Genomic DNA, 72,089 nt, shown 5'->3' on the forward strand with positions numbered 1-72,089 from the left:
AGCTTTTAGAACCTTGAATCTGACATTACTTTTGGCTGGAGAGATGACTTACCAGTGTTTCCATCTAGTAGGAAGTTGGAAAGAGAAACTCAACTGATATATATCATATGTCACATATATATAGTAGGCTTGTAAAACTAGTGAGATGCGGCTGTGGACGTTCATTTTCTCTCCATATTTCTCGGAGCTCACCTATCTGTGGTAATGAGGAAAATCTTGAACTGTGTTTAGGTAGAAGGATTCAGCCCGGAATTCTCCCACCAAGTATTTCTCCCCAAGTATTAGAGCAAAAGATCCCTACATTGGGAAGACACATTAATCTGCAGTTGTCATTCCTATCGTCCAGATGTCAGTAGAAACATAGAGACAGAAACCTGGGCTTTAATTGTGCCAACAACATTGCCAATGCAAGGACCTACTAAATATTCAGTACACTTTTTCAGGTTTTTCAGAAGGTTTTCATACACACGGGACGTAGACATCGACTTTCACTTTGTTGTTTTGACTCCGTAGGATCGAGAGAGATGATGCCTGAGTGCACAAGCCTTCAGTTTGTCAGCCCTTGTGCTTTTGAAGCCATGCAGAAGGTGGACGTCGTTCGCCTGGCATCTTTAAGTGATCCAGAACTAAGACTTCTCTTGCCCTGCTTGGTGAGGATGGCTCTTTGTGCTCCTGCCGACCAGAGCCAAAGCTGGGCTCAGGATAAAAAACTTATACTTCGCCTTCTGTCTGGAGTGGAAGCTGTCAACTCCATTGTTGCACTGCTGTCCGTGGACTTCCACGCCCTGGAACAGGATGCCAGCAAAGAGCAACAGCTCAGGTAAAGTCCACTTCTGCGTGACTTGGGACTTAGTTGATATTCCAAAGGAGGAGATAGGATGTTGTTCAGAGCTGTCAGAGCTCCTCCAGAAAAGAGAGTGACATTTTCAGTTCTGAAAAACATTTGACAGAGGTCTTGTCTGTTTATAGTTAAATTCCTGAGAGCTGCTTTCTGTGTCATAAGATGTTGCTTAGAGAAGATTAGCTACAGTTTAGGTCAGTTCTTCTTGGTGGGGACTGAGTAGGAGAAGGTCTTCTAGGGTGGAATGCTTTATGGGAATCACTGAGCTTTAAAGATCACGCTGATTCCCCGAGACTCCAGGCTGATTTTGTATCTTTTCCTGCCACTTGTGTATCTGTAAGAAAGCCATTGTTGTGGCAGTGGCAATCACTAATTTACAGTTTGCAAACTCTTGGAATACATGGACACAGTGCTTCAGAGGAAATGGAAAGCAGTTACCGAGAGTGCATGATGTCAGGCTGGCCTTGCCAGTGTCTTAACGTGTTTCCCATGTTTGGACTTCATTAGGCATAAACTTGGAGGAGGCAGTGGAGAGAGCATCCTGGTGTCACAGCTTCAGCATGGACTGACTCTGGAATTTGAACACAGTGATTCCCCTCGTCGATTGCGGCTTGTGTTGAGTGAATTGTTGGCAATTATGAACAAGGTGCTTTGTAAAGAAAAAAACAAAAAACAAAACAACCTTTTCTTTTTGGCCCAAAGTATTCATGACTTGATATCTGCATCTAGAAAATGTCAGCAAGGCAGGTTATGTGTTCTGCTGGTATTTCTGTTGTGTTTTATGTTCTTCTTTCAAAAACTGAAGTGACTTTTTTTTTTTTTTTTTTTTTTTTTTTTGGAAGACAGGGTTTCTCTGTGTAGTCCTGACTTTCCTATAGACCAGGTTGGCCTACAACTCCAAGAGATCCACCTGCCTCTGCTGTCTCATACTGGAATTAAAGGCATGTGCCACCACACCCAACTATTCTGTATTTATCATCAGGATTTTTTTGTGTGTATGTATGGAATTGATATAATTGTTTTTAATATCTTCAAGATAATTTTTTAAAAACATTTATTTATTTATTATATATAAGTACACTGTCGCTGTCTTCAGGCACACCAGAAGAGGGCATCGGATCCCATTACAGATGGTTGTGAGCCACCATGTGGTTGCTGGGATTTGAACTCAGGACCTCTGGAAGAGCAGGCGGTGCTCTTAACCACTGAGTCATCTCTCCAGGCCCTTCAAAATAATTTTTAAATTTTTGTTTATTTTACGTGTATGAGTGTTTTGCTTATATTTCTATGTCTGTGTACTTATGAGTGCAGAGCTCAGACGAGAACATAGGATTCCTTGGAACTGGAGTTCTTGATTATGTGGGTGCTGGGACCCACACCTAGATTCTCCTCAAGAGAGGAGTACTTTTAACCACCGAGCCATTTTGTCTCTCCAACCCCCCTAACATTTGTCAAAAAGAAACTTAACTTGTAGAAATTACCAAGTTTGGTAGCACTTTTTTGTTTGTCTTGACTTTGAATCTCTAGAACCCTTTTACCACATGTGTGGTGGTGCACATCTGTAATCTAGTGGGTCTTGGTGAGATGGGAGACAGGAGAATATCTGGAAGCTCAGGGGCCAGGCAGCCTGGCGTATACACCCAGGTACAGAAAGAGGGACCCTTTGGGTTGGAGAGATGGCTTATCAGTTAACAATACTAATTGTCCTACCGAGGACCCAGGTCCAGTTCTCGGCCCCCACATGGCAGCTTACAGTTATCTGTAACTCACACGTAGATAGGCAAGACACCAATGTGAGTGTAGGAGAACGGGGATGGGGGGGTAGGAGAGTCAGGGGGAGGGAGGGTGGGGGGATGGAGGAGAGGGACTGACTGTCTCAAGCAAGGTGAAAGTTGAGAACCAATACTGAATATTGCCCCATAATCTCCACTTATATGAATACATATATATATATATATATATATATACATATATATATATACACACACACACACACATACATACACACACACACACACAAAGGTTACTTTAAGTCATGAACCTTTGGCTAATGGTTAATTGAAACTTTCCCATACTGTAATTTTCTTGCATCTCTCGTAAATACATCCTGGGTGTGATGAGAGCCATTTTCTTCTGTGGTGATGTTAATGTCTAACATGGCCTTGTTCTCATGCAGGAAATGGGGTGACATACTACCATAGGAAATTTAAGGAACATAGAGGTTATTTTCTTGATTTTTTTTTTTTTTTTTTTTTGTCTTCTGCCCCAAGTTTCTTTCCCCTCCTCCTTTGAGACAAATCTCCCTATTTGCTTAGGATGACTTCAGACTTCTGATCTTTTCTTGTCTCAGTTTTCTGTGTGCTAAGATTGCTGGGATGTACCACTGTTCCAGGCTCAAAGCTGTCATTTCTTGTGGGCTTTGTTGTTGTTGTTGTTGTTGTTTTACTTTGTCTCTATTGGTCATTATAATTAAATGAATTTGTTTTTGTTATACTGCTTCAACAGTTAAAAGTAATTTAAATTTAAATTTAAAGTAATTGTATGTTTGTTACTGTGAATGTGTTGACACATATGTAGAGGTCAAGGTTACCTTTGAGGAGTCCCTCTGTGCTTCCTTCCACTGTGGGTCCTGGGAGTTACAGTTTATCAGGCTTGTGTGGCAAAGTGCTTTTACCATCTTGTAGCCCAATATTGAGTTTTTAGCCAACAATTTATACATACAGCATCCTCTACTGTTTCTTGGCTTGCCTTGTCCTTTAGCTTTAAGTACCTCTGAAAATGTGGATTGGATTCCACACACTCTGTCTCGGGCCCTCTCTTCTGTCTTCAGAGGGGGGTGTGCACAGTCCCACCCGGTGCCAGGGTGGCCTTGTAACTGGAGACTTTTCTACCTCAGCCTCTCATAGGCTGGGATTATAAACAGTAGCCATTCTGTGGTTCTGAGACTACTGCTACCATGTCTTGGTAATAATCGTGGTTGAACTGTTAAAACCAATAGGATCCCACAGACCTTGTCTCAGTGTAGTAGCCATATTGTAAGTGGTGACTTGAGCTGGTGTGGAAGAGCACACCTTCAGTCCCCGCAGGAGACAAGCAAGGACCTTAGGTCAGTAGATTAAAGGCCAGCCTGGTCTGTGTACTAAGTGTATGCCATTCTAGGTCAATAGATTAAAGGCTAGCCTGGTCTACGTACTGAGTTCAGATTAGCCACAGATACATAGTGAGACCTTATTTCAACTGCCACACAAACTCATGATGTGTGAGCTCAAAAACAGAACAATTACAGTTTCCTTAAACTCAGTCGTTCTTCCTGCTTCCCTCTTCTCACTAAGGTGTCGGAGTGCAGTGGGGAGTTTTTCTTCAAGTCTTCCGAGCTCTTTGAGAGCGCCGTGTACTTGGAGGAGGCTGCGGACGTCCTTTGTATCTTACAAGCAGGTACTTCACTCACTGACAGCCGAGTGCATCGCAGACACGCAGAGAGTCTGGGCCGCCCCTGTGACTCCTGCGCCCGCAGAGCTGTGTGTGTCTGTGTGTGTCTGTGTGTGTCTGTGTGTGTCTGTGCCCGGATGTCCTCAGGCTGGAGGTACAGGCAGTCGTAAGCTGCCCGATAGGATGAGGGGCCCAGGTCCTTTGCAAGAGCAGTGTTCTCTCCCCAGTCTCAAATTTGGTATTTTGTATCTTACAAAGATTATCAAAAGGGGATGTGGTCCAGCATTTGACAGGAGTATTGTGTCAAAATCCAGACCGTCTTTGTCTACGAAGTGAGATGATGTCTCAGATAACACCGCTTCCCCCGAAAAAACCTTACAAATCTAAAAGTTACTTAGTAAAAATATGTCTTAAAATTTTAAAGGGTTGGAAAGACGGTTCAGCAGCTGAGTGCTTGCTGCTCGGCCAGAGGACCTGCATGTGGTTCAGGCGGCTCCCAGGCTGTAACTCTGCTCCTTGGGATCTAACAGCTTCACATAGACACCTCACGCACATCGTGTCTTTTAAAAAAGTTTAAATTAAGAATGACTAGCATTAGGACAAAGACTCAGTGACTTCTACTATTTGTATAGGATGCCATGTTATATACACGTTAACAGTGTACATTTGATTTACTGATTTATGACTTTAGTGAGTTCATATATATTTATAATACATTGATCAAGCAGTAAAGTGCAGAGGGGATAAATAAAATCTCTGTTTCAGTTAATATTAAAACTATTAATGAGTGGATTAAAATTAGATATTAAATATACTTATTATTACAAATATATTAAATACACATATATATTATTAGAGCTAATGTACATTTTGCTTTTTCAGATTCTTTTTAATGCACACATATATATATAAATACATACATACATATATATATATATATGGTACAATAAAAACAAGAAAATATAGAAATGAAAAGATTTTTATTAAAATAACTTTTTAGACCAGCGCTGTTCGGGGAACCTTCTGCTGCATTCTGGGTTGTGCTGTCCAGTTAGTGACCCCTCCCCTTGCCTCATGTGGCTGTGGGTAACTGAAGCGTAGCTGTTGTGACTGAGGAGCTAGTGCCTAAGTGACTTGCATTTTGGCGACATCTTTGAAATGTCTGGCTATTGAACATATGACGCTGTAGGGGTCACATCTCAGTAGTGACGGAGCTGGTTTTTCTTCCAGAGCTCCCTTCCTTGCTTCCTATAGTGGATGTGGCTGAAGCCTTGCTACATGTAAGAAACGGTGCCTGGTTCTTGTGTCTCTTGGTAGCCAACGTTCCTGATAGTTTTAATGAAGGTAAGTACAATTTAAGAATTAAATATTGGAAAACTTTGATTTGGCATATTTTGGGCCTTTTTTTTTTTTTTTTTTGATAGTCTTGACCGTTAGCCCAGCTGTCCTTGAACCTGCCTTTGCCTTCTGAGTGGGGCTGCTGTTACAGGTGCATGGCACCATACTCAGTGCTATGTCTTCCCTCCCTTTTGTGCCAGGGTGGGACCCAGTGCCTAAGCTACACCCTAGACCAGTCCGTCTTTTTTTTATTTTTCTTTTTTTCTTTTTTTCGGAGCTGGGGACCGACCCCAGGGCCTTGTGCTTGCTAGGCAAGCGCTCTACCACTGAGCTAAATCCCCAACCCCTCACCAGTCCGTCTTTTAATTGAAGTGTGTAGATAATTAGTCATTTAGTGCAATTGTGGTGGTGGTTAGGTATGCCATGCTATTTTTATCTTTTCTTTCCTTTGTATCATTTGTTACCATATATTTAATTTATGTGTATTATAAGGCTTGAATAACATCCTTACTGCTTGTATTTTAGCTAGTTAATTCTTTTTCTTATTATTTATTTCCTTGTTTAGTTTGTGTGGGTTTGCATATGGGTGTGCATGTGGAGATCAGAGGACAATGTCCATGAGTAGCCGACCCTCCTCTGCCGTGTGTGTCCTGTGGTAGGGCTTGGTGCTAACCATTTGGATTTGCAGAGCTACTTCACCAGCACCCACCCTTTCCTGATTTTTTTTTTTTTTTTTTGGCAGGGTCTTGTGTAGCCTGAGTGACCTTGAACTTTAAGTTAATCTCCTTCCTGGTCATTCCCAGTGGTGGTGGTGCACTTGTGTGCGGCCATGCCCAGCTGATTTTAAATCCTTTTTAAAATGTGGGGAAAAGCTTTATCTGTGTACTTAGTATTTTTGGTGTTCTTCATTCAATTGCCTTCGTTCCTTGTAGTGTAGATTATTTATATTTATTTTTTATTTCATTTTATTATGTGTGTTTGGGATTGAACCCAGAGCTACTTGCTCTGCCAATGAGTTATCCTTTGAGCTTAGAAGGGTAGATTTCTTGGCAACAGTTTTCCCCAGGATTTTGTCAGGAAAAATATTTTGCTAAAATTTATTTTACAAGTAAACAACCTTTTATTTTCAGTACTGGGGATTGAGCGCAGTGTCTGGCAAGCCCTCCGCCACTGTTCATCTGTCTCTTAACTTTCTTATTCTGAGATAGAGGCTCAGTAAGATGTCCAGGCTAGACTTGAACTCACTTCGCTGCTCAAGCAGGCTTTGGACTTGTGATCTTTAGACTCGTAAGCTTCAGACTCTGGAGTAGGTCAGATCACAGCCTTGTTACTAGGCTGCACTGATTGTTTTGTTTCCTCAGAATTGATTGCAGAACCTCATCAGGTGCTCTTCCGCCTGGTTCAGCCCTGGTTTTGTTGTTTTCCTTGTGACACTGAATCCCTATTTAGCTCCAGTTTGCCTGGATTTTGCTATGTTGTCCAGGCTGGCCTCCAATTAGAGATTCTCCCCCAGCTCCCTAATGCTGTGAGTAGAGTTGTGCCTCATGGCCAGCTTGAGTATATTTAGTTGTTCACTACCTTTGTCCTTGTGGGTTTATAGTAGCAGGTATGACTAGGCCTTGTCCCCAGGTTGTCATTCCCTAAGGACTATTTCAGTCCTTTGCTCCTTTTGACTTGGTTTCTGTTGAAATACTATCAGGTTCTCAGGGTCTTCCTTCTACATTGTTTACGCTGCATAAATGGTCGATTTTCAAAAATAAAAAAATGGTTTATAACATCTTACTTTAAAAAGCTTGACAAAGCTTAAACTAATAGAGGCTCTTAAATAATAGTTTGTAGGGGCCTGATCAAAAATGGAGAACGGCAGGATGAAGAAAGCCTTGGAGGGAGGCGCAGGACAGACGCCTTACGCTTCTTATGCAGAATGAATCCTTCTCAGGCCCTGAAGGTCCGGGGCATGGTGGTAAGGATCCTCTTGTCTCTTTGTGACAGCACATTTTACAGTAGGATTTCTCTGAGAACCCTGTAGAAATTGGGAATTGTATTCATATGCTGGCCGAGGGAGCTGCCTTCCCTCTTGGTCTTATGTTTGTTGAGCTCTCTTCCTCTGTACTCGAGGTGCATTAAATGAAATGTCCTGGCTCTTTCCCATATCGTATTGTGTTTGATTTACTCTTCTCTGCTGCGTTAGGTGGAAGAATGTCACTTGCCAGGCCTTGGGGTAGCTTTGACATTGGATCATACCAAAACTGAAGCTTGTGAAGATGGAGTGAGTGACTTGGTTTGCTTTGTCAGTGGCTTGCTTCTTGGAACAAATGCAAAAGTCAGGACTTGGTTTGGAACCTTCATTCGAAATGGACAACAGGTGAGAGTCACGTATGCACGTAGGGAAGATTTACTCCCCAGGGCAGTTATTAAGAGTGGAGAAACTGCTTAGCAGGGTCTTGTTAGCTAGGCCTGGTACCGCATACCATAATCCCTATACTTGGAAAGCTGAGGCAGGAGGATTGCTATTATTTCAAGACTAAAAGCCATGGGAGTCAGGCATAGTAGCATACACCTTTAACTCAGGACCTAACAGTAGTAGATAACTGGACCTCTATGAAGTTGAGTCCAGCCTGGTCTACATACCAGCTTTCAGGCCAGCCAAGGCTATATAGAGAGACTGTGTCTAAAAAACAAAACAAAACAAAACAAAACAAAACAAAACAAAACAAAACAAAAGTCAGGGTGAGAAGGGGAAAACAAAGGAAAGAAAAGCTATCTTTAGACCAGTTAGGAACCTCCTTACATTTAAAAAAAAGAAAAAGGATATGAAAGCTGTATGTTCATATGTTTTGATATTTCCCAATTAGAAGTTACAAATTTTGAAAAATTGAGTTTATTAAAAAGCATGATTAAATATAAACATGAAGTGTGTGTTGGGGGGGGATGTGTGTTTTGAGCTCAGTCTTGGTTTTTAGTCAAGGCTGGCCCTCAGTTCTTCCTTAGACTTGTCCCTAAGCCTCCTGATTACAAAAAGCACAGGACTGTCCCCCGTGCTTAGTAAACGTCACATTTTTAAAACATACAAGTGTTTTTTAAAAACTAGTGAAGTAGTAGTAGTACTGTTTTACAGTTTTTTAAATCTCTTCAAAGTCTAGTTTAGCAGAGGTCTTTGGAGAATGTACTGTACCCTACTAAGAATGGGAGGGACAAGATACCATCTCAACATTGCGAATAGGTATTGTACTTTCTGGACCCCTGAAAGAATTTGGGGTTGCTCTAGGTTCCTATGTTAGGTTTTTGAGAACTATTACAGTAGACCATCAAAGTAAGTTATATTCTGTAATTTAGTGTGTGTGTGTGTGTGTGTGTGTGTGTGTGTGTGTGTGTGTTAAAATATATATTGAAGTTTGCATTCATTTTTTAGATACACTTCAGAACTTTTACAGTATAAGGCTGGAGACTCAGTGGGTAAATGCTTTTATACAAACATAAGGACTTGACTTTAGAACCCTAGCAACCATGTAAAAACAGAGTGTGGTAGCAGTTGTCCTGAATTCTATGTTGGGGGAGCTGATATGTAAGAGTCCTGGAGGCTTCCTGGTCAGCTGGTGTAGCTGGAATGTCGTGTTCGGTTCAGTCTAAAAACGTAAGGTGGGGCAGCTGCAAGGGTGGCCCAGCGGTTGGGAGCACTCCTGCTTTTCTGGAGGACACAAGTTCTATTCTTAGTACTCACAGTGGGCAGCTCACAGCCATCTGTCACTCTACATCCAGAGGATCTGATGCCCTCTGTGCAGCCTCCCTTTCCTGTGTACATACGTACACAGAGTCAGATAAATAAAAAATAAATACATCTTTAAAAATAAAGGAAGTGGGGAGTTGGAAGACACCCAGCATTTGTCTCTGAGCTGTACATTTATACAGCTTGTGTGTATGCGTGTACACACACACACACACACACACACACACACACACACAAGTGTGCAAAGATAAGGAACCCTGGCAGTGTTATGCATAGATAACCATTATCTATTTTGAGGATTTTGTTTTCTTCTTTTGTTGTCTCGGCTTTACACTTGTTGGGTGAGCACGCTATATGAGTTCTATCCTGTGCTCTAGAGACTCTGAACCCATTCACTTGCCCGCTCCTCCTTTTTCCTGTAACTGGTGATTGTTGCTCTGTGTTGATCTGTGTGAATTCTGGGTGTCTTTGTAGGTACCTCATATGAATCACATTATAGGATACTTGCCATTTTGTGTATGTTATCTTCTTAACATAATGGTTTCCAGGTTCATTCTTGAAGCATGTGTCAGAATTTCCTTAACCAAGCATTGTTACATATACTTTTAATACTAACACTCAGTAGCTAGAAGCAGGATTATGGGATAGATACATATCACATTCTCTGCCAGCTGGGCTACATCATGAGACCCTTCCATCATGTAGAAAACACTCCAACAAAGGAATTTCCTTCTTTTTTAAGGTTGAATAATACGCCATTGTGTGTATATATTAATTTTGTTTTTCTATTTACCTTTTGATATAAATTATATATTTTATGGTACATAATAAATAATTTAATAAACAGTGTGGTGCATTATGTTTTGTGGTCCTGAGATTGAATTCAGAGCCTCTCGTATACCAGGTAAGTACTCTCCCACCGAGCTGCTAAGTCTCACTAAGTTGCCAAGATTGCCCTTGAGTGGCTTCTTCTTCTAACCTGAGCAGTTAAGGTTGCAGGTGTGCTAGCATGCCTGGCTTGTGAGTTGTGTCTTGCAGCAGGTTTGTTTGTTCTGTGTGTGTGTGTGTGTGTGTATGTGTGTGTGTGTTTGATAGATATAGTAGGCTGTTGTGGAATGTGGTAGCCTAGGCTGACCCAGTCTGAGTCTGAGGGAATCCTCATAAGTGTTGGTATCGACTACAGGCATGGCCTCCATTGCCAACATTCTTTCCCACTCAACATTTTTGTCTTGTCTTGCCTTGTCATGTCTTGTCTTGCTTTTCCTTCCTTCCTTTCTCCATCCATCCATCCATCCATCCATCCATCCATCCATCCATCCATCCATCCATCCATCCATCCATTTATTTATTTATTTGGAGACACAATTTCTCTGTGGTTCCGGCTATCCTGGAACTCACTCTGTAGACCAGGCTGGCCTGGAACTCATAGATCTGACTGCCTCTGTCTCCCAAGCGCTGGGATTAAAGTTGTACAACACCATCCCCTAGCTCCACCATTTTTTATCTTTGCAGAATACCTCAGTTTTTGCAAAACAATTTTTTTGTGCTTCTGAGTAGAATTTGCTGGTGCAGAGTGAAACACAAGTTGAAACAGTAGCCTGTGTATGGGTTAAAAACTAGTTTTGTCCAAAGGTATCACATCATTCTACATTCAAGACTTGCTTTCTTTACAGTTGATGGCTTTGCTTTTTAAAAGGGAATGCACATGTATTGTGTGACTGGTGTGTGGCTGTGTGCTGAGTACTCAGGATGTTCCTCTGTTCCTCTAAGTCCTGTGTGCACCACATGTTTCTTCTTGGAATTTTAACACTGCTGTTTCAGTCAGGCTTATTACACTTTCCCTGATAGCAGTCGTCAGAATAAGCACTGATTAAAGTTATCTGCCACCATACTTGCCTAAGGAAATGCCACTCCCTTTGTAGTTTAGCATTCCTTTCTTGAGTGTGATCCTTCTTTGTTGGTTTCTTAGTAAGCATTGAGTGCTTGCCTCTTGTCAAGTACAGTGTTAGACTTGAAGAGTGAATGACGACTACAATATCCCTGCCTGGAGAGCGGGGCTGGGTGCTGCCTCTGGAGGTACAGACTCTCAACCATGACTCGAAAGGCACATAATACTACTGCTTATTTCCTTGTCAAGAAGGAGCGTGGGTTCAGGGAGGTTAGCTAATGTGCCATCAAGTGTAATTAGTGGTAGCCCTAGAGCTGAAGACAGAGGCTTTCAGGCTCTCCAAACCCAGGCTTGCTATTGTACTGCCTTAAGGCTTGGAAGTACAGTATAGGTGCTGGGAATTAAGCCCGAGTCTTCTGCAAAGCAGCAAGTGCTCTTACTTAAGTAAGAGCCATTCGCAAGCCCTACTTTGAATTTTTTAAAGAAGTTGTTGTTCTGCAGTCTGGCTGTACTGGAACTTGCCATATAGACTGGCTGGCCTCCAGCAGCTCCCCTGCCTCTGTCTCCAGAGTGGACGGCCACACTCAGCTAAGGCACCACTGATACTGTTCACAACCTAACCGCAATAATTTAGCTTTTCCTCTGCAGTCAGTGCAAGCTGGAGTGAGTAGATGAGTAAATTTTGAGTTTTCTTACTGCAGTTATAACAGGCTCCCCTCCTCACGTTAGGTCAGCTGCAAGTGCTCATGTGACAAGATCTGTTCAGCTTCCTTTGAATTTAGTAACTGCCCCATCCTCTCTTCCTTTGATTCACACTTCTTACAGAGAAGAAGGGAGAGCAGCGGCTCGGTGCTTTGGCAGATGAGAAGGCAGCTTCTTCTGGAGTTGATGGGCATTCTCCCCACAGTGAGGAGCACCCGTATTGTGGAGGAAGCCGATGTGGAGATGGAGCCTACTGTGTCGGTGTACTCGGGGCTCAAAGAAGAGCATGTCGTCAAAGCCAGCGCACTCCTACGTCTATACTGTGCCTTGATGGGGATTGCTGGACTCAAGTACTCAATCTGATATTTCCTTCTGTATCTTTTTCTTCTTGTTTCTAATCTCAAAGAAGTTGACCAAAAGGCCTTCATTAAGAGGATTCAGGTCTTAGTCTTACTAGCTTATATCAAGATTGAAGGTATTAAAGCCAACTGTCATTAAGGAATATTTTGATCTAATTTAGTCTGGTTACAAACAGAATTATGCAAATATCAGAGGGACAGGAGTAGTGTCTAAGTTTTTAATGACAGTGTAAAGGATCCTGTGACTTACCACACTTGAGTGAGCCACTACATACCATACCTGGGCCCAGTTGAAGGAGATCCTTTAGAATTGACAGGATGTCTTCTTGAACACGAGTTCTAAGTTACTGTACCAATCCTTTGGAATACTGCTCTCAGCTGGTCTCTGAACACTGTGTCTCCAGCTCACACTCGTTCAGTTAAGCAAATGCTGGCCGGCCCATCAGTCTGGTTCAGATCACGTCATTACAACCCATTAACCCATAGCTGCATGAAATGCAGATTGCTGTGAGCTCTTAAGTACACGTATGACTGTACATAAATAATATGTGCTTGTTATGTCTATGACCTCTGCTATTACTTCCTTGGAAGTCTGTTGGTCACAGAACCCTGTTTATTTGTTATTTGATTTTTACACAGACAACAGAGTAATTCGACTTGCTATTCTCTGTGGCAAATCATACGTCATTTAAATCAAATGTCTCATTCAAAAAGGAGACAATTGAAAAGAAAGAATTAGCTAATAAAAGTGAAGGTGTTGGGCTTGGGGTAATGGCTCAGGGTTAAGAATGCTTGCTCTGCAACCATGATAACTTGAGTTTAAATCTCCAACACTCGTCTAAAAAGCTGAGCATGGTTGAGCATGTCTGTGACATCACCTCCTGTGAATGTGAAGGAGACAGACCACACCCCAGGAGCTTGTGGTTAGCAAGCCTAGAGGGAGCAGCTAACTTGTACCTGAGGCAGTAAGACAGAGCACCCTCCTCTGCTCCTGCATGCATGCCCAGACACGAACACCCGTACATTCATGTGCACTACTCACATACAACCCACACAGCATAACACATGCTCGTGCACATGTACACACATATACAAAAGTAAGTAATTGGATGTAGTTTCTATAAAGTGAGGCTAAAAAGTTTGTACGTGAAGGGTTAAAATGTTGGAAAATTTGCTTGTTTACTGACAAAAACACACAAATTTTGTTTGCGCTTTTAGGCCAACGGAAGAAGAAGCCGAGCAGCTGCTGCAGCTGATGACCAGCCGGCCTCCCGCCACGCCCGCCGGGGTTCGCTTCGTCTCGTTGTCCTTCTGTATGCTGCTGGCCTTCTCCACACTTGTCAGGTACCGTGCTGCGCAAGTCACCCGCCTTCTCAACTGTGCTTCTGTTTAAGTGTTTGCATAGGGGCGAGCGTGTACTGTAGGTAGCATGTTTGCCTAGCACGAGTGTTGCTATCACAAAGGGCATATAACATGTTATTACAGGGTCACCACAGAAACCGGCCAATAAAAGGTATCAGTGTCTACTGAATGCCAGCCATTTTATTAGTCTTTGTCAAAGTTTCTTCCGAACATTGTTAAAGGCTTTCTCTACTTTTGTAATTCTTTCTCTACTTTTTTCCTTCCTTGGAGGTAATATCTTTTAGTTCTTGAGTTGTTTTGGGTTTTTTTTTTTTTTTTTTTTTTTTTTTTAAAGTTATTTTTTCAGAGTGAAAGCAGGAATTTGAAATTATGGCCAATGAGTTTGCCCCTGTTTTGGGTTTTAATAGTACTTTTAAAAACTTGTAAAAAAATTTCCTTTTTTTTTTTTTTTAAAGATTTATTTATTTATTATATATAAGTACACTGTAGCTGTCTTCAGACACACCAGAAGAGGGCATCAGATCTCATTACAGATGGTTGTGAGCCACCATGTGGTTGCTGGGAATTGAACTCAGGACCTCTGGAAGAGCAGTCAGTGCTTTTACCCCGCTGAGCTACCTCTCCAGCCCTATTACTTATTTCTTACTTGTTTATTTTTTATTAGTTGTTTAGTTAGCACAATATTTGTGTGTGTGTGTGTGTGTGTGTGTGTGTGTGTGTGTGTGTGCATGCTGCTATGGTGCATGCGTGGAGGTCAAAGAACAACTTGAAGGACTCATTTCTTCTACCATGTGGGCTTCAAGGATTGAACTCCGCTTATCAGGTTTGGCTGCAGTTTTGTTTTAAATTTTCTTCGTGTTCTGTGTAGTAATAATTCAACTCCAAACTGCAGAACTAAATCTTGCTGGTTGTAGTGGTTCATGCCTCTAATCCCAACTCACAGGAGACCAAAACAAGAGGACTGCCATGTGTTTGAGGCTAGCCTAGGTACATAGTCCCAGATCCAGGTGTGGTGGTACACAGTTTTGAGACTTACATAAGGACATTGGAAGGACGAAGGGTCTCAAAATACCAAGAAAACCACTGACACACAAAACCCAACAACACAGAAACAAGCTGCGGCTGAATGTCCTCTGGGTCCGTTCTGACTCAGTACACGGTCTGTCGCTTTAGTCTTTTTCCTAAGTCTTGCCCACAGCAGCGCTGTCTACTCCAGTTGTGGCTGGGTCCCTTTGTACCTAGTGTTCTACAGCTGTACACAGGCATAGATTTTCGTTTTGCATCTTTAGAAAGCAGTCACGTGGGAGGTAAATTCTTCAGAGCAGGGGTGGATTTCTGAAAATGCGTCCATTTTGACATTTGGCAAATGGTTTAATGGCATGTAGAATTCTAAGCAGGGAATAATTTCTTTTGAGGATTTTGAAAGTGTGTGTCTGTTCCGTTGTCTCCTGACTTCTTGCTTTGTTGTCAGTGTCTGAAGTCACTCCAGTTCCTTGTCCCTTTGTGTGGCTTCTTCTCAGTCTCTCTGGCTTGCCTGGAATTTACTGCAGTACTTTGGCACAGCCTTCCAGTGCTGGTCACACGAGCATTGCTGCTCTGTCACTGGAGGCACCCAGTGGGTCCTTTCCCACTGGAAACCAGTGCCCTTTAGTAGAAGGAGGTGTCCCTGCACTGCTGTGTTGCCAGTGTCTTCCCCTGGGGTCTCTGTGTCTCAGCCTCCTGTGGGAATCTTTCAGAAGCAACCAACTGCTGGATATTCTTATCTCATACTTTTCTCTGTGCTTTGCTCTTCTTTTTGAAAACTACCGTAAAACACTTTGGTGTAGCTCGGCGATCTTAGCATTTTAGCAGTTATCCCGCCATCACCACAATCCCTTACAGGTGTTTTCGCTGTCTGCTCTCAGGCTCTGTCTTCACTGCAGGCTTAGTTCCTAAGAGTTCTCTTTTTGTTCTTTATTCCTTTATTCACTTAATTCCTTGTTGTTGTTTTTTTGATTTTTGTAGAGAATCTTGTCTGGAACTTGCTGTGTTGTTAAGATTGTCCTTTAACTCCTGGTTTCCTCCCAAGATTTAGATTGTTTGCTGACTGATTCCTGATACTGGACTTTCCTTGTTATAGTAGCCCTTGATTCCTTGAAGGCTGCTGATTTTCTCTAAGACTTTTTGTTAAGGAGCTTTTATTGCATTTATTTATTTTGTGTGTACATGTATACGTGTGTGGGCACGCATGTGCCATGCATGTGCGTAGGGTTCTTGGAACAACTTGTGGGAGTCAATTCTTCCCTCACACAGGTCCCAGGGGTCAAACTCATGTGGGTTTTTCGTTTTTGTTTTTGTTTTTCAACCATCTGAGCCTTTCCACCAACCTAGAAACGTGTTTTGTTCAGGAAAGTATGTAAGTCAAATCAAGTACAAGTGGTGGTAGCTGTGTGCTTCAGGCGTTTGCCCCGGGCCCTTTGTAACAGTTACCTCATTCCACTGAGGAGCCGGGTGTTTGGTGGGAGGACTACAGTTCAGAGGGTACAGTTAGGTTTCAGAACACACCATCCATACCCACAGAGGCGGATCCCACAGGCTCTGGCCGGCCTCCAGGCACGGCCCGTACAGCACTGTCTTGCCTTAGTGGAGTGACTGAGGGATAGTTGAGCAATGTTATGTATAGAAATGAATGGCCTTTTAAACGTTCTTAGCTTGGAGTAGTGAGAGAAGCAAAGCACACTGTTCAGTTGTTCTCTGTTTTACTTGCAGAGAGGTGGAAGAGAGCTGTGACATTTGTGTACAAGCCAAAGTCAGAGTGCCTTTTAATTTTAAGTATGGTGATTGTTCTAAAGATGTTATTACTGCCGTTGGGTCAGTGAGGTGACTGAGTGGGTAAAGACAGTGGCCACCGAGCCTGACACCAAGTTGACTTCTGACCTCTACACACGTGTCCTGCTGTACATACCCTCACAAAATAAGTAAATAATAAATGGAAAAAAAACTTAAAAAAGTTATTACCGTTATTTTTATAGCCATTTTAAATATGGTGAGCTCATATTCTTAGTTTTTGTGATTAGTAATAATTTCTGACTAAAATTTAAAATTCTACCAAAAATATTTCCATAAATTAAATTTGAATTAAAAGATACATTAATTTGTTAGATTTTAGAACTTGGTTTCTGACTTTTTGATGCTCAAGGAATTTTTTTGTTTGTTTATTTTTGTTCTTTTGAGACAGGGTCTTACCATGTAGACCAGGCTAGTCTTGAATTCACAGAGATCTGCCTTCCTCTCTCTCTCAAGAGCTGGGATTAAAGGTTGAACTACCAAATTTGATGCTTATGTTTTAACATTTGATTTTTAAAACGTTTTCCTATAGGAAGTAACTGGCTAGTTTTTAATATAGTTCTTTCAACATTTTAATCCCAGAGACCTTTGTTTTTCCAAGGAATAAGAGGGAATGTCACTCTATACAAATATATAGTTACTAAGAATTGAGGAGGTGGCTGGAGAGTGGCTCTGTGGTTAAGAGCACTGACTGCTCTTCCAGAGGTCCTGAGTTCAATTCCAAGCAACCACATGATGGCTCACAACCATCTGTAAGGAGATCTGATGCCCTCTTCTGGTGTGTCTCAAGACAGCTACAGTGTACTCACGTATATAAAATAAAAGTTAAAATAAAAAAGAATCAAGGTTTTGACAGTTCTGGTTGATGAAGCCAAAGCCACCATCTTTGAGTTCTAGAATTATTCATCTCGTTTATAATTAATGGTCCAATTCAGCAAACCGTTCATTTGAGCTGGTATTTCAAAATAGAGAAGAAAGTAAAACTCCTATGAAAAATAATTTCAGGGCTGGAGAGCTGGCTCAGGGGTAAATAACACTTTGTGCTCTTGCAGAAGACCTGGGTTCAGTTCCCAGCACCAACAGTGGCTCAGAACCCCTGGGTCCAGGGGATCTGAGGGCACCAGGCATGCACATGGTGCAAACAGGCAGAATCCTGGCACATATAAAAAAGAGTAAATACATCTTTAGAAATCGGAAAGGTTCTTTCGGATTGTTTTCTTCACTGCTCTGTGGCTTATGTGGGTGGCATGTGCTTTCTGCAGCACACCGGAGCAGGAGCAGCTGATGGTCGTGTGGCTCAGCTGGATGATCAAAGAAGAAGCTTACTTTGAGAGGTAAGGCAAGCAACCATTTGTGTCTCTTAGTTGACAAAGCTTTTCTTATTTATTCCCTCCTTGAAATTCATAGTTTTTCTTCTGTTTTAACAGTACATCAGGTGTCTCGGCTTCCTTTGGGGAGATGTTGTTATTGGTGGCCATGTATTTCCATAGCAACCAGCTTAGTGCTATCATTGACTTAGTCTGCTCCACTTTGGGGATGAAGGTAATTGTTAATTATCTTTTTCTGAAAGAAAGTGTGTCTAAGCTACTTATATAATTAACTATATACATATAATTAGTGTATTTATGATCTTTTATAGTCTAAAATAAATACATCGTGTTCATTAAAGTAGTTTTAGTTGTTTGCTAGTTTGAAATTTTATTCAGGAATTCCTAGAAAAATAGGAATTACATTTATTCAAAATCTGTGTGGGCATATGTTCATGTGTGCAGTTGCCCACAGAATCCAGAAGAGGGAGGGGAGCCTCAGGGGCCAGAGTTCAGGTGACCTGATATGGATGTTAGGAACCAAGTGAGTGTCTTCTGCAAGAGCAGTCCTCTGCCCAGCCATTTTCCAGTCTTCTTTCTTGTTGTTGTTTGAGACAGGCTGGCCTGGAACCCATGCTAGTCTCAATGGGGTTTTTTTTTTTATCTCCTATGTAGATTTTCTAATTTATTCTGAAGCTCAGATATATAAACTCATATAAATGTAAACACAGGCAGTCCACATCTATATCCTCATACACTTGTCAGTCTATTTAAGATAAAACTGTGGCAAGCAGTTATTACTAAGTAAGTGCGACTTTGCCAAGTGTTTGTGAATTCTTTCAGATTATTTTTTGTAGAGATATTTCCAGTTTCACTGTTCACATTAAATACAGCAGAGCCGGGGCTGGGGATTTAGCTCAGCGAGAGCGCTTACCTAGGAAGCGCAAGGCCCTGGGTTCGGTCCCCAGCTCGAAAAAAGAAAAAAAAAAAAAAAAAAAAAAATACAGCAGAGCCCTTGGTTTCTTAAAATCCTACTATGCCTAGACAGCCCCATTTTTTGTAACTTTTTTTAAAAATTTATTTATGTATTTATTTATCAAGACAAAGTCTCCCTATTTGACCCTGGCTATCCTGGAACTTGGTATGTAGACCAGGCTGACCTCAAACCCATAGCAATCTGTCTGCCTCTGCCACCTGAGAGCTGGGATTAAAGGCGCGTGCCACCATGCCTGGCCTGCAGATTTGATTGGTGAAGAATGGGCACTCTTTTTTCTATTTTTTTGACTATTAATAAAACTAGTTCTGCTTTTTTTGTTTGTTTGCTTTTGTTTCTTTCAGACAAGGCCTTGCTCTGTAGTCTAGAGTGGCTCGAAGTTTTACGTGGTCCCCTGTCTTTTCACAAGAGTGCTGGGTTGTAGGTGTGAGGCATCACCCCCAGCGTACCAGGGTTTACTCTGGTTTACTTATGGCCTTCTGCTTCACAGGGAAGTCTTTCCTTCTCAGTACTAAAGAACAAGCATAGGGCTTGTCTTACACTAGGCAGGCACCTTCCACTGAGCCGCATATGCTCCAGTTCTGCATTGGCTTTAAGTTAGTCCATTCGAAGTATAATTTGGTGTGTAGTGTCATATGTATAACTAAGTGCATATGTGTGTATGAAATATGTATGTTTTTGTCTCTATTTATTAGATAAACCTTTTCTACCCACTAACTTAAGATGCCAGTAGTTAGTACAATTTATTAAGTAATTTTAAAGTATGTTTTATCTTTATTTTTGACAAGTTCTCAGTATATTGCCCAGGTTGCTCCTGGTGCCTGAGACACAGGCATGCACATGTGTGCACCGCTTTTATGTGTATGTTTTACATTGGTTCTGCTTCTGTGAATTTTAATGTCAGGCTTGAGAAGTCACTTATGAGAGAAAAATTCAACTTTTCAACATCAATATTGTGCATTATTTCCATATTGGGTAATAAATTCATGAAAGTCAGTGTACATCATACAGTTTTACATGCTACTGGAATTCTTTTAACAATTTTAGATCGTGATTAAGCCAAGCTCCTTGAGCAGGATGAAGACCATCTTCACACAGGAGATCTTTACAGAGCAGGTACTGCCTTCTGTCCTTAGCTCCTCACTGAATTACTTAAAAGAGTAAAGTAGTCAGTCTTCCTTCATCACTCTCAGTGTGGAATGATGATGTGTTTCAGCATTGTACTATCTGTGACCAATTCATTTATCTCATTACAAAACAGTATATTTGAGTTTATAGACTCTTGAAAACTTTGTGGGACTTAGGAGTATGGTTGTAGATATTGGTAATATTCAAATGGGTTAATCATTGGGATTGCTTTGAGGAAACAGAGCCCTGGTTAAGTCCTTAGGTTGTAAAGTATTTGCAGTTAAATTACAAACTAGTCTCTGGTTCCTTATTCTTTTGTTTACATTTATTTGGCTTTAGTACCCTTGTCTCTGGATGAATCTAAGATTATTTTCCTTTTTAGTAAAGTGATCCTAAAAGTAAAAATTAATTCTCAAATTCATTTGCCAACTCATATATATCTCCTCTCTGTATCTCCGGCTGCACTGGAATAATATATAGACAGATGTGTAAATTCTCTGAACTTTCTGTAGTCCTGTTTCAGCCTCTTTAGTGCTGGCCCAGCTCAGACAACTACTAGGAAAAAATTTAGCAACCACAGCCACCCTTCAAGACAAGTAAGAGCATAGTCTTTTATTTTATATATGTAAAAATAGATTTGAAAGGTAGAGATACTTATCTAGAGCCAATTAACACAAATAATACATTTTACATTTTTAGCACTTCTCATGTGTGTTTGTTTACTTATTATTTTTATTGTAGTTTTTTTTGGTGGTGGTGGTGGCAGAAATAGGCCTTTGTATGTTGCACTGCTGCTGTACCACTGAGCTACCTCAAGCTCTTCACTATATCTGTGTAAAAGTAGCAGAAATTAGAGATCTTTACCACTTCCTAGGTATATACTCCTCCCTCCTTCCCTCCCTCCGTCCCTCCGTCCCTCCGTCCCTCCTTTCTCTCTCTCTCTCTCTCTCTCTCTGTCTCTCTCTGTCTCTCTCTCTCTCTCTCTCTTTCTTTCTTAAAGTGTACTGAGGATTGAACTCAGGAATTTGCACATGCTAGACAAGCATCTTAACCCGAGTTATATTTCTAGCCTTAGTGGGTAAAGTCTCACTAAGCTGTTCAAGATGGCTTTGAACTTGTGAATCTCATACTTCGTCCTTTCTTGTAGTTGAGACTACAGATGAGTGTTACCACACCTAATTTACTTGTCACTTAGACATCATAAAAATGTTCAGGCACAAGTCTGCAACCCTAACACACTGGACAAAGAGATAGAAGGAGCAGGAGTTCAGGGTCATCCTTAGCAATATAGCGTTCAAGGCCCGCCTGATCCACATGAAACCTTGTCTTACCTAAAACTTGTACCACTTGATTCTCATTATTCATCCTCATGGACTACATTTAAGTGTTGATGGTCTATTTACGTTGGTAGTCTATACACTATATCTTTTATCAAGCTAATTTCCCATTTGTTATGTGTTTTTTTTTCCTCTATTTATTTTATTCAAAAGAGTACACTGTTGCTGTCTTCAGACACACCTGAAGAGGGCATCGGATCTCACTACAGATGATTGTGAGCCACCATGTGGTTGTTGGGAATTGAACTCAGGACCTTTGGAAGAGCAGTCAGTGCTCCTAACCACTGAGCCATCTCTCCAGCCCTTGTTATGTGTTTTAATGCTATTTTTCCATTTCAGGTTGTCACGGCCCATGCAGTGCGAGTTCCTGTCACCAGCAACCTGAGTGCCAACATTACTGGGTTTTTGCCCATTCATTGTATTTACCAACTTCTCAGGAGTCGATCGTTTACCAAGCACAAAGTGTCAATAAAAGTATGACTTCACATTTAGATTTTAAGCTGTAACTCAGTTCTCTGTCACTAGTTCTTGGTTTGTTTACTGTAGTCTTTCCTGTGGTTTGTATATGTGTGGATGCCAGCATCCACATGGCAGCTCCCAACTGTGTATAACTCCAAGATCGGACACCATCACAAAGATACGTGCAGGCAGAATACCAGTGAGCATAAACAAACAAACAGGAGGCCCAACTTCACATTTTTAAAGCAGTATTATAACTTTTTTTTACAAAATGTATGTTTCCACTTAAATTCTCAAGTAGCATGTTTTTATATTTTTGTTGGATACAAATGTATCTAATGACCCCGAGCTGGTCTGGAACTTGCTTTGTAGCTCCCCTTGAGTTCTTGGTGGTCTGCTCTCCCTCCACGTGCTATGTGATAGGTGTGCACTAATATGTCTGGCTCATTCTCCAAATTTCACTGTTGTTTACCAGCTCTGCTGTTGCTTTTTGCAAATTCATCACCAACAGAGTCAGTGCCTAACTTAGGTTTTCAGTCTTTTGTATTCGGTTATATCATAGAGTTAGAAGGTCTCCTAACGAGAAGTCTGAAGTACAATAGAAAAATGATTTTGAACCTTTTATGAACGCCTTTATACTTAAAAGGAGCAACGAGCGGTTTTTATGTGGCGTCTTGTCAGGGGCCCTTGCTTTGATGATTGAGTGACAGTATTGATTTTGAGCCGCATTGCATCTTTGGCTTCTTTTGTGCTTGTATTGAGTACCACAGCCATGGATTGAGAGTCCAGATGCACACCTCATGGTTTTGCATGTCTTCTACCCACCAGTAGGTAAGTGGTGGTCCCATGTTAGTTCTCTTCTAGTCCACTCTCTTAATCACCCCTGCTACAGTCGCCCTCTGCTGGCAAGTCCTCCACTGACACAGAGCGAGGGTAGGGAATGTTTGAAACACGTTAGACCCACAGCCCGGCTGCTCTCCATCTTAGGCGTGTCTCCCAGTAGACGGTGTTCCTGGCTAAATTATAGACTAATTAGGAAAAGAGGTGGTATATTTTAGCTCCCAAAACTACTGGTGAGTACATTGATCTGAGAAACATGCAAAGCTACATGTGTGGTTAAAACTACATGTGGGTAAGGCTGCGCGTGTTAAAGCTGCATGTGCTTCCACAGCGTTGAGCCTTTTTAATTGCCCTGATTTAATGCCTTTTTCTTGTAGGACTGGATTTACAGACAGCTGTGTGAGACTTCCACTCCACTCCACCCACAGCTACTTCCTCTGATTGATGTGTACATAAACTCTATACTTACTCCTGCATCTAAATCTAACCCTGAAGCCACAAACCAGCCGGTCACTGAGCAGGAGATACTCAACATCTTCCAGGAAGTCATCGGGGTAAATAAAACACTGGTTCTTTTACATCTATCACGTCTCTGGCTTGGTCCATCTTTTCTTCCTTAGAAGCCTTGTAGGTAATTCTGATTTCAAAATAAGATTAATATATAGGTATACACATTTGCACATATGCACACATAGAGATTAAATTTTATTAGCTTACTAATAAAAATTATATAGTAATATTAGTTCCAAGTAGTTTGTCAAACAGTACTTTTTGAAGAATTATATATGTATAAATTTTTAAAAATCATTTATCACATATATATATATTTTTTTTCTAAATACATCGTTTTTGAGACTGTCTCTCTCAAACTCATCATCTTGCTGACTCAACTTCCTGAATAAGGGAATAACTGGCTTGCCCCACCGTGGCAGCAGAAGGAGTTGTTTGTTACGGTTTAATGGGTACCTTGAAGATAGGTATTTGCTAAAAGACTGTGGGGTATGTCAAAACTTCCAATGTGGTGGTGTTTAGTTTCCTGGAAATTGAAGATGCACCTGGATTCAATTAAGGAAAGTTTAATGAAAATCTTTTTCCCTATTTTGTTAGGAAAAAGTTGTAGTTTGTGTAGACATGGTGCACAATATGCAGGATCTTCTTTGTGAACTGTTTCTTCATAGTAATTTCAGATAGCAGTTGGATTCTCGTAAGTCTTTCAGAAGCAGCCTGGTGGGAGTACTGTTGAAAAGTAGTAGCTGAAGTCTTGTGACATTCCCTGTCATCTTAAAGTTGAGGAAAGGATGTTTCCTTTTGTCTGTCATGTATCCCTTCGAGGTTCAGTGAAACACGAAGCTGTCTCAGTCTGCTGTGAACCCAGCAGTCCTCTTCCCAGTCTGCTGTGAACCCAGCAGTCCTCTTGCCAGTCTGCTGTGAACCCAGCAGTCCTCTTGCCAGTCTGCTGTGAACCCAGCAGTCCTCTTGCCAGTCTGCTGTGAACCCAGCAGTCCTCTTGCCAGTCTGCTGTGAACCCAGCAGTCCTCTTCCCAGTCTGCTGTGAACCCAGCAGTCCTCTTCCCAGTCTGCTGTGAACCCAGCAGTCCTCTTCCCAGTCTGCTGTGAACCCAGCAGTCCTCTTCCCAGTCTGCTGTGAACCCAGCAGTCCTCTTCCCAGTCTGCTGTGAACCCAGCAGTCCTCTTCCCAGTCTGCTGTGAACCCAGCAGTCCTCTTCCCAGTCTGCTGTGAACCCAGCAGTCCTCTTCCCAGTCTGCTGTGAACCCAGCAGTCCTCTTCCCAGTCTGCTGTGAACCCAGCAGTCCTCTTCCCAGTCTGCTGTGAACCCAGCAGTCCTCTTCCCAGTCTGCTGTGAACCCAGCAGTCCTCTTCCCAGTCTGGCTGTGCTTGGCGCAGCAGCACTGGACAGTGTGTTTTATGCTCTTGCTGTTCAGAATTTTAACAGTTTCTGTATCACCTCAGGGTGACAGCGTCCGCCTTAACCAGCGCTTCAGCATCACAGCGCAGCTTCTGGTGCTCTATTATATCCTGTCCTACGAGGAAGCTCTCCTGGCAAACACAAAGACGTTAGGTAAGTTGCACAGAGCTGAGCCTGTCCAGTAGCTTCTTGACAGTGGGTCAGACCCATCCATGGAAATCCAATGAAGAGGCAGCAGTGAGATGCTAGGGACTTTTTTAGGCTAGATTTCAGATGACTCGTATTGGATCACGGGACTAAGACACTCCTTTAGTGTTTATTTTAGAATCAAATTTGAGAGAGAGGAAGGTTAACTTAGAGGCTTTGAACAGTGGCATAGGGGCAGAACGGTTAGTTGAAATAAGAACCTAGAGGACCAGGTTAGGTTTGTGGGAGGTCAGCTGTCCCGCTTTGGATATGTAGACACCCGTTCTTTGACGCGGCGACAGTGAAGAGGCAGCTGTGTATCTAGTAGACACCTGGATTGAATATTTTTGCTTATATGTGGTACTTAAAATTATGACATTAGATAGGTTCCCAGCAATGGAGTGTAGATGAAATCCAGGAGACGGGCTCCAGATGCCAAAGGAGGTTTCAACGAGGACTTAGTGCGTTCTGCTGTCTGAGCTCTGTTGGATGATCCTGAGTGGGGAAGTAAAATGAGGACTAGGGCTCAGCCAAGGGCCCCACATAGCATGGTGAAGGCCAGTTTGCTGTAGAAGGGTAGGATGAGGACCAAGTGTAATGAATTCAGAAGGTGACTGGAGGACCCCGTGCTGTAGACCACGCGAAGAGACTGCTTTGGGGGGTTGCCAAGGGAGAGAGAAGTGATGCAGTAACTGGGTGAATAAGATGGGACGGACCTTTAGAATTACTTGTGTGTGAGTGTGTGTGAGTGCCTGTGTCTGTAAGCACACCACAGGTCTGCTGTTCCCTGCTCTTCTGGAATGAAGAGTACAGGCGGCTGTGAGTCACGGATGTGGGTGCCAGTGCTCTCACCCACCCAGCCCTCTCTCCAGCCCTAACTTTCTACGATGGAAAGGAGACGAGTTATTCCCGAGTTATTCCGTTACTGTTGAGAGGAATGTCCTGCAGAGGGGTTGTTGAAGCCAGCCAGTCTCCGTGGTTACGTCCTCGATGAATGGCAAGAGATAATGAGAAGACTTTTCCTGGCAAAACTCCCCTGGTTAGGGGGTTTTCTCTGGTCTAGTTTTTGTCTTCCAGGGATGTAAAGAACTTCATGCCAGTGTTGAGAGGTTTTTGTCTGTAGCCAAAAGATTATTTGCCTCAAATATGTTCTTACCTGTGATACTGTGTTGTAAGCTCAGCGCTCTGTGTTTGGTTTAATTCTTTCAAACATTAGTAGCCACCTACTAGATACAGAAGCTCAGGTAGGAACTCTGAAATCTGCGGTAGAATCAAGTATTGGAATGTTGTAGCTGTTAAGATACATGCGTGTATTCATTTCTTTATTTAAACTACTATGCACATGTGTCTGTTAATGTGCAGGATATGTATATTGATTCTAGTTAAGTGCTCATTTAAACATATTTTAGAGGTAAAAATTGTACATACTTATAGGCTACCATTGATTTAAATATCTATCTTAAAGAAGATGCATAGTAAATAAAGAATAGGTTTCTGTGTACTTACTACTTAGTTAAAACATGAATATTCCTTGTATATTTCAAATATTTATACATAAAACACTGTGCTATTAGCTGGGCATAGCGCTGCACACTCGATTCTAAATTACCTCAAAACAAACTGCTTTCCTAGTATAAAAAGTTCCAGACATACATTTTTATTTGTTTTTTTGTTTTTGAGGCAGAGTCTCTTGTAGAGGCTGGTCTTGAACCCTCTGTCCAGCTGAAGTTTGCCTGAACTCCTGATCCCCTTGCCTCCCCCTCCCAAGTGAGTGCTTGGGATACAGGTGTGAGCCTCCGTGCCTGGCAGTCTCACTCCTCGGCAGCTAAGAGTACTTGGGGTGGTGCTTAACTCATGCCCCAGCCACATGTCACCCAGAAGAAATTGTCACTGTTTTCTACTCTGTCCTGTTATGTATAAAATACCCTTTTTGGTCACCAACAGAACACAATCCATTGTTTGATTATCTGGTACTTGGTAAACTGGTGCTCAGGTACTGCCATGGCCACCCGGTTAGGCAACTTCACGTGGCTAGGATTACTGTTGTGTGCCACCATACCCGGCCTTATATATGTGTCTGTTCTTAAACTTGTTTAATGATTTAATTTTATTTTATGTACATTGATGTTTTACCTGCATGTGTGTCTGTGTGAGGGTGTCAGATCTTCTGGAGCTAGAGTTAGAGACAGTTGTGAGCCATCAAGTGGGTGCTGGTCATTGAACCCCAGTCCTCTGGAAGGATAAGCAGCCAGTGGTCTTGATAGCTGAACCATTTCTCCAGCCCCCTTTTCTCTCCCCCTGGTGTTCTGTAATTTACATTAGGATCTTTAAGTCTGTCTGTGTTCATGACTCCTCAGACTTCCCGATAGATGTGGAAAAAGTCTCCACTGAGGTTTTTCAGTGAATTCCTCTTTGCACTAAAACCTGCCACGATTTTGTTCCAATTCAGGGCATTTTCTAGGTCTTGCCTTTGTATTTCCTTAATAGTCATTATTTTGGTAGTTAATTTCTATCTGTTATACTTTGATATATCGAGTGAATTAAAAGTACTTTCACAGTGTCCTTATTCCCATTTGCCTTGAAAGTTAAGATTTGTTTCTGAAGTTCTTTTGTTTTGCACTTTTTGTCTTTGCTGACAGCATCCATGCAGAGGAAGCCCAAGTCGTATTCTTCTTCTCTAATGGATCAGATTCCTATCAAGTTTCTCATTCGGCAGGCTCAAGGACTACAGCAGGAGTTGGGAGGTATTTGGGTTTTTCTTTTGTCTTTACTAAAATTTACTGATATGAAATAGTTACTGCTTATGTTATAATTTACAGTAAGTATTCATTGTTATAAATGTAAACAATTGAAGACTGAAAATGCTTTTCGTTCTCTTGCTAAATTCACTACCTCATTACCCACAGATCACCACCCCTAGAAAACCCCAGTTGTTTTTAGTTTGACATTCATTTTAATTTTAAGTCATTTCTTTTCCTATAGAGGGAACCAGTATGATGGCTGATGTTCGAGTGCTGTGTGCAGCTTGGCAGTAGAGGGCCTGCCTGGCATGTGTGATGGTCATTCCCAGCACCACACACGACACAGGGATGCCCACCCGTGGATACTTCTAATTCTTTTCATCTTATTAGGTTATTTGGATATTACCCTATTGTAAGCTTCAATATGTCAAGTTCAAAATGCATTTGAGGTCAGGTATGGTGGCTTAGCCTTTAATCACAGCCCTTGACAGGCTGAGGCCGTCTGATCTATATATAGTAAGACCCAGGACAGCCAGAGCTACAAAGTAAGACCCTGTCTCATAAACAGAACAAAACAAAACAAAAACATAAGATTATTTGCCCCCTCTGAGCTAGAGAATACTGATGGTCAGCAGTGCAGGGCACCTCAGCACGGTGCCTGTTTTCCTTCACTGCTGTCTGGCTGGGTCGCTATGAGCTGCCCAAGGATGCTGCCTGGCATAGCAGAAGAGTCTGTCTCATATCGTAGCCTTGAAACGACCTCAGAGTCTAGCCTACCATATGTACGTCACGTCCACAGCACTGTAGAGCTAAGAACTCATCAATCTGACTGTCCAAGGCCACAGACTCTCTTTGACCTAGAGAACAACGATTGCATGTGGTTGAAACTAATAGAAGCTTACATAATGTTTTAAAATGGTGGATGATATTATATACTACCTCCTTTTTCATATGTTTCTTTTTTCATTGAGATTTGCACTCAGGGCCATATGTGAATTAAGCTAATACTGTATCACTGAGCTATATCTTCAGGCCTATGCTTCTGCTGAGACATCAGCCCATGTAGGTCCACTTTATCATTTGAAACCGTTCCATAATATTCCATGATATGCTAATATGTATATAATAGTCCGGTTGTAAATATTGGTAAATAGACCTGTGGGAGTTTTAGAAACTTGATGTTTCTTAATAGCTACCTTTCATGTTTCAGCGTGGTTTTCCTCTGTCTTTGAAATAATGAGTTTTCCTCTTTCTTTGCCATGGTTTGTTTGGAAGAGGAACATGAGCCTTCGTTGGACATGGTTAGCCAGATGGCTACATTTATTGTAGCTTTACATAGTCTGTTTCTTAAAAAAAAAAAGATAACAGTATTTGGCAGCACTGGCCAATTAACATGTTTTACTGAAAAGAGTATAATATGTAGATTGGTTTGCACTTCTCTGTGTCTGTTGGGAGTAGTTTTAGTTATACATATGTTTAAAGTTCAGGAGCACTTTGATTGCTGCAATGCCTTTTTAAATGTAGAAACATCAGTTTTAAGCAGTCTTGATGGTCAGGCGTGGTGGCACGTGAAAATCTTAGCCCTTGAGAAGCTTTTTTTCTTTCCTGGACTCGTGAAAGATTGCTGTGTTACGGCTTTCATGACATTTGTCAAACAGTGGGGTGGAGTGGAGGTAAGCCGGGCAGGAATTGCTGCACGGAGCCACTCCTGACTGACATACTGCGAATTTGTTTTCTCCTTCGGGACTTTTATTTAAAATGCTACACACATTTTTTTTTTCTTAAATTAAAAAATTTTTTTGACTACTGGTATTGAACTTAGGCCCCCACACACATGAGGCAAGTTGCCTGTGATTGATCTAAACCCTCAGTCTTTGTTTCGAGGTAATATCTCACTAGGTTGTGCCGGCTGGCCCTGAGCTCAGTGTGTAGATGAAGCAAGACCTTGAATTTAGGATTGTACAGCCTCAACTTTCTGGAAAGCTTGGATTCTACACCGGGCCTGGCTAGAACTTCCTAAAATGTGGTAGACACTTGCAGAAGTGGGTGTGGCTAGAGCTGTGGGCTACAGTCTAGCTGGGGCATGGCGTCTTCACTGTGCATGTACAGCAGGTTTCTTCAGCTCCTGGTGCTAGAGGGTGGACCAGTGAGATGAGAAACACCGTTTGTCACTCCTCTGTTCCTTATGGCTCCTGGCTTATGCTAAAGTAAGGAATGGGGAAGATTCTTATTTGAGAACTGAGAGTCCAGTTAACTTCCTGTTTTGATTTTTAGGGCTGCATTCAGCTTTACTCCGTCTTCTAGCAACTAATTACCCCCATTTGTGTATCGTGGATGACTGGATCTGTGAGGAGGAGATCACAGGGACGGATGCTCTGTTAAGGCGAATGCTCCTGACTAGTAATGCCAAAACCCACTCTCCGAAACAGCTGCAGGAAGGTACAGTGGTTGCCCCTTCTCCCTCCCACTACTGCTGTACAGAGGGGCTGGGCTGACTGGAATCCTGTATTGTAAGCAGGTGTTTTGGTGGTAAGGCTTTTAACCATTTCTTTGTTATGCTGGAAATTTAGTTGACATGTTTCTAGCATTTTTGTATACTGTGTTATATCATTAAAAAGATTTAGAAAATTCCCAAACTTGTTAGAAATAAATACAGTAGAACAAGGAAGTGTACTTGATATTAATGGGTAATGTTCCAGATTAGTATCCCCAAATACAAATAGTGTGGGCTACATATTAACATTGCACTAGCTGTATTAAAAGTTTCAGTTCATAAACCTTCTGAATACAATTGTACAATCAGTGTAAAGATTGTTGTTGAACAATCTTTGTTGTTGCTCTTGAATTCTTTAGCTGTTCGTTCTAAGTCTTTTTCTCTTTTCCCTTTGGAGTTGCAGACTGAACTCTGGGCCTTTTGTGCATTCTGGGCCAGTGCTCTGCTACTCAGTGCTACCCTCAGTTCTTGAGGTCATTGTCTTTCTGTTTTCTCTACACAATTGAGAATTGTGAGCCACTTGTCTTTGACATGTGGAGTTGAACCCAGATACAAAGAGACATGCTGTTCTTACCAGCTTTGGCTAGTTTTTCCACGTTTCTTTCAGGTTCTGTTGGTTTTCCAGGGTGTATTACATGCATGACTGTGTCCCTTGAAGTAGTTGGTTGGTCATGAATGGCTAGGTATAGATAGATACAGTGTTGTTCATGATGGCAACAAAAATAATCAGTTTTCCCATTCGTTTTTTATTTTATGCTCGCTAGCCAGATGTAATTAGTGACCACTCTAGTGGAGAGATAATTCTAGATATTTAATAACAGCAGTCTGCTGGATGCTCATCACCTATAATGGAACACCTAGAGGAAAGTATCAAGGAGTTTGAAACTTCTAAATTAATAAGCCGCAGAAGTAGTTACCCAAAAAAATGAGGTTAGCCGGTGGTGTGGCACCAATAGGATTTTTAAAATGAACTTTATGAAATAACTTCTCTACTTTTATAGATTTTCATTTATTTTTTTTACAGTCTAATTTATTTATTTAGTATGTGTTTATGTGGGGTCTTGCACATGTCACACTGCACATATAGAAGTCAGAGGACAGTTTGAGGGGCTGTCCTTCTTATGTGTGCAGGGATGGAGCTCAGGTTGTCAGGCTTCACTTGCCCTAACCCCCTGCGCCATCTCATCTGTGAAGTTTTCTGATGGCTCTAATATTAGCTTTGATGAAAATGTAGCTGTGAGTGGAAGTTTTACTTTAACACCATTGCTTTATTTGGCCTCTACTTTTAAGAAAGTAGTATTTATTTCTAGTTGGTAAACATTACAGAATTTAGGAATGATTGCAAAATTTTGTTTTTAGCATTTTCAGCTGTCCCTGTAAGTCACACACAAGTGATGCAGATTATGGAGCACTTGACTCTACTTTCTGCCAGTGAGCTTATACCATATGCAGAAGTTTTAACGTCCAATATGAATCAGCTTCTGAATTCTGGTGTTCCACGGAGAATTCTTCAAACTGTCAACAAGTTATGGATGGTTCTTAATACTGTGATGCCAAGAAGGTAAATTCTGTCTACTGCTGTATGGACTGGAGAAGTGTATAGTTTTGATGATACACAGGGAACATAGTTGTCAGAAATATATTCCCAAGACCACTCTCATCAATGGTTTTTAGTCTGTAACAATAAGATCCCTTCTGAAGACGAGTAATTAAACATACTACATTGGGGTGCTGTGCCTCTTTAATCTCAGCATGGATTTTGGAGGAAGAACAAGCAGAGCTAAGTTTGCAGATGGCTGTCTGGATAGTAAGACTTATCTCATAAAAAAATTGTGATATTTTAAAGAAAAGAGTATACTTTAAGAAATAAAAACTATTGGGGGCTGGAGAGATGGCTCAGTGGTTAAGAGCACTGACTGCTCTTCCAGAGGTCCTGAGTTCAATTCCCAGCAACCACATGGTGGCTCACAACCATCTGTAATGAGATCTGATGCCCTCTTCTGGTGTCTGAAAACAGCTACAGTATACTGACATACATGAAATAAATAAATTAATTTAAAAAAAAGAAATAAAAACTATTAACAATTTGAGAAAGTGTTTGAAGGTGTTTTCCTCTGCATAGTTATTTGTGGCTAACTGGTTTGGATCCTCGTGTCTTACTTACATCACTGCTGTTATTCCAAATTCTGTTGTACCCTGAGCCCTTTGGACTGGCTTTAAAACCCCGATCCCCAGGCTGCAGTCTATGCAGTTAAATCTGAGTGTGCGTAGCAGGATCCAGGCATAAGGTTTAAAAACAGATCCTTCTGATGCAGCAGAGTTTGGAGAACCGGGTGTGCTCTCCTTGTGGTTATTAGTTGCTGGCTCAGAGATTCTGTCAGTACAACCAGGCCAGTCTGGAGACCAGAACACTGGTCCGACTTCCCTGAGAGCTTGGATGAGCACTTCTGGGAACTGGGGATCATTCTTCTTTCTAAATTCAAGTTTTTTGTTGTTGTTGGTTTTATTTTGTTTGTTTTGGTTTTTCAAGACAGGGTTTCTCTGTTTGGCTCTGGCTGTCTTGGAACTCACTCTGTAGACCAGACTGGTCTTGAACTCAGAGAACCATTTGCCTCTGCCTCCCAAGTGCTGGGATGAAAGGCCTGCGCCACCACCAACTGTCCTAAATTTAAGTTTTACTTTACATTAAATTAATAAATAAACGTAATCTAAGATATACTTCACACTTTTCTATTTTAGAGTCTGGCTACCCACAGAGAACTATTATTCAGCTTAAAAACAACTCTGGCATTTACACTTGCTTCTTTATAGCCTATAGGAATAGGCTTATAACAAGTATGGCTTCTTGGTTTTCTAATGTAGACATGGTTTGTGAAGTTTAGCAGTCTGACTTGCTTTCTTCCTGTGAGGCTTCTTTCCTTTTATTTTCTAATATAGTTTTATCTTTTAGCTAAAACAATATTTAGTGTTCATCTTTTTTTTTTCTTTTTTTCGGAGCTGGGGACCGAACCCAGGGCCTTGCAATTGCTAGGCAAGCGCTCTACCACTGAGCTAAATCCCCAACCCCTTAGTGTTCACCTTATGATTATGTATTTACAGTTGAACTGTGCAGTATATTAAAATATTGACTCCCCTCTCTTCCCCCTCACGCTTTTTTTGTGCTGGGGAATCACTCAGGCTGTGATCCTGCTAGTTAAGTATGCTGCCTGAACTCCACTTCACGATGGCTTTTTCCTCACGCATGAGTGCCATTCCCCACACTTGGCATTGCCACAGTACTTACCTTGCTTCCCCTTGCTATGCTATCAATAACCAATAAATCGTTCATCCTAAGTTCTTTATTAAGACTGGGCTTACTTAATAGGGATTACAACCGAAACTACCGGTAATATGATTTTCATAGGGACATCTCTTTCAGAGCTTTCAACCTAATTTTCCCCCGGGACATTCTAGTTGTCCTAGAATTTCTGTTGTCTCTCTGCTTTGCTGGGATTCCTTTTTTTTTTCTTTTTTAAAAAATTTATTTACTTATTATATATAAGTACACTGTCGCTGTCTTCAGATACACCAGAAGAGGGCATCAGACCTCATTACAGATGGTTGTGAGCCACCATGTGGTTGCTGGGAATTGAACTCAGGACCTCTGGGAGAGCAGTCAGTGTTCTTAACCACTGAGCCATCTCTCCAGCCTGTTTTCTTTCTTGGTTTCTGTGCACATAGAGCACACACTGCAGCACTCCCTGAGAAAGGCTGAATGGGGCTGGAGGAGGCTCCAGTGTTATGTGCGTGACTTTGGAGCTTGCTTTCTTCTCACATGTGGTTGCTGTTTTGCTGTTTTGTGTGCTTCATAAATTTGAGTACAGCGTTCTAACATAGACTTCCCACTGGCTGTTAGTAATCTGGTGTATTACCGTTTTCCAGCCCTTTGTTTTCGTCACTCATCATAGGCTTTCTCCTGTGTTCTGGAATTTAATAATGATGTGCTTTGATGTGGATCTTTTTTTCTTTCATAGAGTTGGATACTTAATTGATTTGTTTGTTTGTTTGTTTGTTTGCTTTTTTAATTCTGGTGAGCAGTGTCTTGATTTTTAGAACCTTTTATGTGCAGTTTTGTGTTGGTATGTGCATGTGAATAAAGGTGTCTGAAGAGGCCAGAGATACTGGATCTTTTGTGGTTAGAGTGACATGTGGTTGTGAGCCACCTGACCTAGGTTCTGGGAACTGAATTCCTGTCCTCTGAAAGAGCAACAAATACGCTTAACTTCTGAACCATCTCTCCAGCTTACAAAAACTACTCATCGTGGTACATTCTTGTGATCTCAGCACTTGCAAGGGGGATGTAGGAGAAATCAGAAGTCAGGTCATCCTTAGTTAGACAGTGAGTTTGAGGTCAGCCTGAACTACATGAGAGCTTTTCTCAGAATCAATAATAAAAAGAAACTCCAAAGTGTTCGTGTGTGTATGTGTATGTGTGTGTGTATGTGTATATATGTATGTGTTTTATATATATATATATATATATATATATATATATATATATATATATACACACACAATCTGCTTTCCTTATTTTTCTTTTCCTTTTACCTTGAAAATAACATATTTAGGACCAAACAGCTGCAGGTGTCAGTTATACCATAGCTAATATGAATATGTTGTTTCCTCATCAGGCTGTGGGTAATGACGGTTAATGCACTCCAACCTTCCATAAAGTTTATACGACAACAGAAATATACCCAGAATGATTTGATGATAGATCCTCTCATTGTCTTGAGGTGTGACCGAAGGGTCCACAGGTAAGTTATTTAAATTCATTTGTTTTAATAGAGTTGTACTTTGGAGAATCAAAATAAATTGAAGAAAATCATTTTAATATCTTATTGCTGTTAAAAATATATAGGTAATATAATTTATGCAGCTTATTTTCTAGCTGCATATATTCATAAATTATAGTCATGTAATATTTAGCATGTGGATAATGAAATCTGGCTTTAGAGAAAAGGAGTTCTTGGCTTTGGTAGGCACCAGTAGTGACCCCTCTGGCTCTTAAAATCAAGAACAGAAAACAATATGACCATTTCTGCTAGTTCATTAAAAAGGTTTTGCTTTTTTGTGTTGAAACAAGTATCACAGTACAGCTAAAGGTGACCTGAACTCCTGATTTTCTTGCCTCAGTCATCTTAGTGTTGGGGTTATAGGTGTGTATCACCATATACAGCTTGAAAAAAGGATTTTAAAACACTGATTCGTTGTAAGCCATCACATACTTTAAAACCCTTTGGTAGCAGTTGTCATGCTAGCTTCCCTGATTCCACATGTGTCTCTAACTTTTAGCTAATTATTTTGAAATGCCTTTAACTCAAAAGGCAGAATTTAATTGGCCCAGAAATAAATATTTGAATTTCAAATTGTCATGATAGGTAATATTAAAGGTAAATAAGTTGATCATCATCTTTAATGATCATCATCTACATGGAGAGAGAAGATATGATAGTACTGTGGTCCTATGCAGATGAACGATGGCGCTCAATGAATTTTTGTTGTTGTTTTGTTTGTTTTTTTTTGAGGTGGGATCTCACTATATATATAGCTCCTGCTGCCATGGAACTCACTCTGTAGACCAGGCTGTCTTCAAACTTACAGAGAATCACCTGTCTCTGCCTCCAAAGAGCTGAGGTTAAGAACGTGTGTCAGGTGGGCAGGAGAGAGGGACGGTGGTTAAGGGCACTGGCCGCTCTTCAGAGGACTCAGAGGACTCAGGCTCAGTTCCCAGCCCCAGTGGCTCACAGCCCCCTATGACTTCAGTTCCAAGGTCTCTGGCCTCTGAGGACAGTGCATATATGTAGTACACAGCCTGCATTCAGACTATACACCCACATACATGAAAGAAAAATGAAGGTTAAAAAAAAGCCTGGTGGTGGCGCACACCTTTAATTTTAGCACTCTGCAGGAAGAGGCCGTTGGATTTCTGAGTTTGAGACCAGTCTGGTCTACCGAGTGAGTCCCAGGACAGCCAGGGCTACACAGAAAAACAAAAGCAAAACATACATACATACATACATACATACATACATACATACATACATAAAAAATAGTGGTGGAGTACTGGAGAGATGGCTCAGAAATTAAGACTACTTGTTGCTCATGTAGAGGACCCAGAGGTTTGTTTCCCAGGATCTACATGGTGTCTCCCAACCAGGTAGTGTTACATGATGGCCTCGAATTCTAGCACTTTGTAAGTCTAAGCAGGTAGATCAGGAGTTTAGGGTCATTGTCACCATCTGTGTAAGTGTGAGGCCAGTCCGGGCTAGAAGGAATCTCCGTCTATAAAACAAAACAAAAATGAGCTGGTAAGATGGCTGAACGGCATAGATGCCTGCTGCCAAGACGAATCTCATTTCTCATGGTAGAAGTGACACACATGTACTCAACATCAATACAGATACACATGTGTAACCTGAATGAGTAATCTCATTTCTCATGGTAGAAGTGACACACATGTACTCAAACATAAATACAAATATACATGTGTGTAACCTGAATGAGTAAATAAAAACATGAACAAGAGTGACCTCCACCAGCTCAAAGAACCACCGCCAGTGATTGGACAGTGTAATGATGGTGCTAGAGAGACAAGGGAAGCTGTGTGCCTTGGTCTTGGCCACGCTGAGCTTGAGTAGTTCCGGACAGTCCTGAGCTCATGATACTTTCCTGTGCCTCTGGAGGGCTAGGATTACAGAAGGATACCTGCATGCCCTACTCTCATGGAAAGTATTTTGAAAAGAATCTTCGGATCAGAGGGTTAAATTTTGAGAATTGTGTGCTTTTTGACTGAGAAAATAAGTTAGACTTAGAGAGCCTTGATTGTTAGGCAAGATAGACTAAAATGCCTGCTGTGTGGACCAGAATTCTAATCCCAGAACTCATGTGAAAACCAGGTGTGGTGGCAGACTTTAAACCCACTATGGTGAGGGTCGGGGAAGGGTAGATCCCTGGTTATCATTGGCCACCCAGTGTGGTAGATTGATGAACTGGGGTTCAGTGAGACACTGTCTCAAAAAACAGAGGTGGAGAGCAATTGAGGAAAGACACCTTACATTAACCTTTGCCTCTACATGTATGAGCACATGCATGCACATGCACTCTCAGTAGCATGTGTCCACACCTACATAACAAATACATATAACACACTAAATTTATAAAAAAGGGATCGACCATGCATATATATTTATGCAACTGGTATCTTATAGTTGATGGCATTCTCAAAGTGATAAAACCTAAAAAAAAATCCAAATATACTTTGCTAAGATGAAGATTTCATAGGAAATAAGAATCATCAGAATAAACAACATAGTAGCTGATGTATGTAAACCTCATGAAGCTGCTTCTTTCGTGCTACATTGATGTGGGTTCCAGGTCACAGGGCTTTCATAGCAAGTGCCTTTACCTGCTGAGCCCCCTCATTGAGTGGAAATCATGTATGTGTAAAACCATGATCTGTTAACACATCTACTTAGTAGTAGATGACTGAATTTCCTGGGTGATTTAGTTTTCCAAGAAAGCTGTTGAAGTATGCTATCAGAGTGTATGTTTTTGTAGCTCAAACCTTTCACTTGAGAACCTTATGTTAATAGGTGTGAATTCTTAACAAGAATTGGCTTCATAGTACTTCATTATAAGCTATGCTGTATTTACCCAATCCCCTGTGGCTGAATGTTTTATCTACAGCTATGTAGTTGTGTGTGGTGCTGTATATACTGTATGTTCCATTATCTGTGTATACTATACTATGTGCTTTCTTAGATCAGATTGCTAAAAATAGAATTTCGACAAATGCAATATACTCATTTTTTTTTTTTTTTTTTGGTTCTTTTTTTCGGAGCTGGGGACCGAACCCAGGGCCTTGCGCTTCCTAGGCAAGGGCTCTGCCACTGAGCTAAATCCCCAACCCCAATATACTCATTTTTAAGAATTTTGACTCCTGTTTTTTTCCTAACAGAAGGGCTCAACCAATTACCATTCTATTACAGTGTTTTATGTTGTATAACTTCTTATACATTTCTATTTTATATTGTACAGGAAAGTGAAAAACAGACTCCTTTTTATTTTATATTTTATATTATTTATATAAAATATTTTATATTTTGTTGGATTGAACATTTTAGTATATCGGTCATTGTTATTGTTTATCTTTCAGAAAGTTTTTCTGACCTATTGGTTTTTTATTGATTTAAAGAGTTCTTCATCTATAACGTGTGTAAAGACTGTCAAAGGCCAGGTGTGGTGGTGGCACAGGCTGAGGCTGAGGAGTCATGAAGTTGAGGCCAGTCTGGGCCATGACTCTTTGTTAGCGCACAGATGAATGCATTTCCTTATGAAGACTCCGCCTTAAGTACATACACAGACAGAAGGAAAAATGAGATCAGTTCTCACTACATATGTTGTGGTTTTACCTTTTTGGGGGCTCAGTGTGTCCTCTCCTTTGAGATGCAGCCCTAGCCATAGTTTTACCCTTTTTTTAAAAAAATCTTCATCTTCATACAGTTTAATTTTACTTTTACCAGGTGATCGTTCTAATGGTTTTAAAAATATTGTAGCGCATACATGATGATAATGAGGGTGTGCCTGGTGATAGTGGTAGGAATGTGGGTAGACGTAGATCTCAAATAAGCTAGCCTTTTGTGGATAACTCTGGGAGCTGAGTGAAGGGGTCTTTGAGATTCTTTCCTAATACCCATTTTTCTTTGTTCACTCTGATACTTTTCATATGTACTGGTATGCAAAGTATAGGTATAAATGAGAAGTCTCACTCTCACATCTGTGGGAAAACTAAATCTTTGCTGGCTTCTTTGACCAATTCCAGTTCTGTGTCTAGAGGACTTTATTGGGGCTGGAGAGATGGCACTCACTACTCTTCCAGGGGTCCTGAGTTCGATTTCCAGCACTCATATGATGGCTTGCAACTATTTATGATGAGGTCTGATGCCCTCTTCTGGCATGCAGATGTACATGCAGGTAGAGCGCCATACACACAGAGTACTTTATTGTGTCCATACAGACTCGCTCTTCATTGTGTGTTGTGTATTTCTAGTTCTTACGGTGGCTAGTTTTTACATTTATATTCTCTCTTATACTTTCTTCCTTGTTTAGGTGTCCTCCACTAATGGATGTTACTTTACACATGCTGAATGGGTATCTCCTTGCCTCTAAAGCTTACCTTAGTGCCCATCTGAAGGAAACAGCAGAGCAGGATAGACCTTCCCCAAATAATACAGTAGGCTTGGTTGGACAGACTGATGCCCCAGAAGTGACCAGAGAAGAACTGAAAAATGCATTACTGGCTGCTCAGGTAAAATTTGCTGAAGTAAAATTTGGTCAAATGGCATGTATGTTTTTAACTAAATAAGTAGATGGAACACTGGCCCTATATATACACTGTTGACATTGCGTGTTCCTTTTATTCTAGAATCTAAAATAATAGTATCTTTGCTTCTGAGACTCTTATGAAAACTTAATATGTATTTTAGTAAGATTTATATTTATCACATTATAAGCCTTTAACCAATCTTGATATATTTTCTCTTGGTCAACATATTTATTGGATGCCTGTGTGTCAGAAACGATTCAGGGATTGGGGCTGGAGGTAGAGGAGATAGAACCTTCGGGTTACCAACCTTCAGGCTGGTAATGACGAAATGATAGAAAAAGAAATTGGATGTTGGAGACGGACCGTACACAGAGAAATAAGAGAATACATAATATTTTCAAGTGCCAGGCTGTCTTTTCCATATAAGAGCCTCAAACAGATCACCTCTCAGTCCTGCTCTGTAAAGGGAAATAGAGGGAAATAGAGAGGCACCTGTTAGGATCTTGGGGAAAGTAGGCGAGTGAGGGGAAGGAAGAGAATTAGGCTCAGGTCAGCTATAAGTGGTAATGTTAGTATAAATGTATGTAGTGACTTAGTATGCTGGCAACATGTTTTCTTTATCCTAGCTAGGTCCTCAAGAAAGACACAGAGAGGTAACATTTATTTTCAGACTTTACCTCAACATCCGGGTATTCTGATCCCTCAAACTAATCTGGCTACCTCCCAGCCCAAATTCCTAAAGTACTTGCATTTAGGGGTTTCTGTGCTCCAGCTGAACTCTCATGTTGTGTCTCCTTTCCTCACTCCTGGTTCAGTCTGTCTTCCTCTTTTCTCTCCCTCTGCCCTGGCCTGCAGAAGTCCCAACCTATTCTCACTTCTGCCAGCCATTGGGTGATCAGCTTTTATTGACAAGGCAGAGAATAAATGGTAAGATTGTTTACACAAACTTGAGACAGGAGATTCTTGACATAAGAATGCTGTGTCTGGATTGAAACAAGATGTGAGGGCAGATCAGCATCTGATTAACCTAGTGATAACTTTTACACAGTGCACACAAACATTATGCCTACAGTCTGCTTTGGAGGCCATTGGCCTTGATTACTTGTCCAGTAGATATTTATGAACTGAAGTCTGCACTTCTGCCTAGTGATATATGAACCTTCAGAAGTATGCTAGATGCTAATTTACATGCTGTTTTGTTTTGTTTTGTTTTTTCAAGACAGGGTTTCTCTATGTAGCCCTGGCTGTCTTGGAATTCACTCTGTAGACCAGGCTGTCCTTGAACTCAGAGATTCACCTGCCTCTGCCTTCCAGCTGGGATTTAAGTGGGATTAAAGATGTGTACCCTCACCTCCTGGCTAATTGCTTATTTTTAATCTTACGTGTGTGAGTATTTTACATTTTTGTCTGTGCACCATGTGCATACAGTGGCCTTGGAAGTCAGAAGTGGGTGCTGGAATCCCTAGGACTGGAGTTCCAGGACACTTAGTTTTGAGCTGCCATGTGGGTCCTGGGAATTGAACCTTGGTCTTCTGGAAGAGCAGACAGTGTTCTTAACCACCAAGCCATCTCTAATCTCCCGAGTATGTTTATTTTTATGGAAAAAGTGGATTATTTGTTTTTTTCAGATCAGGAGTTTTTAACCTTACAGTGTGAGACCCTCTGCGTTGTAAATTGCTCATTCCTGCTCTAAGAATCACCACTTTTACGGTGTTGTACCATTCTGCGCCATAGGAAGATAGGGGTTTCATTTTCAGCCCAGCTCCTCCGAGGCTCCTTACCTGTACTTTCTCATCTGCTTTAGGACAGTGCGGCTGTCCAGATTCTCTTAGAGATTTGTTTGCCTACTGAAGAGGAAAAGGCAAAGGCTGCCAATTCAGACATCTCCCTCAGGAACACTCAGGGTGTCATTACCATCGGCACCCCAAATAAAGACACAGAAGAAGGAGAAGACAGTTTGCTTTGCAACCTTCGAGAAGTTCAGTGCCTTATCTGTTGCCTGTTGCACCAAATGTACATTGCCGATCCCAACATTGCTAAACTTGTTCACTTTCAGGTACGTGCCCAAAAGAATAATGTGAATGTTTGAATCTCTTCTTGAAGGCTTTATATATTCAACAGAATACATGTCATTTGAAAACGAGAAAGGATCATGGTCCTTCGCAATATTTAGACAAATCTAAATTCAATTCTGATAAAATATTCAAATACTTTATCTCTTTTCCAGTGTATCAGAAAGTTTGATTACTGATACACTCACATACATTTGGTATTTGGAGCAGATTCTACAGAAAGGAAGTGAGGCTTTACTTTCGTCTCTGTCTGTCTTTGACTTCTCCCTTCCTTCCGAGACAGGGCTATCCATGTGAACTTCTGCCTCTAACAGTCGCAGGGATCCCATCTATGCACATCTGTTTGGACTTCATACCAGAGCTTATTGCCCAGCCGGAACTTGAAAAACAGGTAATGAGTGTTTTAAAACTTGAAGAAAATTCTGATCACTTTTCAGCGTGACTATTAGAGAAGATATTTTATAATTTTTATCATTTAAACTTTTCGAAATAAATATTTAACATTTGGATTTTGTATTCCAGATATTTGCTATACAGCTGCTTTCTCACTTGTGTATCCAGTATGCATTACCGAAGTCACTAAGTGTGGCTCGCTTAGCTGTCAATGTCATGGGGACTTTGCTAACAGGTGTGTAGCCAATCGACATCAACAGGAGTGTCTGATAACATTTATTACGTGTATTCTCTGAACTTTAAGACTCAGCCGCTTGTATGGAGACAGGGTTTTTATGTGTGGCCTTGGCTGTCCTGGAACTTACTATGTAGACCAGGCTGTCCTTCAACTCACAGAGATCCTCCTGACTGCCTCCCAAGTGCTGGGATGGCGTGTGCCACCGTGCTCAGCTTTTTGGTGTTTTAATGAGTCTGTATGACACAGTATATGTTGCTGTTATCTTAACCTGTGCCATCCTTTAAGTTACTTTTCTTTTTTTAATTTCATACTTATAAATATGACTTAAGTAGAAGCACAGACACCTGTGTTCTGTGAAAGTGTATATCTATTATATGCATTTAATAAATATAATATATATTATATATTGGTTTTAATTCTTTTTTTTAATTTACTTATTTATATGAGTATACCATAGCTGTTTTCAGACACACCAGAAGAGGGCATCAGATCCCATTACACATGGTTGTGGCCACCATGTGGTTGCTGGGAATTGAACTCAGGACCTCTGGAAGAGCAATTAGTGTTCCTAACCACTGAGCCATCTCTCCAGCCCCATGTAATTCCTTTTCAATAAATGAAAATAAAATCTGTAGCATTAGAATACATATTAAAAATTACTAATTGTGTTCAATTTCAGAAACAAAACTATTTTAAAATGTCATAAATAGCTGGGTGGTGGTGGCTTATGCCTTTAATCTCAGCACTGGGAGGCAGAGGAAGGTAGATGAGGCCAGCCTGGTCTACAGAGTTCCAGGACAGCCAGGGCTACCAAAAAAAAAAAAAAAAAAGTAATGAATTAATAAATACATTAGCTGTTTCCTTAAATTCTACAACCTATTCCACTACTTACTCTGTATTTTACCCACCTTCTGGTTTGTAAAGTAAATGTTATAAAAGAAAACTACCTTAAAATTATATGAGTAAGTTCCATTCTTTAGAAGGTTGTGTCCTTTCTCAGTGTTCTTACAATAATTCATTTTGTTTCTATTGTTTGTACCTCATGTTATAGTAATTTATAAGCGGTCAAGGATTCATTTAGTCCTGGCGTTACCCCTGGCTAGTTTTTTTTTTTTTTTTTAAGATTTATTTATTTTGTGTATGTAAGTACACTGTAGCTGACTTCAGACGCACCAGAAGAGGGCATCAGATCTCATTACAGATGGTTGTGAGTCACCATGTGGTTGCTGGGAATTGAACTCAGGACCTCTGGAAGAGTAGTCAGTGCTCTTAACCTCTGAGCCATCTCTCCAGTCCTACCATTAGCTGTTACATCACATGGAACAAGCATTATTTTCCCAGGACCTCAGATTCTTGCCTTGCACGTGCTAGGCACGAACTCTATATTAAGTTACCTCTTTCCTTCCCAGCCTTGGAATTGGAATAACTTTTTCTTGTTGTTTGTTTTTGAAACAGGGCTTCACTGTGTAGATCAGGCTGTCCTCAAACTCAGAGATCTGCGTGCCTCTGCCTCTCGAGGGCTGGGATCTTTTAGAGGCATGCACAGGCCTTAGAACAGCTTTTATAACTTCTCTAAAGTTTATTTAAAGTTTTCTCATATGCACAACTGGTGTGACTCATTTGTGAGAACTGAGTGAGATAATGCAAGCAGTGTCCTTATCATAGTGCAAGGTCGTAAGGAAAGGTGGGTCTTGGTGGGCGATCACTAATTAGTAGAGTACAGGCTGTTAAAATTAGAGTGAGCAGCAGTCAATAAAACTTAGTCTTCCTAGCACAAAACATAGTATTAATATGTTGTGTAGGATGCCTGTGTTGGATTTGTATTTGCAAAACAAACAATTCTGCTGCTTTTCTCCCAGCAGTTCTAACACAAGCTAAGCGGCATTCTTTTTTCATGCCGACTCTTCCAAGTTTGGTCTCCTTTTGCCGAGCATTTCCTCCACTGTATGAGGATGTTATGTCTTTGCTCGTTCAAATAGGACAAGTGTGTGCCTCTGATGTTGCCACTCAGACAAGAGACATCGATCCGATCATTACCCGTAAGTGCAGTACCACCTCATTTACAAGACTATGTTTATGTCAGAATATCTTGCCTTAATTATTTTCTCTCCTATTTTGTAGGTCTTCAACAAATAAAGGAGAAACCTAGCGGATGGTCTCAAATTTATAAAGATGCATCTTACAAAAATGGATCCAGGGACACTGGAAGCATGGATCCTGATGTCCAGCTCTGTCATTGTATTGAAAGCACAGTAATTGAAATAATAAACATGAGTGTTAGTGGGATTTAAAAAAAAGACAGTTTTTAAACGCAGCCATTTGCTGCATATACTGAACAGGATTCTGGACTTTATGAGAACTCTAAACTGAATGAGAACAGTGAGATCTTGGAATTGCTGAAGTGATTCAATTCAGCAGAGTTTAATTTAGAACTCTCTGAGAATTTACTTGTTTGTTTGATTGGCATATCTTTGGATCTGCTCTGATGGTATGTTTATATCGAAGCAGCTGAACTTCTTTTCCATTGGGCACACTTTAAGAAACTTGTCCCTGGTTCATGTTCTCAGCTGTTTGATGTGAAGACAGTGCCAGGCTTTTCATTTAATCTCTTAAAAACGAGCCTGTGGATAGCCCTCATATTTGTGAGCTTTTAACAATTTCAACAGAGAAGAGAGGAAGGAGAAAGAGGGATGAAGGGCAGGAATAATTTAGAAAAAAATACCACTTAAGTACGTAGAAATCATACAGACTTGTAATGCAAGAAACAGTATTACAGGTTGAAATTCTAATTTGTTAAAAATAATAGTAAAATGGCTTAAAGGAAAAAAAAAAAAAAAAAAAAAAAAAAGGCAGTTAAGCCAGGTGTAGCAGAGCATGCCTTAAATCCCAGCCTGAGAGAGAACGGGAGAGCAGGTAGATCTCTGTCCCAGGCCAGCCTGCTTTACATAGTGAGTTCAAGGAAAGTCAGAGCTACATAGTGAGACCCTGTCCAAAAACAATAAGTAAATAAACTATTAAATGACTGCCTTGGAATTACAGATGAAGATAGAAGGATTTCACAAATCTGCTTCAACTTTTCCTAATATATGAAGCCATATGTTTAAAGAGATACTTGAATAATTTGAAATTTTAAGATACTGATTGTAGTTACAGAAACATCTTTGTGCAAAGAAGAACCTGAAAGTGAATTTCATTTATTCTTTTTAAAATTTATTTTTATAATACTCTATTATCTAATTCTCAGAGGAGCAGACATGTATCCAATTAAATGAACTTTAGAGCAACAACCTCAACTGTGCTCTCGGTTCGTCGTCAGGATTGTAATTCACATTTTACTCTGAGGAGAATTTGTAAGAAAATACAGTGTTTGAACCTCAGGAAAACGATAGTGTGGTAAATGCTGTGTTGCTGACTTTTGCAGCCCTCTGTTAGGAGCTTCACGATGAAGGAGATGCATTCAGATAACCATAATCATTTTTTAAATTAAGTAGCCAATGTAGAAGGTACTTCTTTGCTCTGTGAGAAATACCTCAGTCATTTGCCACCCCACTCAAAGCAGACCTCTGGTTAAAACAGGTAGTAAGCTAAAAGGGAAGTTTGTTTTTTTTTTTACAAAAAAGAACTTTAGCTTCATCCTTTCCACGTGGACATAGTCACATCTCATTTTCCTTTTCACTCCTGACCCTACCTCATGTAGGTATTCTATTAAAGACACATTTATAGCTGTTTCCAATCATGAAGTGCATAGTGTGCATGGTGGAATATATATATATATATACATATATATATGTATGTATATATATATATATGTATATATATATATCTTTTTATTAGATGCTTAATGTTCAATTAAGTGATTTTGATGTGAAGAGTAAGAATATGCTTTAAAGATAGACCACAGGAATTTCATATTTTCAATGAGACAGTTTTGTAGTCTCTTAACTGCTCCTGTTTTGTTTTTAAATGAGGCCTTTCTGGAATATTTTGTGTGAATAGTAGAATCCTTTAGGAATTCTGAAATGTTTGAAGTATGTTTTGTAATGAAATACAGTACACATTTTGTGGATCAATTTTCAAAGACTAGTCATAACCTACTGTGTTAAAGTAATAACATAGCCTATTTTTCATCTGATTTGTTGATGATGTAAATAAAATGTGTAAATAATATTAGTAAATGTTAATATTCATGTATCTTAAGTTAAGGTTATAAACTTTGTCACAATGTGATTTTTTTTTATTCCAGTCAAAACAGATGTGTGCAACTATTTTGGATATTGATTTATAAACATTCATTCTTTATCAATGAACTGTAGTTTTTGTGTTTTATTTCACAACTGTTAATGTAAAGGTACCAGGAGAGATTTAGAACCTAGGACATTCTAGTTCCTGGGCTTTAATGTGTCCCTTTCTGTAAGGTCACATAAACCAAAGGACAGTAAGACTATGGAACCCTAGGAATTGTAGTTACTGATGATTTGAGCCACCATGTGGGTGCTAGATATGGAACCTGGGTCCTATACAAGAGAATCAAATGTTCTTAGCCACTGATCCACCCTCTTCAGATACTGGAGTCTGCTTTTATAGACCCAATTTCACAGGGTATATTTTTTTCTTGAAAGCAGCTTATTTTTTTATTGTTTTATTGACTAATCTATTGAACTGATAAATCAGAACCCATACCCCTTTACTAAAGATTATAACTTTTCAGTGTGACAACTGACACTTGTCAATTGAGGAATTCACTTTTAGATAATGCTTTTAGGATAAATTAAGGACACTTGAGCTTACTATGTCAAAGGTAATTTGTTTTTTTATGATTATAGATCCATCATTTTAGGAAACTGCATAACCGAAAGCAGGGCAAACAACCAGTCTTGCTCTCTAAACTAACTGAAGAAAACTACCCATGGTTTTGCCTTTTGGGGTTTCTATTAGTTGAGTCAAGGTTAGGCTACAAACAACAACGACAACAATAATAAATATCTATTAAAACAATCTAGCGACCAAAAAATTAATTTGTCAAGGTCGTGGTTAAATCTCCTATAATTGAGGAAGTTGTACTTCTTGGCAAGGAATAAAATAGTATGTAAGTTAGGTAAACCCTAGTGATCTATGTGATCGGGAGAGATTATACGCCTCAGATTCTATCCGAGACCTTGAACATCACGGAATAATGTTCGAAGTGCCATGGGACCTACTCACTTATTCTGGCATTGTAGTGACAATTCTGGTGCAGTTTGCACTCTCCTTTCTTAGGATACTGTAACCATGGGAAGTTTTATTTGCGTGATAAGACAACAGGAAAAATGTTTCCTTTTCGTCATAAAATTGTCTTCCAGTCATAGGGAACTGGCTGTCTAGGTTAGATCATCCGTTCCCAAAAGTGGTACAAGACTTTTTTCCTTTCCTTCAAGCAAATCTGCGGAATTTGTTCCAGTCTTTTTCGCTGGGGGTGACCGCCTTCCGGTGCGGTCTAGTACATTAGGGCTGATTTTATTTCGCAGGCTCCCATTGGGCGGTACAGTATTGGCCTCGTACGATGATTGGCTGTTTACCTTTTGGCCTGACTGTGTGATTGGCTGACTGAGAACCGGGGCGGGAGGCGCGAATTCGTCTGTGTGGCGCTGCAGAGTCCGGCGCGGACAGGGAGGAGTGGCAGTACCTTGGCACCTGGCAGCGCCGTAACAGTCGGTGAGGGAGAACTTTCCTACGCGCCAACTTTCCTTGGAGCTCGGCTCTGCGTTGCTTTCTGTCAAACGTCAGCATTTCCTTTTCTCTGGGAGCCGGAGCCAGCCACGGACGAGTGGAAAGGAGGTGGGGGGAGGGGACGGGTTCCTGTAGGCCGGCACTACTTGGCTCTCCTGCCCTGTGGTGTGGCACCCTTGGATGTGTGAGAACTGGGAGCTTGGGGAAGGAAAACTGAGGAACGGGTAGCCTGTCCTTACGTTCTGTGAACGCAGGCTGGAGGTAGCCCCGACTCCCGCGATACTTCTGGGCGAGCGACAGATTTGTTCCTTTTTTCTTTTCCCCGCACCTCGTTCTCTTAAAGAGACAGAGTCTCACCCTCCAGCTCCGGCTTGCCTGGAACTCGTTGTGTAGACCTGGTTGCCCTCGATCTTACAGAGATCCACCTGTTTCTGCTTCCCGATTGTTGGGGGCCAGAAGAATTGCGCCTCCACATCCGGTAGTGTGATTCTTTTTGATGCATTCTACAAGTGAAGCGTCCACGTTTTGAGAGGAATGTTGCCACAGTTCCAGGCATAGATTGTCATCTAGATTAATTGTAGTAAAACAATATTGAGTTTTTGCTCAGATTAAGAGGTTAGTTAGATTTCACTAAACCTCAGAGATTTACAGATAAATCACAGATTGGATATTAGTTAGATTCCTCTAAACCTGAGAGGTTTATAGATAAAATCATTGATTTTTCTAACAATATCTTATTTTCATTCTTTGATAGTTTCATGCATGTATACAATGTATCTTGACCATACCCATCCCCAGTACACCCTTCGCACTGCTCCGGGACCCCTTCATACGCCCCTCCCACCCAATGAGTCCAATTAGTACTGCCTGATAGAATGTTGACAGATCTCGTTGGCTTGATTTTGTGCAGGTCTTGTCTGACAGAACAATATTTAGAAATTTAGAACTGCAAATAACTTAGAGTGGTGGGGTGTTTTGGAGCACAGAAGCTGTGGTTAGAGTTATTATTGACTTCATGACCTGTTGAACCTTCTTCTGTCTTGACCATCTCCATTCACAGACTGAATTTCTCACCATTGTAAAAATTCTTCAGTCAATCAAAGTGTCTGGGAGGTTAGGTGATGCAAACAGTGGGATTCAAATCCAATTTCTTTCCATTATCATCTCCTGATTTCAGAATTACCATGCTGGCCCAGGGAGCTGGCTCAGCAGATCAAGGACACAACCAAGCTAGCAGTGTGTAATTCCTGAGACCCACATGGTGAGAGGAGAGAACCTATCGTGACTCCAGAACATTGTCCTCTGACTTCCACACACGTGCCATGCCATGCCAGTCCTCCTCCCACAGTAAATTAAAAGATGATAAAAAAAATTAAGAGAATTTCTATGGAAAGATACTTTCTCCCTTACAACAGTTTTTAAAGTAGACATTATTGTAGATGAGAATTTTAGACTACAAAAAAAATCTGAAATCTGAAATCCGTTGTATGTGTAAGTGGATTATATGTAATCCAACTTGTTATAGGAGCTTGTGTTTCATCTGTCATGTGCTGCTTGTTTTTACATTATTTGATTCGTATAGCAATGCTCTTGTTTCTGTTAGTATTCTTTTTTTAAGATTTATTTATTTATTATTTATTTTTATGTATGTGAGTGCACTGCAGCTGTCTTCAGACACACCAGAAGGGGCATCAGGGGCTGGGGATTTAGCTCAGCGGTAGAGCGCTTACCTAGGAAGCGCAAGGCCCTGGGTTCGGTCCCCAGCTCCGAAAAAAAGAAAAAAAAAAAAAAAAAGAAGGGGCATCAGATCCCATTACAGATGGTTGTGAGCCACCATATGGTTCCTGGGAATTGAACTCAGGACCTGTGGAAGAGCAGTCAGTGCTCTGAACCACTGAGCCATCTCTCCAGCCCCTCTGTTAGTATTCTTATTCTGTACCTAAGGACATGGAGTTCTAGAAAAGTTAAGTGACTTGCCTTACATCACATAACTGATACAATATGGAGTGCCAGTGCAGACTGGTCAGATGCTAGTACATGCTCTTGACCCTGAGATTTATTTATTAGACTAAGAATTTTTTTATTTCTCTTTTATACGTGTGCTTATTAATTTCAGTTTTTATTATCAGACTTCTGCTCAGTTGCTAGGTGTCTGGTTTTCTTTGAATGACAGGGTTCCAATGCGTAAACGGTAGTACATTTTATATCTGTGAGTGTATGTGTGTATGGTATGCCAGGTGAATGCAGAAGACAGATAAGGGCGTAACTGCTTGGAGCTGGAGTTCCAGGCATTTGCAAGCTGCCTGGTGTGGGTTCTGGGACTCCGTCTCTCCAACCCTTTGATATTGACTTTATTGTTTCTGTTGTAGTGAAGAAGCACCTAAACTACAGAAGAAGGCAGGATGTCCTCAGTGTCGTCTGAGTACACCATCGGTGGGGTGAAGATTCACTTTCCCTGTAGAGCTTATCCAGCGCAGCTTGCTATGATGAATTCTGTAAGTCTTTTATAGCAGTTGGGCCTTTATCAAGATGCCGTGGCTTGTGATTCCAAGTATACGTTAAGTTTGTGCAAAACGATGGCTCCTATTTGTGGGGTTCATCTGGAAGAGTACGGAACTTCTAGGAAAGTGACACGGTAACTCCTAACTGTATGTTTAGGTTAGGATGTAGCAAGAACATCTGGAAAACATTTTCACTCCTTTGGAATTTCAATTTTTTTTTTTTCTTTTTTTTCGGAGCTGGGGACCGAAGGAATTTCAATTTTTAATTCTTCATTTTTACTACACTCTGCATTTCTACTCAAAGCCATCATAACAGTCCTTCCACTAGCAGTATCTCTCATCCAGTTTTTCTCATAGATGTTCATAGGTTTTAGTGCATCACAGTCTTTTGTTTGTTTGCTTGTTGGTGTTTTTAGATTATTTTTGCGTATGAGTGTTTTGCCTGCATGTGTATCTGTGTAGCATATGTGTGCCCGAGGCCTGAGGGGCCTACAGTAGGGCGTCAGATCTCCTGGAACTGGAGTCACAGGTGGTTGTAAGCTGCCATGTGGTGCTGTGAATTGAACCTGGGTCTTCTGCAAGAGTAACAACTGCTCTTAAGTGCTGAACCACCTCTCTAGCACTTACTACAGTTCTATAGGAACTTCTTGTACTTGTATAATCAAATATAAGTTGCCTTTAAAATTTCTCATGCTTGACACGGTTATAAAACCAACAGACTGTTCAGAAGAAATGTAAAGGAATAAAGTCTAAATTTAACAAAGCTCTCTAGTTCTTCCTGCGCTGTTGCTATGTTTCCTGGCGTGCATCCTGCCTCTTCCCATGCTGCTCTCTTCGTGCTCCTGTTCAACGGAGAGGGCTCTAATAGAGCGATCGTTTATTATTTCCTTCTTTTTAAAATTTGCATCTTTGTCCACAGATTGTCAGAGGGCTAAACAGTAGCCAACATTGTTTGTTGGAGAGTCCCACAGGAAGTGGAAAAAGTTTAGCCTTACTTTGTTCTGCATTAGCATGGCAACAGTCTCTTACTGGTAAGTAGTTCTTTTTAAAACATTTTTTCTATTTATTTTTGTGTGCATATATGTGTGCACGTGTGCCGAGGGATGGAGGTCGGAGGACAAGTTGCTAGACTCATTCTCACCTTCCACCTTCTGGGTCCGTGGCAAATGTGCGTCTTTACCTACTGAACCTTCAAGCCAGGCCCGGAAATAGTTCTTGACATTTCAGGCTGCTAGCTGGGGACTGAGAAAAATATAATAAAGTATACTTGATCCACACTGGTTCAAACGTTGTTCTCACTGTTAAGACATTTCTTCAAGATCATCTGTTCCAGGCATGGTGGTACACATGTATAATTCCAGCGTTCAGGAGCCAAAGGCAAGATGATTGCTGCAAGTTCAAGGCCAGCCTGGTCTATGTAGGAAGTTTCAGGTCAGCTAAGGCTATAGAACACCTTCCTCCCAAACATAATGCACACAGGCACGCATACATGCACTTAAGTCTTCCAAAAGAAGTTGAATACATCAAAATTAATTTTTAAGTAATAGTTAGAGATTGTATGAACGTTTCAGATATTTAGAGTTCTTATAAAAACAATTAGATGATAATTTGTATCTGATTGGAATTGTAACTCTGATGGTGCTGATATATATACTAAGTACTTCAATATATCCTTGGATATATTTGCTTATGTGACTCTCAGGACATTAAAATGTGAAATATAAGAAGAAGAAAACATATGTCTTAGTTAGGATTTTACTGCTGTGAACAGACACCATGACCAAGGCAACTTTTGTAAGGACAACATTTAATTGGGGCTGGCTTACAGGGTCAGAGATTCAGTCCAGTATCATCAAGGCGGGAGCATGACAGCATCCAGGCAGGCATGGTGCAGGAGGAGCTGAGAGTTCTACATCTTCGTCTGCAGGCCTCTAAGAGAAGACTGCCTCCCAGACAGCAAGGCACAAGGGTATTAAAGCCCACACCCACAAAGCCATACTTACTCCAACAAGGCCACACCTCCCAACATTGCCACTCCCCGGGCCAAGCATATACAAACCATCACAACATACAAACTAGCATAGTGCTACATGCTAGGAAGCCTAGTACTTGGGGACGTTGAAGAGGACAGTGAGTTAGAGTCCAGCCTGGGCTACATAGCAAGACCCTAGTTCTAAATAAATAAGTAAATGAATAAAAAAGATTGTAGTTGCTTTACTTGGTGATACCAGATAAATAGAGGCTTGTGATAATGCTTACCTAAATTTCTGTTATGTCCCATTCTGTTAATTGTTGCCAGTTACACCGTGTCTCAAAAAACAAACTTAGCTAGGGGTTAGTGTGCACCTTCATTCCTAGCACTTAGGAAACCGAGGCCTGAGAACCAGGTGTTTGAAGGAAGCCTGGGAGACAGCAGGAATCTCTCTTAAACAAACAAACAAACAAATTTGAATCCTGGGCTTGGGGTGTAGCTCAGTGGTGTAATGCTTAATTAACATGTGTAAGGTCCAGAGTTCAGTACTCAGAGCTGCCAGGAAATAAATAAACATTCACACCTGGATAACAGAGATACCGGAGTACTGACTCCCATCACACCCTTTTTCATGGTGAGCTCTGGACTTAAATGTTTGTAAATTCCAACAGGTGATTCTGAATTGATGTTTCTGTTTGTAAACACCAGTGTGTTTGGGTGAGGTGTACTTTTAATTGTTTCACGTATTTGCTGATGAGTGCTTCTGTATGCTTGTTTTCATTAAAGCAATTGCTCTCTTAATATTTACTTAATAAAATACTTCAATTTTTCTTAAAGATTTGTTTTCTTTTCAGTTACAGACGTATAGGTTTATGTAAGCTGCTCACAGACGGCAAGAGAGAGTGTTAGATGTCTTGGAGCTAGAGTGACCGGGTTGTGAGCCTCCCAGTGTTTGTGTGGAAACTGAACTTGGGTCCTCTTAACACCTGAGCCATCTTTCTAGTACCAAGAGTTTGCAGTTTTAGTAGTGAGTCTGAAATATAGTAATGAATATTTCTCAGCTATGTAGATAAGTCTTACCTAAAGTATTAGAAAAATATAAAGTTAAATCATAGGAGTGTATATATGTGTACACATTGATGGCTATTTCTGGTTGTCATCTTGACTACATCTGGAATGAACTACAATCCAGAAATGGAGGGTACACCTGTGATCCAGATCTTGAGGCTGGAAGACCTGGATCTTGACATGGGATGACAGATGCCATTGATGAGACCTTGAGGCACAGTGGTCATGTACATGCCATGCCTTTAATCCCAGAAGAATGAGGCCAGCCTGGGACAGAGCAAGTTCCAAATCCAGCCATGGTGGTACACACCTGTAATCTGGGCCATACGTTCTGCTGGAGGCCTATATATGGAAAATGGAAGAAGGAAGCCTCCCTCTTCTTTGCCTGCTTGTTTTTACTTGCCAGCACATATGTTGGAACCTGCTTCTTCAGGATTCCAGCTCATGCAGAAGCCCAGCTGAAACAACTAACCTTGTGGGACTGAGAAACTACTAGATTCTTAGACTTCCCACTCCTAGCTGCCCATTGTTGGGTTAGTTGGACTGTAGATTGTAAGTCATTTAGATAAATTCCCTTAGTGTATAGAGATGTTCTGTAAGTTCTGATGCTCTAGAGCAGCCTGACTAATATAATTGCTAAAGGAAATGTTTGGGCTGACAGGATGGCTCAATGGTAAAGCCTTCCCTCTAAGCCTAGTGACCTGATTTTAATCAAGTTGTCGTCTGACCTCCACATGTACACAGTGGCATGTGCACACATAAACTTGTACTCATATATAAATGTAATGAAAAAGAAATGTTTGTATTACTGATATAGCGTAGAAACGGGGTAGACCAGATGGCTCAGTGGTAAAAGGTTCTCAGTACTGGGCCTGATGACCTGAGTTCCACCCCTGGAACCACATGGTAGAGGGAGAAGGCTGACCCTTGCAGACTGTTGTCTGTTCTTCCCCACTTTAGAATAGACAATAGGTGTAAATAATGACTGTTAACATTTTCTGATCTGTCCAATGTTTGGTTATTATTGGTGTCATTTTTGGGGGAAAGTGACACTTCTGGTCAATGGTTGAAACTTAATGACAGTTCTCTGGGATGTTCTTGAGTTGCAGATGAGAAAACATTGATCAGCATATTCAAAAACATGTCACTTGTTTTCCTTCTGTTTTTATTAGCCTATGTTAGCTATACGTAATGGGTTTCATTATGAGGTTTTTATACATGTTTATGCCATGTCTTCATGTTGTCCCCTTTTTATCCTGAGGCAGGGTTTTGCTGTGTAGTCTGGGCTGGCTTTCAACTCACGGTCCTTCTCCCTCAGCCACCCGAATGAAGGATTACAGGTGTCTGTGACCATGCTTGTATATTGTTTTTCAATCTAGTTAGTCATACTGCCTCTTTGCTTGCTGAGTTGATATTTGCATTTAAAGCATGTCTTAGTTACTTTTCTATTACCTTGAAAAGACACCATGATCAAGACAACTTATAGAGTTTATAGGCTTACACTTCCAGAGGGTTAGAGTCCCTGTCCATTACAGCATGCAGTAGGGAGCATGGCTGCAGGAAGGTAGGCATAGCACTGGAGCAGTAGGTAAGAACTTACCTCCTGATCCACAAACAGAAGGGAGAGAGAGGAGGTGGGGGAGAGAGAGAGTGATAGAGAGAGAGAGAGAGAGAGAGAGAGAGAGAGCTGCATATTTCTGTATCATGTGAGCACATAATGTAGACACTGTAATTTTCTTAAAAAGGGTTGATTTTTACTTTATGTGTCTGAGTATATTTTCTTGCGCTGTATGCATGCCTGATGCGTGAGCAGCCCAGATGACAGCATTGTGCCGTCTGGAACTGGAGTGATGATTGTGAGCAGCCATCTGGGTGCTGGGGACTGCATTGGGAACCCTTCCAGGCCATCTCTCCAGTCCCCATATTCTAATTTTAAAAATTATATTTAAGTATATTAATTACCTTTTTATAGGATTTGAGTATTGCTTTAAAATGTACTCTGATACTTGAGTCAGATTGTGAAGGTGATACAAGGTTTCTGTTTGACTTTGTTCCTGTTTGTTGAGGGAGGGTTTCTCTGTAGCCCTGTCTGTCCTGGAACCTACTCTGTATGCCAGGCTGGCCTATAACTCAGAGATTGGCCTGCCTCTGCCTCCTGAGTTTTGGGACTAAAGGTGTGAGTCCCCACTGCTCTGGCTGAAATGTCTCTGTTTGAAATATTAGTATGATGTGAACCTGGACATGATGGTGGACACTCTAATCCCAGCACTCAGGAGGCAGAGACAAGCACATCTTTGTAAGTTTGAGGCCTGCATGTTCTACTTAGTGAGTTCCAGGACACCCTATCTCAAAAAAGAAGTAAAAAAGAAGTATAGTGTGGACAGTGATAAGCCTTGTCTTTATTATTTAGGAGACTGCAATGTCAGATTCTTCCCTTAAGGAAGTAGCAGTAATGAACCATATACTTTCCATGTTTGTTTCAATCTCAGTAGAAGCAAATACAAGAATGGCGTACTTTTAATTACATTATTAATCCTAGTTATTTTTGTAGTTTATAAGTTGGTGACATACTACAGTCACAGCCTTTCTCTTCTGTTTTGATCATACTGTAGATAAGGTTCAGCAAGATTGTTTTCCTTAGTTTTATCTTGTAACCTGAGACACTTCCAATGCTTGTGAACTGCGGTGGTAGCTGCTTTAGCTGGGAGGAAGATTACTATTCATTTAGTTGGTCGTATTGTAAATAGAAGGTGTTTTGGTTCGGTTTTAGGGAAGCCAGTGGATGAGGGCCTGAATAAAAAGCCTGAAGCACCGTCTTCGTGTTCTTGTTCATGCCATTCAAAGAATTTTACCTACAGTGACACAAACCTGGACACTTCGCCTCATTTCAGTAGTCCAAGCAAACCATCTTCGGAAAGAAATGCAGTCCCATCGCCCTGCCGAGGTAAATTATATTGTGTTGTGTCTGTTGGAGTTATTACTACTATGAAGCTTAATTAGGATGGATTGAGCTAGTATGATTATTTCTACCTACTTTCTCTGATATCCTTTTTTTAAATTATTTATTTTGTATTTATGAACATTTTGTCTGTAATGTATGTCTGCGTACCATGTGTGTGCCTGATGGTCTCAAAGGCCTTGGACCTGGAGTTTCAGTCCCCCTGAAATCCTTGTTTAAATTACATTTATTTTTTAACTTTAAGAGTGTGTGTGTGTGTGTGTGTGTGTGTGCGTCTGTCTATCTGTCTGTGTGTGCGTGTGTGCGTGTGTGTGTGAGAATGGGTATATGTGCCACAGCACTCATGTGATTGCCAGAGGACAAGTTGCTGGTGTCAGCTCTGTCCTTCCACCCTGTGAGTCCTGGGGATTGAACTCGGGTCTGACTGCAAGTGCATTTACACACTGAGACCCTCTGAAATCCTTTAAATTATATTATTTATTTTTGGTGCTGATGACAGAACTTCAAGATTCATTCATGTCAAAGGATGTGTTTTGAACTGAACAGTGTGTCCTAATGGAATAATTTTTACCATAGCATCGACTGTTCAAAAACTCCTGAACTTTTGTGTTTTCACTTTAATTACTGAGATTTTACTAGGTTAAACCTTTTTTTCCCCAGTATTTTGTCTGTGTTGTCATCCGTCCCCTCTGAGGAACTTTGCTTCTTTATGGAAGTGGAATTATGTATGTGGTCTTATGTCTGTCTTTTACTTGATATTATATTGGTGAGAATATATTGTTTTTATTCTTTCACTTTTCTTGTATTAATATATCAGGATGTATTCATCTAGTCTGTAGTTGTCAGATAACTGGGTTGTTTCCACTTTAGTAAGATGGACTTTGTTATTTGTAAGAGTACAAACAGCTATTTCCTGTTCTAGTCATACTTAGGAATGGGATGGTAGAGCGCTTACACTGTATCAGCTGTGGTAGATGCCAGCAGTTTTTCTATTTTTGTGCTTTTTCCTCCAGCCTTCCCTCAGTAGTGCAGGCATACCTTACTTTATTGTGCTTTGTGTGGATATTGTATTCTTCTCAAATTGAACACATTTGTTGTTGCCATGGTTTTCTAAAACCCCGGGTAATTTTTTTTTTTTTTTTTTTTAGCAATAAGGAATTTTTTAAAATAAAACATTTTAAAACTAAGTTACCCCCTTGTTTTCTTCAGATGTTAATATTGCATAGTTAATAGTTAAGCAGTATAAACGTAACTTTTTATGCAATGGGAAAGGAAAAATTTCATAGGACTCACTTTGTTGCCATAAGCTTTATTGAGATGGCGTGGAACGGAACCCACCATTTCAACACTCTTCATGTCTCCGGTTTTCTTAAGTCGGAGCCACTCTTGCACATGCTCTGTGTTCTCACTGAGGCTTATGTTACCTTCTTTCCAGCGCTGTGGGTGGAGCCTAAGACCAACCCCGATCCCAGCCTTGAGTTTGGTTGGCAGTGCGTCTTGGCTAGTGAGCGTTTCACATGTCTGTTGGTTCTCTGGACTGTCCTCGTCGGTGAATTGCCTGTTCACATGGCCTTTCTTTGTACTGATTTCTGGGAATTACCCCTCTCATTCCTCCCATCTTTTATTTCCCTCTTCATATACTTTGGCAATAGCTCCCTTACTTTTAAGTTGTTGCCATAATAATTTAGCCTCTCTGATGAGCTCCTTGCAAACTCATAAAGACTGCAGAGAATAGAAGAGAAGGGGCTAGAAAGATGGCATCTGAGGACCCAGGTTTGAGTCCCAGTACCTACTTGGTGACTCACAACTACCTGTAACTCTAGTCACCCTCTTCTAGCCTCCACAGGCACTGCATGCACAGATATGCATGCGGTGCTCACACATGCACGCAGGCAAACACCCGTACCCATAAAGTTTAAACGAATAAAACCTTAAAAAAAAAAAAAAAAGGAATGGGAACTGTACCAAAAACAGTGTAGTTTAGGAAATTAACCGCCATGTAGAATAACAAAAATCATATTATGGCACATAAAGAAAGCTTATATTTTCAAAAAATTTTGTTTTGGAATGAACTTTATGGGGAAAAGCTTCTGGATCATGAGAGATCTAGGTCTTTGATTCATGTTGCTGATCTATTAGTCATTATTTTTTAAAACATTACTCCTATTCTGGGTCCGGAAAGGCCATGTGCAAGCATGAGGACCTGGATCTGATTCCCCAGCACCCAGCTGGAGAGAGGGTTCAGAGGTTAAGAGCACGAACTGCTCTTCCAGGGGACCAGAGTTCAGTTCCTACCACTCATGTCCTGTGCACACCTACACTCTTGTGCATGTGCACAATCAGAAACAATAAAAACAAGTCTAAACCTGAATTCACTGATGTGCCTCTAACTCCAGCAATGAAGAGGTGAAGATAGGATCCCTGGAACTTGCTTGTTAGTCAGCTTAGCCAATCAGTGAGCTCCACGTTCAGTAATGGATACCGTATCCACCCCCCCACCCCCCAAAACACACACATGAAAAACAAGGAAGATACCTGTAGCTGACCTGGCTTCCATGGATATGTACATGTGGACCTGTGCACATGTGTGTATCCAGTTGTGGCTACCCACATGCATGAACACACACATGCATTCTTCTGCTAAACACAAACAAAATCATTTGAAAAGACTTGGCATATGGTGTAGACTGCATTCTGTATTTGTAGGCTCACATTGTGGGACCTGCTTCTGCAGATTCTTCTGCCCTGTGAGTCGCCTGTAAGTCTTTTCAGTCAAGGCATTGCTCCACTTACGTTGATTTCCATGTTCTCTGGTCATTGTATGGACTCAGTATAATGAACTCCACAGAAGTGGAGAAATCTGTAAAGGAACAGAAGAAGGAGGTGCCTTTAAGAAAACGTACAGAGGGGGCTGGAGAGATGGCTCAGTGGTTAAGAGCACTGACTGTTGTTCTTGAGGTCCTGAGTTCAAATCCCAGCAACCACATGGTGGCTCACAACCATCTGTAATGAGATCTGATGCCCTTTTCTGGTGTGTTTATATATAATAAATAAATCCTTAAAAAAAAAAAAAGAAAACATACAGAGGAAATGGGAAGAACTATTGTATAGGATAACGTAGAATAGTGTTATGGACATTGAGGGAAAGGAAATGTGTTTACCACATCCCAGGGAACAGGATGCTGTGCTGTCAGTACTGAAGTTGTACGATGTTGCACCTAAGCTCTGTAAACTATTAACTTTATAATATTGGACAGATTTCTTTAAAATTTACTGTTTACTTTTGTAAAATGAAATTTTAATAATTTAGTAGATATGAGGGTTTTGGTGGTTTTGAGAATGAGCCTTCAGGGTTGTGAGATCAAGGCATATGAGTTTATTCTATGAACAGTACTTTTAAAGATCATGATAAAGCTCTGTGGGAAAGGAGCATTGAGATTTTCATGGGAATGAAATTGCCGTTTATAGAGTCCTGAGGGGCTCGGTTTGCATATTCTGTCAGGGTCCTTTGTGTTAAGGATTGAACCTAAAGCTTCCCACAGGTCAGCAACTGCTCTACTGACTGAGTTATACTCCCAACCCCTACCTTGTATTTCTTACACCATTAATTGAGTATAAGACTTGAGTCAATGAGAAAAACAAATCCGGTATTTCTTCTTAGATGTATGTTTCTCAAAATGCTTATTATATTTATGGTAAAAGTAAGTTGATTGGCAAAAAGTCATTTTTTTATTTTATCTTCATTAACTTGGGTATTTCTTATTTACATTTCGATTGTTATTCCCTTTCCTGGTTTCCAGGCAAACATCCCCTAACCCCTGCCCCTCCCCTTCTCTATGGGTGTTCCCCTCCTCATCCTCCCCCCCATTACCACCCTCCTCCCAACAATCACTGTTCACTGGGGGTTCAGTCTTGGCAGGACCAAGGGCTTCCCCTTCTACTGGAGCTCTTACTAGGCTATTCATTGCTACCTATGAGGTTGGAGCCCAGGGTCAGTCCATGTATAGTCTTTGGGTAGTGGCTTAGTCCCTGGCAAAAAGTCTTTTTAAAAGATACCTTGCTAGATATCCTGTCACATATCTTTAATCTCAGAGGCAGAAGCAGGAGACTTTGAGACTAACCTGATCTACCTAGGGAGTCCAGGCCAGCCAGGATACATATTAAGATCCTGTCTCAAACAATCAGCCAATGGGGAAAAAAACATAAATTTTTAAACTATGTTATAAACTTTATAGAAATGTCTTAAATCTTAGTTTTCCTCTAGAAATTGTGTAGGATAAGTTCTTTAAAATATTTTCATTGTAAATTTACCATATTAATTATAAAATTAATTTTTATATAAGACTCTCCTGAAAGAAATAGTCTGGCTGCAAAGTTATCTGCCAAGAAACATGCGTCCATACATGAGGATGACGATTTTCAGGTAGAGAAGAAAAGAATCCGACCCTTAGAAACGACACAGCAGGTAAGCAGTTTATTGGCTGTTAAAATAATCTACTTACCAAGTTAGACATAGTGGAGTGTGAAGTTGGGGGCACTGGTAGAGAATAGTTAAATGTGTCATGGCTATAGCGTAAATGGTCATTTTTATTGTTACTTGCTGAAAAGGAAGTCATTAGCTTGTTAGCACTAAAATAGTCAAAGCAATTGTGTGATGTTTTCTTATGCATGAAGAATTTGATGATAAAATATTTACTTAAGGCATATTTTAAACATACAGCAACTTCATAGTTTTTGGAATTATTAATTTTCAAAATTACTAATATAATTCATTTTATAAAATAATAGACTTCATGGTGACATTTTTATACGTGGGTATTGTGTGTGTTTTGAGCATAGTGACACGCTACCATTTTCCCCACCCTGCTGGGCTTCTTTTCTGTGATAGCTTGTTTTTTTTCACATCTGACTTTTTATTAAACTAGATCATACATGTGAGAGAGTGTTACAAATGCAGAATGCTTCCTGACTTTGTGCTGCCCTTGTCCAGGGGCCATGTTCTTCTGTCTTGTTCTGCTGTTGGTGTCTCTGCGGTTGGAGAGTACTGTACTTACATTTTCATTGCAGTTTAGCCTTTTCATTTAGTTTATGTGAGTAAATGTTTTGTCTGCATGTATGTACGTATATGCACCACACGTGTGCCTGGTCCAGCAGAGGTCAGCAGAGGTCATCAGAGCCCCTAAGACTGGAGTTATGGATGTTTGTGAACCACCATGTAGGTGTTGGGAATTGAACCTGTGACCTCTGCAAGAATAAGTGCTCTTAACTGCTAAGCCATTTCTCAGCCCCATATACCATACTCTTTAAACTCTTACTTTTCACCTAATAACGGCATTTTTTCTTTTCTTTATTGGTTATTTTATTAATTTACATTTTAAATGTTGTTCCTCTTCCCAGTCTTCCCTCCACAACTCCCCCTCCCCTCCCCTTTGCCTATATGAGGTTGCTCCTCCCTCTCACCCATTTCTGCCTCACTGCTCTAGCATCCCCTATGCTGTGGCATCAAGCCTCCACAGGACCAAGTGCCACCCCTCTCATTGATGCTGGTTAAGGCAATCTGCTACATATGTAGCTGGAGCCATGTGTACTCTTTGGTTTAGTCAAATACCTTCGATAGGAATCTTTACATTATAGATAATTTGGGGTATTAATAGTTTAAATATAATGACAAAGCTTATTCTTATTTTTTAATGTTCTATGATGTTTTTGGTGTTTGTGCATATGCAGGTATTGAACCTGGGTCCTCCAGCATGCTAAGCAATGCTAAGCTCTTCCCACGGAGCTTATGTTCCTTAAATTTATTTTGGGGCAGGATCTTGCTGAGTTACCCAGACTGACTTTAGACTTCTGGTCCTTCCTTGGCTTTCTACATAGCTGAGATTTTAAACATGCAACACCCGTATGCCTGACTACTTATTTTTTAAGATCAATACACGATAAAGGATGCATATTTTTAAGACTTATTTAAAGATCTGAATTACCAGATACTTCATATGGAATGTACTTTTTCCCCTGATATTTATTTATTTATTGCTCATGGAATGTACTTGATGTAGAGGAACACAGTAGTCTTGAAATGTATGCCCCTGAGGTAGGGAGATTGGGAATTTAATATGCTTAGTTATAAATGTAAAAGGGGTTATTAATTAATACGTCCCTTGTATGTAAATGATTTAGTACTTTTCAGTGGATATACGTAAATTGTTTGTGTTCTGCATAGTACTTAGATTGCTTGTGTTCTAGTTGTACAAGGTCTAATACACATCAACAATTTCTAGAATTAAATCTTGTTTTTAGACATATAAGCTAGCTTATTTTTGTAAAAGTATCAATTATAAATGAAGTTGAAATCTAGAATGTGGCTGAATTATTAATGTAGTTCCCAATAAGTATGTGCCTGGACTTTGCTATAATGCTGTATTTAATGTCTACATGGTATGACTGTTTGATAGGAAGATCGTTGTAATGCTGTAATGTTTTCACATTAATACTTGATTAAGACCCATAAGTTGTTACGATATATTCTTGACCTAAATGGTGTCATGAGGTCTGTTTGTTTGGTTTTTAAGATTTTATTATTCCTAAGTAGAAATAGCTTTTTGGAAGAAGAAGGACTGTAGAAAACTTCACAGCAAAGCTGTTCTTCATCTGGTTCTGTGTTTACAGATAAGAAAGCGTCACTGTTTGGAAAAGGATGTCCACCATTTAGATGCACGACTAGCTTTGGAAAAGAGAGTAAAGCCCGAGTCTCCGATACAAAAGACCAGCTCCTCTTTCCAAAATGTATGTATTTATGCCATTCTTTAGTTTAAAGAAGGAGAATAGGGAGTTTTCTAAATCTGTTTTTGAAAGTAGAGGGAAAAAAAATGACATGTCTTGAGTGGTAGGAGAGCTCCCAGTCCTAAACAAGGCTGCCCCATTTGTGGTCACTAATGTGTGAGATGTAAACCGTTTCCTTTCTCTGTCTCAGTTTCTCGTGTGTACAGTGAATGAAAGCTCTACTAAAGGGTGTCTGGAAGGTCTCATTCCTGTTTTGATGGTTGTTTTAAAATCTCTCTCTCTCTCTCTCTCTCTCTCTCTCTCTCTCTCTCTCACTTACTCACGCATGCATGTGTTTTGCTAGAGGTCAAAGTCAGCTGTCTTCTTCTATTGCTTCTAATTACAAAAATTATATTTATCTATTTATTAGGTGGGAATACACGTGTTGTGTTAAGCATGTTGGGGGTTCTCTCTGTTGTGTGGGTTCCCAAAATTGATCACAGAGCCCCTGGAATTGGAGTTGCAGATGATTATTAGCTACCATTTGGGTTCTGGGAATTGAGCCTGAGTCCTCTAGAAGAGCAGCCAGCGCTCTTAACTTCAGAGCCATCTCTTGAGCTCTATTTTTTAATAGTCTTTGTTTTTATTATTTATATTTCTTTGTTAGCACAGGCTAGCTTGAACTTATTATGTAGCCCAGCCCTGCCCCTAACTCGTGATCCCTTGGGGAGCGTGAATTAGACACAGCTCTTATCTGTGTATGTATCTTTGGTTATTTTTTAACTCTTAGTATAGTCCTTAACTTTCCCATCTGATACAAGAGTCTGCCTCACAAGGCCGGTGCAAGGACTACATCATCACAAAGCTGTTAGTGTATTTTAGAGCGTAAGCGGTGCATAGTAGAAGAAATAGTAGCGACAGTGTGCAGATCGATAACTATTATCTGACGTGGTTGGGATCAGGATTTTAAGGATTTTTTATTTATTTGATTTTCAGATTTTAAATGTTTCTTTTTTAAATTTTATGTACCTTGGTGTTTTGCTCGCATGTGTGTCTGTGTGAGGGTGTTGGGTCTTGGATTACAGACAGATGTGAGCTGCCATGTGGTTGCTGGGAATTGAATCCTGGTTCTCTGGAAGAGCGGTCAGCGCTCTTACCCGTTGGGCTATCTCTCCAGCCCCTGATGTTTCTTAGCATATATAGATTGGATATTCCTTTCTATCTGGAATACTTGGTACTGAAAATGCTTCACATCTTTCAGTTTTCCTCATTTTGAAATACTCACATAGACTTTGTGTGATAAGATGTTTTAGTAATGAGACCCAAGTCTAATCATGAAAATTGGTTCATATACATGGTATACAGACGTAAACCCAGGGTAAATTTCAGCTGTTTTTGTTTTGATAGTGACATACCACATGGGTCAGGTGTGGGATTTACCTCTTCTATGTCAATGCTCATAAAAAGGCTAAGAACATAGGCTTGCTTTCTAAGATTTGTCCTAATGCTGATCTAAGTTTGTAATAAAAAGCATGAATACATAAAATAGTGTTATGTATTTTCTGAATGGCTAGGAAAAATATGCACAAACTTTGTAATTTATTTAATTTTGTGTATGTGAATGCCTGGTTTACAGTATGTCTGTGCACCACACGTATGTCTAGTGTTCATGGAGGCCATAGAGGGCATCGCATTTGCTGAAACTCTAGTTACAGATGGCGTTGTGTGGGTGCGGGGAACCCTCCTGGAGGAGCAGCCACTGCTCCTGGGTGCTGAATCATCTCTCCAGCCCAGTGCCACAGATTCTTGAGTTAAAAATAATCTATATATTTTTTCACTTTTTTTTTTTTTTTTTTTTTTTTTTTTCTTCAGAGCTGGGGACCGAACCCAGGGCCTTGCACTTCCTAGGCAAGCGCCTACCACTGAGCTAAATCCCCAACCCTTTTTTTTCACTTCTTAACAGAGAATAAACAATTATAATGGAAACAATCAAGTAGTCATAGTGAATGCATATGTTTTCTTATTTGTACTTTGGAAAATTTTCTTTTAAAGACTTATTTATTTATTTCATGTATGTGAGTACACAAGCTGTCTTCAGACACACCAGAAGAGGGCATCGGATCTCATTACAGATGGTTGTGAGCCACCATGTGGTTGCAGGGAATTGAACTCAGGACCTCTGGAAGAGCAGTCAGTGCTCTTAACTGCTGAGCCATCTCTCCAGCCCTAAGTGTAAATTTATTGAAGAAAGAACAGAGAGTGGCAGGGGGCTCCACGTTCTTTTTCTTTTGTGGTTGTCGTTAATTATTTTATGTGTATGGGTGTTTTGTTTTCATGTATGTATATGCACCATGTGTGTGCAGTACCTGTAGGGTGTGAAAAGGTATCCTCTGATCCCCTTAACCTAGTTAGAATCAGCTGAGAGTTGCCAGAATGCTGGGAATCCAACCCGGATTCTCTGGGAAAGAACGTGTACTTTTAACTGCTGAACCATTCTTCAGCCCCTATTCCTTTCTTTTTAATCGTCCTTTTGTTTTGTTTTGTTAGTTTGTCTCAGGCTGGCCTCCAGCTCCTTCTGTAACTTAATGGTGACCTTCTGGGGTGCTGGCATTACAGGTGTGCACCACCGCACTTGGCTTTTCGATTCCTTTCTTATGATAATTTATATATTATCGATCTAGTGAGGCTTCAGTCTTCACACAGTCAGAATATTAACAAGAGAAACACCATGTTTTGGGGAATGTAATGTTAATTTAATATTGCTTTGTTCCAGCATTTATAATCATTTTCTTAGGAATTGATTTATATTTTTAAGTAAATTTATATTTTTAAGTAATGAGTAAAGTATTATTACAGACACGTTTTACACTGACTCCAGTGTTTTTATTTATTAAACAAATGTTTACATTAATAACTAAGTCTGAGTTAGTGTAGCAGTTAACATTTTTGTTCAGTGTAGGAAAGATGTAGGTCCAGCAGAGGGCGCTGTTGACCTTTGCCAAAAGCCGATGCCCTGGAGCCCTCCCCCACTTTGATTTTTCCTGTATCCTTGCCCCTCCCTTCTTCCCTGTGTTCTATGTCTTGTTCTACTTAAAGAATCCTAGAATCTTATGAGAAAAATAACCAGTTTTCTCCGAAAGTGTTTATAAGTCATTCTTTTAAGTTTATTTAAAATGACTAGTTGGCTATATTATAACTGCATGTGCGTGGTGATACTTATTTATATGATGATGTTTATCATGTGCCAGGACATGTCTCTAAGTTGTCTAGAAATGTCAATTCACTTAGAAAATACAGATTTGAGTGAATTTTTTATTGATTATATTAATTTATCTCTGTGCATACTTTTAAAATAAAACAATAGTATTTGGTTCAGTAATTTACTCAGTCCTATGGAGAAGGTATTGTTTCCCTTAGTTCTACAAGAGAAAATTGAGGTACAGTCATAAGTAACTGGTTCATCTCATAAGTCTGTGGAGTAGAGAAGCCCGATTAAAATGGTTAAACTCCTTCAGGTTGGGTAAAAGACAGTTCATGTTTGTGCTGCCACAGGTCATACATTGCATGCGTATTTTCTTTACAGTGTTTTTGAAAGCTCACTATCATGGGCATGTTTAACTGCCTTGTTTGCCTTGGTGACAGGTTGTTCCTAAAAACAAGTACAGTGTCTGTCATTGTTTATGCCCAGCTTCTAGCACAGAGCCTGTACTTAGTGCTCACATGGTTGTCGAATAAATGACTGAGAAAAAAGACCTAAGTTTAAAAAGCACACATGACTCTATTATCTGTAGTGTTTGTTGTTACCTGGTGATAAAAAGATATGTTTGGGGGCTGGGGATTTAGCTCAGTGGTAGAGCGCTTGCCTAGGAAGCACAAGGCCCTGGGTTCGGTCCCCAGCTCCGAAAAAAAGAACAAAAAAAAAAAAATATGTTTGATCTTGAACTCAGAGATCCACCTGCATCTGCCTCCCAAGTGCATGAGCCACCACTGCTTATCCATTAACATATCTTAGCTAGGGTATTTCAGGTCTATAATCTTACCACTCAGGAGGCTGAAGCAGGAGGATTATGAATTGAAGGCTAACCTGGGGCCTCCATAGCTAGTTGAAGCCGGTCTGGTGAGACCCTGTATAGAATAAAAAAGAAGACAGCAGACTAGAACCAACTTGTCTCTAGTTGTCAGTCTGTGAGTTAGAGAGAGCTGATCACAGTACCTATGTGGCAGCTAGAGAATAACCTTTTTCATTGTTTTGTCTTATGTGTGTGGGTGCTTTTGTCTAAGTGTATCCCTGTGTACTGCATGTGTGCGTGGTGCCCTTAGAAGTCCAACTGTCTCTTAGTATTTAATGCATGAGGGTAGGCTCTGTTTTTTAAGTAGAAGTCTGTTTTTCCAGGATCACTTAAAGAGTAATCTCTCTTTCTTTAAATTATTTTTTGCTATTTTAAGTTGTTATATATTTGGATTGGTTTCTGGACTCTCCCATGTATATGTATATAGTAAAAAACAGAGTCCAACGTCGCTTCAAACAAAAACCAAGAGGCCCTGCTCTGCTTGTGCTCTTGGCTCATTTCACTTCTAAGCCAATGATTTCCGAGCCTTTCACTCATCTATTCTGACATCCCTCTTTTTTTGGAATATGCTTATTTTGCTTTTCTCTTTGGTTATTTTATATACTTTTCCTTTCCATTTTCTCATTACTTCTCTCCTGAGCCTTCCAGTACTCGGTGTTTTGTTATTAAAATTCTAATACCACTTAAGTTTGATTAGCCTCTCCTCAAACCATGGTTTTATTTTTTTTTTGTTTTGTTGCCATTTTCCTAATTCTCTGAATACTCGTAATCATCCCCAAGCTGTCTGTTAGAATTTAAATCTGTTAATTTCTTCAAATAAATTATCGAGAATTTTGTATTTTTAGACTTTCAGCATTTACTGGAAATAATAAATACTTTTTTAAATTGAACTTTTTCTTTTTTTAGTTGAGAAAAGGTCTCACTGGGCTTGACCTCAAAATCACAGAGATTCTTCTTCCTCTGTCAAGTGCTGGACTAGGGTGCACCGCACCGCACCGCACCTCGCCTGAACTGACTTTTGTATTTAGTAAACCGTTAGGAATGTGCATGTGAGTTCTGGTACTAAGGAGGCCAGAAGAAAGTGTCGGATCCCCTGCAGCTGGAGTTACAGGCAGTCGTGAGCCCCTGATGTGGGTGCTGGGAAACAAACCTGGGTCCTTTCTTTGCAAGAGCAGTACATGTTCTTAACTGTTGAGTTATTTGCGTGTTTTTAATTTTTTTGTTGTTGTTACATCTACTTATTTATGTGTGTGCCATGCTTGTCTTAGGTATCTTTATCCAGGGAGCCACATTGCTGGCCCAGAATTTTTTTATATAAATATAAATATATATATGTATATGTATATATATAAACTTATATATATACATATATATATATGCCCTTATTTTAATATATGAGTGCTCTGTCTGCATGTACATCTGTTTTCCAGAAGACAGCATCAGATCCCTTTGTAGATGGTTGTGAGCCACCATGTGGTTGCTGGGAATTGAACTCAGGACCTCTGGAAGAGCAGCCAGTGCTCTTAATCGCTGAGCCATCTCTCCAGCTCAGAATTTTGTATTCTTTTTTTTTTTTTTTCCGGAGCTGGGGACCGAACCCAGGGCCTTGCGCTTGCTAGGAGAATTTTGTATTCTTAATGATTTTTTTTCCTGAATACAAAAATGGTATCTATTTACTAAGGAAGATTTGGGAACTGTCAAAACATATGAAAAGGTTACTAACATAATCCTTAATTCAGCCATTCCTTCTTCCAACCCCTGATGTTTTGTCTGCTCTCTGCTTCGTGTGCATACCTGTGTACATATGGATAAACATACACATAGTTGTCCATTGCCGTGTGACAAACTAAACATTTATTTACTTTTGGGAGCTGTATTTTGGCTGATCTCAGCTGTGCTAATGTTAGTTGACCTTCTGGGTCACAAAATCAGCCTCCGCTTCAGGAGCTCAAGTTGATTGGACGTTAGTATGGGTAGCTGTCCTTGTCTAGTGGCCATAGGTTTCAAGAGAAGCAAAAAAAAAAAAAAAAAAAAAAAAAAAAACCCAAAAACAAAACAACCCAAAACAAAGCAAAACAAAAAAACCCCACCAATGCAAGTGCTTTTTGAGTCTCTGTTGGGTGTTCTAATGTCAGTAAATGCAAGTCATAAGAACAGACATAAAGGGCGGGGTTTATTGTTTTTGTGAGAAGAGTTAAGTAATATTAAGAAAGCACCAGGAATTCGTGGTTATTTTTGCCTTTTAGGATATATAATCCATATACTCTTCATGAAATTTGCAATTCATAGCTTTTTTTTTTTATTCAGTTATGGTCACAGTAAAGACTTAGTTCAGATTTTTTACTGGCTTATTTTGACACATGGATTTTGATATAATCTTTTCGTATGTTCCAATAGCTGTGACGTGATGGCCTATTGAGTAGTCATAGCCCCGATACCTGCCTGTTGCTATAAAGATGTTTTTCTTATCTGGTTTGTATGTGTGTGTGTGTGTTGTGTGGTGTGTGTGTGTATGTTGTGTGTGTGTGTGTGTGTGTGTGGTGTGTGTGTTGTGTGGTGTGTGTGTGTCTGTTGTGTGCATGTGTGCGTGTGTGTGTGTGGTGTGTGTGTGTCTGTTGTGTGCATGTGTGCGTGTGTGTGTGTGTTGTGTGTGTGTGGTGTGTGTATGTGTGTGTGGTATGTGTGTGTGTGTATGTTGTGTGTGTGTGTTGTGTGTGTGTGTTGTGTGTGTGTTGTGTGGTGTGTGTGTATGGTGTGTGGTATGTGTGTGTGTATGGTGTGTGTGTGTGTGTTGTGTGTGTGTGTGTATGTTGTGTGCGTGTGTGCGTGCGTGTTTGTGTGTGTGGTGTGTGGTGTGTGGTGTGCGCGCGTGTGTGCGTGTGTGTTGGAATAGTTTACATCCATTTAGACATTATGTGTTACACTTTGTTCTTCATCAATAGAGTTAGGGACTAAACAGTCCCACACTTAATACCAGCACTCGGGAGTTCTAGGCCAACCTGGCACACAGTAAGACTCTGTCTCAAACAGCGCAATATAGAGTAAAAGGAGCTGAGCAGGCTCTACAGCCCATAAAACCCAAAGTCTCCATTCTTTGCCCTTTAGAGAAGATACTGCCAAGTCTTGTTCCAGTTTATTTCAGTCTTAGATATCGAAGCGAGAAGTTATTTCAGAGATCTGCCTGACTCTGCCTTCTGAATGCCTGGATTAAAAGGTGTGTGCTACCAAGTGTGTTAAGGTAGATTTCCTTTCTCAGCTCTAGCTTTTATTCTAATTCATTTGTGTGTGTGCGTGAATGTATGCCATGTGTGAGCATATACCCATAGAGTCAGAGGAGGAGTCGGATCCCCCGGAGCTGGAGTTACAGGCAGTCGTGAAGAAGGCAACATGGTGACCACACTTGTGTCCTGTGGAAGAGCAGGAAGCACTGTGAGTGGCTGAGCCACCTCTGTAGCTCAAGATGCAAAGTTCTGCAAAACCTTAGGGGAGGACCAAAGGCCAAGATCCAGGATAAGGAAGGAATTCCTCTTGATCAGCAAAGGATGATCTTTGCTGGAGAAAATGTACTTTGACATAACATTAAGACTTTTTGTGCCATTTTGTGTTGAGACTTTATGGTCATACACCACTTTTAAGGACAATGAGCTTATGACAAAGATGCTTAAATCGGCTGTCCTAAAATCCTAAAGTGTACGTGAAGATGACAATATTAGTTACCTTGTTTGAGCGTGCCCTTCTTTATGGCCAGTGACTTTGACAGATATATGGACAATCTTATCTGACTTACTGCTTCAGTGAACCAGAAGACAAGAGAATGTGTATGAGTTAATAAAGGCCATGAAAGACAAGGAAACAAAACAGGACCACAGATGGATTCAGCGTTTGCAGGGCAGAGCGTAGGAGGGGAACACGACACACCTCCTCCTGTATCTCTCCAGCTGTGATACATCTTTTCCATGTGCACCCACATTACCCCAAACAAGCACACCCACAACGCATAATAAACCGGCAGGCGGCCGGCGGGCACACACGTTAGATTCCTCCTGAGATTCGACGTGGGGCCAAGAGCCTATTGCATTACTCACCGTTTTCTTCTCTAGGTGGCATACATATTTGTTGTTGGAGATGTCTGGAAAGGCCTGCAAATATTCCTGTGAGTCACGGTGATAAGGAAGGAAGGAAGCATTTACATTCATAGCATGAGGGCTGAGCTGGGGGAGGGTGGTGTTTGCTGCCTGAGAGGGAACAGAACGATAAACTGTTGACGTTCTGTCAAATATGGAAAAGCACCCCATAAAGCTAGCACGCAGATCTTGATCATGTATTAAAGCTGTTAGTGTGGACACACCCCTCAGGGGTGTGCTCCTAGTGAAAGAAGCGAAGGTGTCCCGACAAACTGCAACACTGTGAGAAGCAGTATTCAGTAGGCTGAGTTACAGAAGAACGAGATGTTACGAGTTCAGAGTTTTATGGTAAATGCATCTGCCGAGCATCGTTTTGCTGATTGAGATTTGACACCAGAACGAGTCTGTGAATGCTGATGACACATATGCCGGTTTCTAGCCGATAATGTGACCTTTACAGGGTCCCAGAGTACCGAGGACAACGCTGGAATGTGCTAGTTCACCTGCTGTGACAGGCAGTAGCGCGTGTCCATGCTGTTTAAAGGAGTGCATTTCTCCGAGGATATGTTTCTTGACTATTTTCACAAACATTTATTTCAGCGGTTCGCGCTCACCATAGGAAAGCTGGCTAGGATAACAACTGGCTCCTTTGGTTAGTTAAAAATTTACTTAGTCACACTAATTACTTTTCAAGTGCTCTGTGTTCCTATCTGGGCAATGTCAAGTCCATTGAATAGCCAGATATCAGACCATCTGTCGTTAGAGAAAATTCTGTTGGGGTAACCTCTGTGTTAGAGGTCTGTGTGTAGATGATGTCAACTAATTTTCAGTGTCCGTGGTAGAAGCAAAATAATTTTGTGTGTTGTGTGTATGCATGTGTGCACCTGCAGATGTGTGTGCATGCGTGTATCATTTGACTGACATCATCCCCCTTGATTATTGAGACAGGGTGTCTTCATTGTCTTGGAGTGCTC

At 40.6% G+C, this 72,089-nt stretch overlaps 2 protein-coding genes across 2 annotated transcripts in view; both read left to right on the plus strand.

The window, feature by feature from the left end:
- The first annotated feature begins 513 nt into the window (after positions 1-513).
- Positions 514-46,263, plus strand: Ints2 (integrator complex subunit 2). Its single transcript, XM_032912069.1, has 24 exons — positions 514-820; positions 1,349-1,487; positions 4,174-4,276; positions 5,501-5,614; positions 7,441-7,571; positions 7,800-7,973; positions 12,049-12,275; positions 13,503-13,628; positions 17,735-17,806; positions 17,900-18,014; positions 19,821-19,889; positions 21,578-21,712; positions 22,915-23,091; positions 24,510-24,618; positions 27,291-27,395; positions 29,667-29,831; positions 31,246-31,447; positions 34,557-34,682; positions 39,037-39,235; positions 41,058-41,309; positions 41,609-41,716; positions 41,848-41,953; positions 43,819-43,995; positions 44,078-46,263. The coding sequence occupies exons 1-24, from the start codon at positions 525-527 to the stop codon at positions 44,245-44,247; spliced, it is 3,597 nt and encodes a 1,198-aa protein (XP_032767960.1). The 5' UTR covers positions 514-524; the 3' UTR covers positions 44,248-46,263.
- A 3,665-nt stretch (positions 46,264-49,928) lies between these two features.
- Positions 49,929-72,089, plus strand: part of Brip1 (BRCA1 interacting protein C-terminal helicase 1) — a 121,559-nt gene continuing 99,398 nt past the window's right edge. Inside the window, 5 exon segments of the mRNA XM_032914222.1 lie at positions 49,929-50,157; positions 51,083-51,194; positions 55,974-56,147; positions 60,506-60,627; positions 62,829-62,945. Coding sequence (XP_032770113.1) covers positions 50,065-50,157; positions 51,083-51,194; positions 55,974-56,147; positions 60,506-60,627; positions 62,829-62,945 — 618 coding nt within the window. The 5' untranslated portion in view covers positions 49,929-50,064.

The sequence above is a fragment of the Rattus rattus genome, chromosome 9 (genome assembly GCF_011064425.1).
Source record: "Rattus rattus isolate New Zealand chromosome 9, Rrattus_CSIRO_v1, whole genome shotgun sequence".
Lineage (NCBI taxonomy): Eukaryota > Metazoa > Chordata > Mammalia > Rodentia > Muridae > Rattus > Rattus rattus.

Coding starts and splice junctions, on each gene's coding strand:
- Ints2 (XM_032912069.1), top strand. CDS start 525: ATGATGCCTGAGTGCACAAGCCTTCAGTTTGTCAGCCCTTGTGCTTTT. Junction 23,092..24,509: donor TCTTCCAGGAAGTCATCGGG/GTAAATAAAACA, acceptor GTATCACCTCAG/GGTGACAGCGTCCGCCTTAA. Junction 39,236..41,057: donor ATGCATTACTGGCTGCTCAG/GTAAAATTTGCT, acceptor CATCTGCTTTAG/GACAGTGCGGCTGTCCAGAT.